The 72,089-nt window shown below is 44.1% G+C and overlaps 2 protein-coding genes across 3 annotated transcripts; both read right to left on the bottom strand.

Moving 5' to 3' along the window:
* Window positions 1-22,691: 22,691 nt before the first annotated feature.
* HMGB1 (high mobility group box 1) lies at window positions 22,692-38,127 on the bottom strand. Of its 2 annotated transcripts, none has more exons than XM_088460259.1 (5): window positions 38,020-38,127; window positions 31,666-31,827; window positions 25,407-25,552; window positions 24,888-25,062; window positions 22,692-23,349 (listed from the first exon to the last, which is right to left on the bottom strand). In XM_088460259.1, exons 2-5 carry the CDS (start codon window positions 31,813-31,815, stop codon window positions 23,188-23,190), a joined length of 633 nt encoding a protein of 210 aa, XP_088316385.1. In that variant the 5' UTR covers window positions 31,816-31,827; window positions 38,020-38,127; the 3' UTR covers window positions 22,692-23,187. The 2 variants fall into 2 exon arrangements, with proteins under 2 accessions (XP_088316385.1, XP_088316384.1); XM_088460258.1 differs by lacking the exon at window positions 38,020-38,127 and adding an exon at window positions 37,844-37,937.
* Window positions 38,128-46,557: 8,430 nt separating this feature from the next.
* On the bottom strand, window positions 46,558-55,576 carry LOC148537864 (uncharacterized). The gene is given in 4 exon segments (XM_088460170.1): window positions 46,558-47,435; window positions 47,438-47,505; window positions 55,114-55,431; window positions 55,515-55,576. Coding segments are annotated over 4 exon segments (1,326 nt in total).
* Between the last annotated feature and the right edge of the window lie 16,513 nt (window positions 55,577-72,089).

The raw sequence follows: 72,089 nt of genomic DNA, 5'->3' as shown, positions 1-72,089 counted from the left end.
ACTGATTTTTTCACCCTCTGTGGCTAAACATCAAGAACATGTTAAAGAAGTTCTGACCCGTTTGAGAGAAAACCACCTTTACTGCAAACTGGAGAAGTGCGTCTTTGGAGTGCCCAGTGTACCTTTTCTCGGCTATGTAATATCTGGCTCCAGTTTAGAAATGGACCCCAAGAAGGTACAAGCAATTCTGGATTGGACCCGACCTCAGACACTGAAGGCCATCCAGAGATTGTTGGGCTTCGCCAATTATTATAGACACTTCATTAAGGGATTTTCGACGCTGCTGGCTCCCATTACAGCCTTGACCCGCAAAGGAGCTAATTCTGCCCAATGGTCATCTGAGGCAGAGTCTGCCTTTCATCTTCTAAAACAGGCCTTTATTTCAGCACCAGTTCTTCGACAACCAGATCTGGACAGGCCTTTTTTGTTGGAAGTAGACGCATCATCTGAAGCTGTGGGAGCAGTCTTGTCTCAACATTATGAGGACAACCGATTCCATCCGTGTGGGTTCTTTTCTAAAAAATTCTCACCTGCCGAAAAGAACTATGCCATAGGTGAGCAAGAACTACTAGCTGTAAAGTTGGCGTTGAAGGAATGGAGATATTTGCTAGAAGGCGCCAAATTTCCATTTACTGTATTTACGGACCATAGAAATCTCCTATTTCTCAAAAACCTCCAATGTGTGAGTCCTCGTTTGGCCCGCTGGGCAATATTCTTTGCCAGGTTTCAGTTCACCCTGACCTTCTGGTCTGGAGCACTTAATCAGAAGGCTGATGCCCTATCGAGATCTCTCCTCTGTGATGATCAATCTGAAAATCAAAGCAATACCCCTGTCTTGGAATCAAGAGTTTTCGCCACATTACAACTTCAGCCTCCTACGGGAAAATCATTTGTGGCCCCGGAATTAAGGAAGCAGCTTCTCACTTGGGCACATTCCTCTCACTTCGCAAGGCACTCAGGCACTCGGAAGACCTTGGAGTTCCTGAAAAGACACTATTGGTGGCCTTCTATGAAGGCAGATATAATGGAGTTAATCTCTTCCTGCTCCTCCTGTGCCCAGCATAAATCATCACGACAAGCTCCAGCTGGGGAATTGCTTCCATTACCTACTCCATCACGTCCATGGACGCATCTCTCCATGGATTTCGTCACAGACCTGCCAGTGTCTCAAGGTTTCAACACTATCTGGGTTGTAATAGACCGATTTTCTAAGATGGTCCACTATATACCGTTGAAGAAGTTACCTTCTGCCCCTGACCTGGCACAGTTGTTTGTCCAACACATATTTCGTCTACATGGCCTTCCTGCTGAAATTGTCTATGACCGTGGTGTGCAGTTTACTGCAAAATTCTGGAGGGCTTTGTGTTCTGTTCTTCAAGTGAAGTTAAACTTTTCCACGGCCTACCATCCGCAAAGCAACGGCTCCACCGAGAGAGTTAATCAAGATCTAGAGACTTTCTTAAGAATTTTTATGTCATCTTCCCAGGACAATTGGGCTGCCTTGCTGCCGTGGGCTGAGTTTGCACATAATGCTTCCTACCACTCGTCAACTAACCAAACGCCATTTCAGGTTGTATATGGCCTTCATCCTCGTGTTCCCGAATTCCGAAGCCTGCCTGTTTTCGATGTTCCGGCCGTGGAGGACACGGTGCGGAATTTTGCTGCCATCTGGACTCAAGTACGGTCTGATTTGTTGAAGGCATCCTCTCGCTATAAGACCCAGGCCGATAGAAAGCGTAGAATAGTTCCACGCATGCAAGTTGGAAGCCAGGTCTGGTTATCCACCCAGAATCTTCGTCTGAGGGTTCCTTCTATGAAATTTGCACCACGCTTCATTGGTCCCTTCTCCATAACAGAAGTAATTAATCCAGTGGCCTATCGTCTACGGTTACCCCATACCTAAAAATTCCTAATTCCTTCCATATTTCCTTATTGAAGCTCCTGGTCCTGAATAAATTCCATAGTGCTCTACCTGCTTCTCCTCAAGTCCAGACGGAGAGAGGAGTTGAGTTTGAGGTCGCCCAGATCTTGGACTCTCATCTACGCAGAGGTCATCTACAGTATTTGCTGGACTGGAAAGGTTACGGTCCAGAGGAACGTTGCTGGACCGATGCTCGTGATGTCCACGCTGCCACGCTCATCAGGAGATTCCATTCTGCCCATCCGGAGAAGCCTGGTGAGTGTCCTGAGGCCACCCCAAAAGGGGGGGGTACTGTCACGGCCAGGGTATTTCAGCATGGCGCTAGGCGAGTGTTACCTGTGAGGTCATTGTGGTGCGGGCTGTCTGGTGGCGGAGCTGGTGTCTGGCGGGGGGCTTTGGCTGCGCGTGTTGTTGTGCGGGCCTGTTGTCACTCTGTGCTGGTAAGGCCTGGCGGCGTCTCCATTCCGTTTGGCATGGGCGCCGCCATCTTGCCTTCTGGCCATGTGATGCGGCTGGCCAATCCTGGTGAGTCACATGTTCCCTCCGGCCAGTAACAGCACGGCATGGGGTATTTAGGAAGGGTCAGTGCCTTCCTTCTTTGCCAGTGCAACGTGTACCTCAGCCTAGCTGAGAGGGTTCTCAGTGCTTATCCTGTTCCTGTGAATTCGCTGTCAGCCAGTCTGCCTGTCAGCTCCTAGCTCCTACTGGACTACCCCGCTTCCTCCATCACCCTTGCCCATACCTGAGTGCCTGAGCCTGCTGACGTCCTGCGCTTCAGTTCACTACCTGCATACCTGGCTTGATTATTTTCAGTTCACTACCTGCATACCTGGTTTGATTATTTTCAGTTTCACTACCTGCACACCTGGACAGCTCTAATTGTTTCTACTTGGACATTAACCCTTTTACTCCCACCACAGAACTCTTGTGCACATTTATATATTCCTGGACTTTTATTTACTGCCACATTATATGTCTACTCAAGCACTTATTAAAAATCCTAGTTTTATTTTCAAATCTGCTTCTGTGATCGCTCCTGCTACCACCCCGGGTCCACAAACAACCCAGAACATAACATTTACTGTTTAAGGAATCTAGGTGGATTATGCGATTGGGTACCACGAAGCCTTTGTGGGCTGAATGACAAAATTAACTGCAACAGTCTGATGTAATTGGTGGTCTTGGTTATGTCATTTTTCTGGTATTGTTTGAACGGATCCTATTTTTGTGTAATATGGGGATATTGTGTTATGTGGTCTCATTTTAATATGATCATTGACATGCAGTATGTGTTTTTTTCTGTTTTGATCTGTGATGTTATTTTTTTGTACTTTTTGTTTTTTTATTTATTATATTTAGATGGGTGATTGTCCTCCATAGCTAAACCTGCTACCTGTGTGTGACGTAGTGGCTTCGCGGCTCCAGGGTACTTTGTTAGCACGACTGGAACGCATGCAGTCAGCCGGTGGAACGCACTCATGTGGTTCCTATGGCGAGGTATGTAGCGTCATCCGGAGGTGCGCCAGTGCCCGGCTCCGGTGGGAGGTGCTTGCACTCGGCGTGGAACGTGGAGGAGCATGGCGGACTGGGACCCTGGAGGGGTTTATAACGGTGGGGTAAGTTTTGTTTTTCTTGTTGTATGTGTATTTCCTCATGACGGGGCTGAGACCCTGAAAACGTTTGAATATTTCAATACATATGGATTGTTACTACATTGTCGACTCCGAGTGCCCTTCATTTGGTTGGACTACATTGCACTTCTACTTGGTGCACCAAAGCGAGTTGCTCATTAGTTAGGGAGTGTCGGCAGACTGTGTTACTTTACTGCAAATCCCTACTCTAGGTGTGCTTGGTTACTGTCTCACCTTTAAAAGCAAAGTTGTATGTATTTGCACCCCTTGTGGTAGGGTCTCGTGGCAGCAAGCCCCAGAGAGATTTCGGCTCTCTCGGAATCTCTCCAAGGCATCACTCGTGATGTAAGTGGAGCTGCCCCAAAACGGCAGGCGTTCTCATGGGAACGCCTCCGTTTGGGCAGCCACCCCCCGGCCCACCCACCAAAGGAGGTGAGCTGTCACTCAACATCGACAGCTCACCCCCTTCGGTGCGAGACCCGGAGCGACGGATTGCCCGGCTAGCGTCGCGCATGCGCACGATGGAGCCAGCTCCGTTATGCGCATGCGCTGTGGGCCACCATCGACCCAGTTGCGAGCGCTCATCACTTGCGACCGGGTCTGAATCAGGCCCTTAGTCCATTTGCCAGGGTGCCAATGGCTTGGGGGAACTTAAAACACTAAATAAGTGCAACTCCTCAGTGACTCCTGGGCTTCACCCACGATGAAATCACTTCTGCCAACATTTTTTTTATTTGAGGTGTTCAAGTTGTATTGCTTTGTATAGGGGCCCTGTCGCGGGAGTGGCCCATGTGACCAGCAGTGCTATACAGAATGGGGGCAGCAGCGCCTTCACCCACCAATGTCACTGTGTGCCCTGTGCACAGACTGCTATGTAGCCTATCCAATTCAAGTGACTGCGGGCCCAAAGCACCTCACCTCCCACCCCTTACCGGCCGCACGCATGGTGCCACTCCTATATCTTGCATTGATGATGTCAATAAATTTTGTTTCTGTTATTGTGTATTTCCACTACACAATGATGCAGTTTCAGGAAAATCAGTTCAGTCATTTTTGGATCGAATAAACAGAATTTTCCCATAGAGAATTCCGAAGAGGTGGGCATGGTGTTTTTGAGGCTACACCTCAAAAGTTATTGGATGTACCAAGCTAAAATTTGGCATGGATGGGTAGAACTGTCACTTGGTGCTGCATGCCAAATTTCATGGCAAAGGATTTGGGAGTAATCTAAAGTTCCAACTGACAGTTTTTCCTGCCATTTTCAGTTGGGGCCACTTTTCTGCTGTAGTCTAGGGGAGATTTTTGGGAAGGCATAAATCAGGGTACAGGATGAATTTAGACTTGGGGCTTGTTTTATTAGGTAGCTCTTGTTCCTATGTAGGTGCTTGTGGGGTGCTTGTGAAGACGACGGAAGCTTTGGCGGGTTGGCGCCCGCCAGTTGAAGACGCAGGAAGCCCTGACGGGTTGGTGCCCATCAGGCGAAGATGACGCCAGAAGCCCTGGGGAGGCGGCAGCCACGAAAAATATCTTAAAGGCCGCTGCCCCTCAGGTTAAGACGCCGGAAGCCCTGGCGGGTTGGTGCCTGCCAGACGAAGACGCCGAAAGCCCTGAGGAGGCGGCGGCCACGAAAAAGAGCTTAAAGGCTGCTGCCCCCCAGATGAAGGTGCAGCAAAATGAATTATTAAAACAATCAGTGCTATGTTTTTATTTTAATATTTCTTTTACAGGGGTACTATAGATACCAGCGGGCCCTTAAAGCCCCGCTTGCTGGTACTTGTGGTTCTCCAAGTACCAGCATGTGGGGGAGGCTTGCTGAAACCTGTAGTTCTACTGCAAAAGTCAATATTTTAACTCTTTCATTTGCACCACATTTATACACAATCAACCTGACACCCACCACCCACGGGTGCCGGGAATAGGTCCAGGCTATCAGCCTAGGCCTGGGTGCCTGGAGAGGGGGACCCATTTATTGGTGGGGTCCTCACCTCCCAAGGGATCCCCGGCCTGGGTTGACTGGCGGTCAGGGGTAATGCTTTGGCCACGGGATCAGGTGAAAGGGTTCCCCTGGCTGTGGCATTACTCCCCCGCTAGAAAGGGTCCGGTGCTGGTTATGGACAATACAGGGGACCCCTACACTTTTGGTCCCCTGTATTTCCAAAACCAGGACTGGCCCTCACAAGCCCCTGCATAGACAGAGTATGATAGTTTTAGCAATTAGAGAGCAGAATGTGTTTTCAGCATAAGATGGATGTATGGAGTGAGAAGGTTATTGGAACCCAATGGGATTGTTGTGGTGACCGAATAGGAAGATTGTGGGCACTGAGTGGGATGTATGTGTCACATAACTGCTCAGACCTCAGCTGCATAGACTTCAGGTATGTATTCCAATGAGTACACAATTCTGTGAATTAGTAGCTCCACCATCTTGTGAGTAACAGCAATCTCACTCTGTGAGAGTGCTGAATCTGCAGTTAACCACAGGGTGCAATGGCATACCATATCTGTATTGCGCAAGGAACACATCCATTAAGGCATCAGCCTTAATGATCGGAATTTCATTGCTTTTTTGAGTTCTAGTGGTTGAAATGCAGTTTGTATAATTTCAGAATATGTCTAATGAGCCTTAATGGGACATATGAAATCATAAGGTTTTTTGTCTATGGTATATATATATATATATATATATATATATATATATATATATGGATAGATAGATAGATAGATAGATAGATAGATAGATAGATAGATAGATAGATAGATAGATAGATACAGGTAGAGTCTCCCATATCCAAAATGCTTGGGACCAGGGGTATTTTGGATATCAGTATATTCTGTATTTCGAAATATTTGCATAAAATAATGAGTTATCTTGGGAATGGGACCCAAATCTAAATACAAAATGCATTTATGTTTTATATACACCTTATATACATAGCCTGCAGGTCATTTTATACTATATTTTTAATAATTTTGTGCATCAAAAAAAGTTTGTGTACATACATGAAATTCATTTATGTTTCATATACACCTTATACACACAGCCTGAAGGTTATGTTATACAATATTTTTTAATAATTTGTGCTTTCAACAAAGTTTGTGTACATTGAACCATCAGAAAGCAAAGGTTTCACTTTCTCAGTCATGCTAAAAATATTCTGTATTTCGGAATATTTGTATATGGGAGACTCAACTTGTATATATGCTACTGTCAAGTTATCCCATTGTGGGTAAAGAAAGAAAAATAGTTTTATGATCCTGAAATTTTACAGATTTCAGCAACTTTTGAGAATTGACTAATTAAACCCAACACAGAAGCTCCCACTATCCTGTATTTATTTGTGTATTAACAGCGTGTTTTGATAACACCATATAGCGGAACTACTCTGGTATTGCGCAGTGGGAATTTTTTGTTGTCAAGTTTGTAAATAGTTTATAAAACAATGCAAGTATGCAGCAGGTTAATAATTAATCAATTTGATGTGAGTCATATGGTACTGTCAGAATGCCTGAGTGTGTAAGTATATATTGTTAAGGTTCATTCTAAAATTCTCTATACAGTAATTAGAATATATAGTTTCCACAAAGAAAGTACTCAGAATTATTAAGTTATATTTCTTAATTAAATTGATCATTTGGGCATATGCAGGACTCTGGGTTATAAGGTGTTAGTAGATACAGACATAAATCTTATAGTTAATGTTGGAAAGGAATCCACGTTATAGACAACTGATTAGTGGCAAAAAATAACCTCTAGTGGCTTCTTCAAACATAAGTCTCCAAACCAAATAAATGTTGGCACAAAGAGACCCATTTATCAAAACATTTTTGCGGCTTATTACCCGGTTTCTGGTGGTAACCACAAATTTTTAGTATCCCCCAATAGTATGACAGGGGAACCGCAGCAGATATCTACCTGCTGTGATCCCTCTATTCTCATTGGCAGCCACTACCACCATAGGGAGATGCGATGATGCTATATTCACGAATGCAATGCATTTTGGAGATTGGCCTCCGTAGCTACCATCATCTGGGTTACACATTGCACATTTAGCCGGGGGAACACCCTCCCCAGCAATGGCGGCCGTGTATGTGCGGTCAGCGGGACTGTGCATGCGAAGAAGTCCCGGCACCCATGCCCGGCGACAGGGGAGGACTAGGGGCACAGCCGTACGGGCCCAAGCTTCTAGGGGCCCACAGACAAACCTAAAGGAACTGCTGCCTGCTCTACTACTCTAGTGATGCAGGGTGCACTGCAGGCATGTTCGGGCCCAGTCACTGCATGGTCCATCACAGGCCCGAACATGCGTGCAGCGCACACTGCATCAGTGGTGGTGGAATGTCCGGCAGGAACACTGCTGTGGGCCGTAACAAAGGAGGCGTTCTGACGGCCTTCCTCCCCTCACATCTCCTCCCCTCCCATCTGCTACATCCCCTCCACTTACCTACTCTTTCACACTGCTGCCGGAGGGGCTGACGTCACACTCTAGTGACCGGCCCCGGCATAATAGTCAGTGCTCCACTTCCTGTAATGAGAAGTTCCCAAAGGACTACATTAAATCTCTCTCTCTCTCTCTCTCATCTATAGGGAGGAAGAAGGGGCACTTGCAGCATCTATAAAGGGGAGGAAGGGACGCTTGCAGCTTCTATAAAGGGGAGGAAGGGGTGCATGCAGCATCTACAGAGGGCAGGAAGGGACGCTTGCAGCTTCTATATTAAGGAAGAAAGGACGCTTGCAGCACCTATAGAGAGCAATAAGGGACGCTTGCAGCACCTATAGAGAGCAGTAAGGGGTGCTTGCAGCATCTATAGAGAGCAGTAAGGGGCGCTTGCAGCATCTATAGAGAGCAGTAAGGGGCGCTTGCAGCATCTATAGAGAGCAGTAATGGGAGCTTGCAGCATCTATAGAGAGCAGTAAGGGGTGCTTGCAGCATCTATAGAGAGCAGTAAGGGGCGCTTGCAGCATCTATAGAGAGCAGTAAGGGGCGCTTGCAGCATCTATAGAGAGCAGTAAGGGGCGCTTGCAGCATCTATAGAGAGCAGTAAGGGGCGCTTGCAGCATCTATAGAGAGCAGTAAGGGGCGCTTGCAGCATCTATAGAGAGCAGTAAGGGGCACATGCAGCATCTATAGAGAGCAGTAAGGGGCGCATGCAGCATCTATAGAAAGGAGGAAGAGTTCCCTTAAGCATCTCTGCAGAACACCTAGTTGAAAGGTAAGAGAGAGTCTCTCTCTCTCTCCCCTCTGCCCCTACCCGTCACCCTCTCCCTTTTACCCTTCCCATATCACCCTCTGTTTCTCCCAGTTACCCTGTGTTTGTCACCCTTTCCCTTTCATCCAATGCTTCTCCCCATCACCCTATAGGTGCATACACACGGAACGATGAAACTGGGGATAGGGGGCCCATATAAAAAAAGTGTGTACAGGGCCCCATGATTTCTGTTGCCGTCCCTACTGGCACCACTCTGAGCACATTGAAAGGACAGGCTCCGTTCGGAGCCCCTGTCCCTGCGGTTGCCAGATGATACATGGCAACAGTAAAATTGCATTTTAATCGTGAGCGATAACATTGCGCCCAGATCACATTGGAAATGTAATTTTTGATAAATGCCCACCAAAAAAACTTAACCACTTATGGTTCACTATATTTATGATAAGAAATATCTCATTGTTGGTATTAATTACAGTACATGATAAGAGGACCGTTATTAATAAAAACATAAAGGATACCTCCAATAGGAGTTTTTACATCACCAAGGGTGTAGCACTTATTTAGTGGGTCACACACCTGCAAACTATCATTCTTCTGCCCTGATTTTATTTCCATAACATGAGTCAACAAAATGAACGGCCTGTAACTAGCCCACCTTAATTTACTAAATCACACTCTTACCTAATGTAGTCCATGAAGTAGAATGTTTGCAAATTATTATCAATTTGGGGATCTGAAAAAAAATAATTGTGATTTTATGTCTGCTTTAACCATTCTTAGATCCCATCCCCTAATCATTTCACCTTTCCTTATAAATTTATAACTAGAACCCAGGGCCAGATTAACAATGGGGCAGATGGGACTATAGCTCCAGACCGCCACAAAAAAATAGGCCCATCCTCATAACCACATGGTCAGCCAAAAATCATAGGTATTCAAATTATATTTCTATTTTCTTCTCAAAATTATGCTATTTTGTTGGCTTTTACGTATTTAGGTTGACATTGTCGCTGATAGTGTACAAGCCCACATGGCACTGGCCACACCCACACAGCTTGGTCACCGCTCTTTTACTTCTCAAACTTATCCCTTTACCATTTTCAGACACAGGCCCATATGGAACATAATCCAGCCCTGCTAGAATCTGATTGGTTATTAGGACAACACCTACAATTGTTCTCTTTATAAGGTTTGATAAAACTCCCCCTAAATGTCTTTACATACATAGTAAACAAAGACCTTATCATTGCATGTCCTCAGACCCATATACAGGAGGGTGAATTAGTCTTTGGTTATGACAAACAAAATTAATTTACCCTCCTCCTCTTCTAGATGTCACGCCTGAGGTTAAGAGTTGGTCGGAACAGACGTGGGAGGCTGAAGAGGAGTAATATGAACTGTAGAGGATGATGGGCCCGAGGGCAAGGACAGTAAAGTAAATGTCTTTATTGAGCAGCAAGTCGGAATGGGAACTGGATATATAATACTGCAGAGATGAGCAGAATCATATTTAAACTCATGATACTGGATTGAGAAATGGATCGGTTTGAGAACGATATTGATGAAGTTAAGAACTTCGTTAGTTTGACACCGATGATGAATTGAAGAACTTGATCTGTTTGAGACCGTTGTTGATGAATTGAAGAGCTTGATCGGTTTGAGACCGATGTTGATGAATTCAAGAACTTGTTTGGTTGAGACCAATGTTGATGATTTGCAGTACTGGATCGGGTTGGGACCGATGATGATGAATTGCAGTACTGGGTCGGTTTGCATCCGATGATGAATTGCAGTACTGGATCAGTTTGGGACTGATGGTGATGAATTGCAGTACTAGGTCGGTTTGGAACAGATAATGATGAAATGCAGTACTGGAACGGTTTAGGACCGATGATGGTGAACTGCAGTATTGGGTCAGTTTGGAACCGATGATGAAAGTATCGGATATAGGTTAATGTTAACAAATTTCTGTGGTAAAACCAGAGTGGAATGTTAGATGGATTATGAGACTTGATAACCAGACTTGGAACTGGAATATAATGGACTGGAACCATTCAGATACAGAGTACCTGGGAGATCAGCATAGAGCTGTAACTTCAGCAGAAGCGACGTTGTACTGGCAACAGAGGCCAGTCAGGAAATGGAATTTATAGGGGAAGATCCCCAGGGATTGGATTCTGCGATCAGCTGGTCTGGGAGCAGCGCTCTGAGTGGAGGAAGAGCGTCAGGTGACAGTCCAACATGGCTGCGCCCATACTGTGCTTTAGAAGGGAACTCTGGCTTTCAGCCTGTGTGCCATCATGCTAGGAAGACACGCTGTGAGCAAGGGGCTGCAGAGAGCCATCTCCATGCTCAGTGACAGGATACTGAGCGGACGTGGCAGGAGCAGCTCAGACAGACCTCAGCATCAGCCGGGAGCGAGGTGTAGCGTGAGCGAATCTCTGTGCTAGTCTGGACAGACAAAGGAGAGGTAACTTTATACGTGCTGAATACTATTGCAAGCCACGATAGACAGACAGATAGATAGTTGTTACTATAGATAGTGCTACTGGCGGCATTCACCATGCAAGCTTACTGCAGGAGCCGTGGGACAGCAAAGGTGGCCCCCAGGGCCCTGCTCCCTGGGCAACGCCACCACTTGCACACCCCTAGTTATGGCCCTGCATAGGCTCCTATAGTTGCAATCATGGCTTTCTGCTTCAAAAGGAATCATATAGCTCTCAGCAGGCTGGGCAGAACAGTGCCAACCAGCACACAAGGCAGATTGAAGAGCAACAACAAATAATTGCACTTGTTGCTTATGTACCCATTAAATCTGTAATTGTTTACAGTGATTGTTTACAGTGACTATGCATGCACTCACCTTTCATAGAAAGTGACCATATACTGCTGTGCTTATACATCATAATTCACCACTGGGTGGCAGGCCTGCTGTTAAGTCAGGACAGGTCAGATAGAGTTTAGAGGTTAGCCATTTCATAATGAACACACGCAAAAAAACATGTTCTATAGATTCACAGCTATTGACATTACACTAATATGTAACAAGTATCTACATGAATGGCTGTGGATCCAGACAGCCTTTGTATTTCAGATACGACTTTAAATGAGGTGACTAGGCAGCTTACAATATTATAATGTGGTATCCAGCTGTATAAAATAAATATACCGTAATATACAATTTCATAAAGCATTCTTTCTAACTTGACAGCTTTAAGCTACAGACCCCTTGACCTGATGGGACCTCCAAGATATGCAGAAGCACCTGTACAGTACATATAATTGGACACTTCCTAGTTGTGAATCCCCACAGGGGTGTTGTGCAGCAGTATCATGACATAATGCTCCCAATTTAGTAGGTCTCCTGTAACTGTTACACAGGCTTTGCTAAGTTTGCTGGTACTTCTGTGGACTCTGGTCTCAAAAGAGGAAAGTACTCAGCAGTTTCAAGTCTGTGTAGCATATTGGGTTCACAGCAAGGACCCTATGTTCCCCAGTAGGGTTGTTACAATGGAATGCGGTCAAAATGCAGACGGCTGGGAAGTTGTCTGACTAAATCCCGATGCGGGACTAAAGACAGGCGGCGAAATCCTGACGTCCGTCTAGATCCTGAAGTCGGAATTTAGACAGACGACTTCCCGAACGAAGGTAAGCCGGGCACTGTTAGCGCTTAGCCGCGGGGGGAGGGGGGAATTTAGGTTTAGGCACCCCCGGGGGAACTTAGTGTTAGGCACCACCCCAACCCATTATAACTGTAACCAATCATGCTGCCAACATTCCATGGTGCAGTTCAGCAGTGTTCAATCAATAGATAACAGCAGGTTAGGCCTGACATCGGATGATGTGAATGTACCCTTATAATGGAATTCTGGGACTTAGGCCAGACGCACATCAGAATGACAGGCAATTGTGCAAAAGATCGGAGTGATTTCCCTTCATCGCGGACAATCGCAGATTGGTCGTACGCACTACACGATTTAATGACCAACGGAACAATATCGCATTCTGTCCTTCATTAAACTGTACAGCCCCGCATACGATATTGTCTGATCGGCCAACCAGAAGATCACCTATGTGACCCGTGGGAGCACGCAATTGTGGGTACACACTAAACGATGTAGACAATTTGACGTTCCAATACGGCAAATCGTCCTAGTGTGTATACGGCCTCAGATTCCTTGCACATATATATGTTCCAAATAGGAGTCAATATCAGTTTCAATGATCTGTGTGTATTTCCTGACAGATGACAATTAACTCTATTTTACATCCATCAGCTGAATGCAACCTAACCTTACTATACCACCAAAGTTAGGGAGCATCATTTTTACCCAGATATAAAATTAATTGTGCAGGGTTACACTAACTAGTAGATTTACCAAGCAGCAACCTTGCAAAATTCTCATTAATCTTTAACCAGTTTATCTCAATAACCCAATTTCCAAAGTATCCATTATAGCCAGAAAATTGCTTAAAATCATAATTGTTTACCTAACACTTCATCACCAAGACAATTTTATTATATATATATATATTCCCTATTTTCTGTTTGTATGAATTTACTGGAGCTTAAGAAAAAGATTTGTTTACAACAAATATTTAATAACGTAAAATACTAAGTAACATTAGGAAATAAAGATTCAGACAAATATGTATCCCTTATAAACCTGGATTATCTAGTCTTGTTTTCTTCTGAACAAAACATTTTATTTCTTTTCCTAGGACATAAATTCATAATGATAGCCTCACCCAGTGCAACAATTAAACGAAAGAGTTTTGAAGAAAAGTACAAGTTAATGAGCTTGCTGAGAAACAAACGCTGGCAGTATAGACAGAAACTATAGCCTAATTTACTGTTACTATGGTGACAGGTTGTGCCATAAACGTAAAGCACAGCTTCTGTTCTAATAAAATAGTTCTGTACTTTTTATTAACTGCCAACAAAAAAATTCTGGTATTATCAACCAAAAAAGAAAAACTCTATTATTACTAAACAATTAGTTACAATGGAAGAACAAAGCCTAGATCACATCAATCCGTTTGCTGATGAGCATCTTGAGAGCTTCTAAATATAACATACTAGCTGAAGTACCCGGCATTGCCCAGGTTTAAATCTTCAAGTTAATAAGTTATCAATGAGTTGGATGTAACTGACATTTTAAAAATAATTAGCAGCTTAGCAGTTCTTCCAACACACCCATGAGGAAAGTTCTGCATGGCGTACTCAGCCGTGAAGTCCAACCGGGACCCCAAATGCTCCATTAGGTATCCCAGACCAATTGCCACCCCTTTGTGAAGTTTTCAACAAACTCCATCAAGTGGAAGGCCTAGAACAGCCTCCCCAGGTCAAAGTTCTGCCCAGTGTACACCAACGGGAGGTCCGAATGGGACCTCAACAACCTAGTATGTCTTCTGGGATCCAATGTTACCACGCTGTGAAGTTTTCGTCCAAATCCATCCAGTGGAAGGCTCAGGTCTGCCCAGCGTACACCAATAGGAGGTCCGACCAGGACCCTAACCCCCCTAAAACCGTCCAGGAACCAACAGGACCACCTCGCATTGGTTTTATACCCATCGTGGCAGGGGTGTGCGAATGCATAAACAAATAGATAAACAAACAGACCAATGAATTTTATATATAAGATATATGTTATAACTCTAAATGAGAACCAATAAAAGTATTTTTTTGAAACACATGAATTTATGTCTGTAAGAGACTAATAGTAACTGACAGGGCCATCTACTAAGGCCTTCCACCGGTGAAGGCTTGCCCATGCGATAGCTGTTGCTGGCAACACCTCTCACCAGCTGGGGGGCTTTCGTAGATAGGCCTGAAAGTATGTATGTTTTCAGAATGGAAGCAGCCATATGCCTTCTTTCAAACTTGAATCAACAAAACATATTCCATGGAAAGAGAGACTGAATGGTATATTTACAAAAGTGTGGGTTTTTAGAAGTGGAGATGTTGCCCATAGCAACCAATCAGATTCTACTTAACATTTCTCTACTACCTTCTAGAAGATAATAGCTAGAATCTGATTGGTTGCTATGGGCAACATCTAAAAAACCTGCACTTTAGTAAATATACCCTTTACAGTCAAACATTTCAAGTACATTAGTACAGTAAAGAACAGTGGGAGATTTTACCTAGGGGCTGTAGCACCAGTAAAATCTGTCAACATATTGACAGCTTGGCAATGGCTTCCCATTGGAAGTGCTTTCTGCTAATCACATGCCAGACCAATCCCGGGGGAGGTGTTGTCCTGACTGGCATAGCAGAAAGCATTTCCAATGGGAAGCCTCTCCTCTGCTATCACAGCAACCCTACAAGGCTTCTAGGGGCTGCACCCAACAGCTGTGATTCAATTCAATGTGATAGTCTCGGGAGGGAGCTTCTGAAGCAATTCAATTAAACGCGATGTTTGGTCGGACTAAAGGATTTCTTCTCGCACCCTCCAGGGGATGCGAGGAGAAATCCGACAAAAGTGCCAGACGCGCGTCTATTTGCTGGATTAGTGCATATGCCTTGCGACTGGACATTAGTCGGAGAATGCCGGTTCTTGCTTACGACGCGAAAACTGGCATTCTCCGACTTAGCAGCACGCTGAATTGAATAGCTCCAGGAGCTCCCTCCTGGGGCTATTCAACATCGCATTGAATTGAATCGCAGCCAATGATACAGAAAGTGTCTGAAAATGTAATTAACTAAATTTTGGAATACTACTGGGGTATTACACAGGCAGAAGGGCATCAAAAGATACTTGTAGTGGTCTTGCATATTAAAGGCAGTCTTACACTCCTCTTCCTTGTGTACGCAGATCAAATTATAAACTGTGCAGATATCTAGATTTGGTGAAGACAATATAAAATATTCAGGGTTCCTTTGCACTGAAATTATGGTCCTGAAGCAGAGTGGGTTGCTGATCAACAGGTTGCCTGGCCTATTCATAAATAGTAAAAGTATAGCGCTCAACCCTGTGTGTGCCAGAGTAATTAAATAATCTGTATAGCAAATTAGATCAAATTACTTTACTTGTATAGAACAATATACAGTGATTAAAGAACAAGGCACGTAGTGCTGATTCCTGAATGAGTCAATTGGACTATGTACAGTCGCATGTAAAATTGCCACAGATTGCTGCATATTGTCCTGGTCCAGTGCATACAAAGGGCGGTGTCCCACGCCTCCACTATGTACTGTCTTACCAGAGCGGATCTTGCCTTGTCAGGGTACAGTCCTGATGTTATGTCCTTGGTGGAGTGTCTGGTGGTAGCGGTGTTATTATGCTGGCTCAGTCGAGGTTCCCTTGAGTGTAGGAGTCTCCAACATTGGCACTTCTCCAGTCTCTGGCTTTCTTCTGCAGTGCCAATATTCCGGCTTGTGAAAGTCATACACTGACATGGTGACTCAGTGAACCGCCAACTCCCGGGCCCCTGATCTTGCGAGTGAGCATTCCTGGGAAATGGCAGTGTATGCAATTCTCCTCTCTGGCCAGAGAGGGATAATGAGCGATTGAAAGTACGAAAAAAGTTTCACCAATGCGTTTCGACTTCTTTAGAGCCTTCCTCTGGTAATAGCACCTTTGATCCAATCAAAAAGTTTCATACATCAGAGTACATGGTATTAGGTTTTGACTGCATTTAGGGCTCAAAATCAATGCAAGGATGAAGCACCACTCCATTTACTTAACAAAGAAGAACCCAGCTCCAGCCGGAGAGGAGAATGGATTATGAAGCCTAACAAGAGATTCCCCTGATGCAATCTGACATTGCCTGTGTTTCAGAAAGCAGGGAAACTCATCCCCGTGAGGAATCTTCCCTGGAAAAATGTTGATGGACCAGTCCCATATACATTGTATATGTAGATGACCACCAGTTACATTTTGAGGAGGTATTATCTTGTGTATGCTACAGCCTTGACACAAGAGTCCCCAAGAAAGAATTTGCATAGACATCCAGACATTATGGGGTGAATGTAGTTGGAGCCAGGGAAGGACAAGATTGATAGAGCTTGTGGTAAGAGGTATTATTAAGAAAGTAATTGTCCCCTTATGTAGTGCCCCTCCCAGAAGGGTTATAGAACAAGTCTGAAACTGAACAAGTATGAAACTGAACTCTGCTTTTCGGAAACCTGCGGCAATCAATGGCAGTTAGAAAGACTTGAATCTCAATTTGCAAAACGTGCAGTGCCAACATGGATAACAATGTTGAAGAAATACAATGCCCAGTGTCACCAGAGTCCAAAAGAGCAGAGAAAATGATGGCGAGACAGCCAAGTGTAGCAGAGAGGGAACCAAATAAAAAACGGTAGGAGAGTGAGAAGCAGTACCTAATTTGCTCTCTCCTGAAGCTATTAGGACTTGACGTTTCCAGAACACTTGGGCAGTAGGTAAGTTAGTAACCGGACCCTGCAAAGTAAAGGCACACGTTGATTCCGTGCACTCTCTTCCGGAGAGAGGCATGAAAGCCCCAATTGCACGGGTTCCTCAGATGATTGTGGGGGAAGGTGAAACAGAGGTGCCAATCTGATCATGGGATGACATACCGTATATACTTGAGTATAAGTCTACCCGAATATAACCGAGGTACCTAATTTTACCACAAAAAAACTGGGAAAACTTATTGACTCGAGTATAAGCCTAGGGTGGGAAATGCAGCAGCTACTGGTAGTAATATCCCCCCTGGTAGTGCCCCCAGTAGTAATCCCCCCCTGGTAGTGCCCCCAGTAGTAATATGCCCCCTGGTAGTGCCCCCAGTAGTAATATGCCCCCTGGTAGTGCCCCCAGTAGTAGCCCCCCCAGTAGAGAGACATAATAAAAAAAAAAAACACTTACCTGAAACCCCGCTCCTGGTCCCGACGCTGCTACCGGCTCCTCCGGCCGCTTTGCATTATGGGAGAGACGTCATGACGTCTCTCCCATTACCCACTGCGGGAGCCGGAAGATGGCTCCCGCAGTGGGAGCAGCAGCAGCCGATGAGAGTCTGACAGACTCTCATCGGCTGCTAATTACAACAAACACACAGCTGCCGGCGGCTGTGTTTGACACTGTGTAGTGCTGACCGAACTCGGTCCGGTCAGCGCTACACACGCGGTGCAGCTGTGTCACAGAGACACAGTCTGCACCGCGGCCCGCATGGTACGCAGCTGAGTGAGGCACCCTCCAATATGTGGCACCCTACTCAGCTGCGTAACAGGAGAACCGGCCCTGGTCCTGGAACATCACTCGAGTGTAAGCCGAGGGGAGGCTTTTTCAGCACAAAAAATGTGCTGAAAAACTCTGCTTATACTCGAGTATATACGGTACTTGCTTCTTCTCTTGAGATTAGTCTTAGAAGTGGTGGTACACTTTATTACATAAAGGTAACAACTTGTTGAACGAGGGAGTTCATTTCGGGATGCCAAATCATCTTTGATCTAAAAGACCTTGCCAAATTACACTGATAAGAGCCTCGTTGTTCCTTTGTAATTCTGAGGCTTAGGGTGCATACATGTGTATGCCCAATATGCCCGTACCCGCATGCGATATCGTGCGATTACCTGTGCTGCACAGTCAATCATACGATATCGCATGTGAGCCTGTACAAGTTAATGAAGGACTGAACAGTGATTGTACCGTCTTTCATTAAATCTTTCAAGTGTGTACCGGCAATCATGCGATGTCCAGGGTGAAGGCATATCGCCCTGAACATTGGCACGATTGACGGTCGTTTAGGTGTGTACCCTGAACTGTACTACATATTGACCCTCTGTCTGAGTTCCCGGACAAAACTACTGGCTGCAAAATAAGCATGCCCAGGCTCATCGAAAATCCTGCAAAATGTTTTCAGAAAGTCACCTGTTACAAATTGATCCAGTTGTGATGCCATTTTCCTGGTGACTTTTACTACTATTGCAGGGGGTGACTGTGGGCTCCGGAGAGGTAAGTATTAAACATGGTTGCAGGGTGTGCGGTATGGGCCCCTCTGGATCCAGGGGCCTGTGTGCTCCGCACACCCTGCACAGATTATAGATACACCAGTGGTGTAAAGAATAGCATTATTAAGCCACACAGCTTCATTTAGACTCCAGCACAAACAGCCAGCCCAAGGGGCCACAACCTGGTTCAACGAACCCGACAGGACACGACGTCTGTTTTCCACTGGATTTCCTACAGGATATATTTGGACCACGACTTACTGACAGGAATCCACGGGAGTGTAACAGATCTGGTGATAAAGAGGCACAAGGAAGGGTTTTACCAGAGACTAATATGACCGGTGGTAGCACGACATGAAGCATCGGAAGAAAGGTAGTAACAGAGAATGATATAACTCAGTGTTGGCTAACCTTGAAACTCCAGCTGTTGTGGAACTATATATCCCAGCATGCCCTGCCAGTTTTAGCATGCCCTAATAGCAAAACTGTAGCAGTGCATTCTGGGTTATGTAGTTCCATAACAGCTGGTGTGTCAAGGTTAGCCAACACTGATATAACTGGTACTAATGAGGAACAAGGCACAGGTGTACCGGAGAATGATATGTCTGGTAGTACGGAGACATAAGGCACAGGAGATCTGGAGGCTAGAATAACTGTATACCAGGCATGAAACATAAGAATTCCAGGGAGCCAAACCGTCCTACAGCAAGGCAGGCTCACAAAGTTCTGGTACTTAACAGGTGCATACTGCAGGTTTATATATCCTCATATACATAATACCTGGAGAGGATTTCCTCTATTGATAATACAGATGACAATTTGATAGGAATGGGTTAGAATAGAAGATCCAGGTCTAGTTTTAGGGATGATGTATGTGTATATGAAGTATGGTATAAATGGTGGGGTTGGAGTGCTTCTCTCTACACCTTGAGAAAGATAACTTGTATCGAAATGCGTTGGTAGGGGAGGGCCATTTGGCTTTTTATATGTATGATTATAATAAGTATTTATGATTTAAAGACAAACTACACCTAAGCACCTACTAAGCAGGGAGGTTTTGAAATTTAACTAAGGGGATGAAAAGGGGCAAAATGTTTCCTCTCGACCGAGGTGACTGGGTGGCAAAGCAACATGCCCCAAGTGCTGCGGTACTGTAAGCTCATTGGTGCTCATTTATCAATGAGTTTTATCATATGCAATGAGTTTTAAAATTTGTTGCATATGATGATGGTGCTCCAGCAATCACCTCGTCACCGGTTTGACAGCTGGGAGCAGATTAGCTTGAGCGCCATTTATCATACGCAACGAGTTTTATAACTCGCTGTGTATAAAACTTGTTGATAAATCGACCCAAGTATCTGGGACGAGTGGCAGCTCTAGAGGTGGGACTACAGCGCCAGTCCCATATTCTAATAGGGAAGCGACACCAACTGCCAGTGATGTTTCAAAGCATTTGGTGTGGATCCCCTATTTGAATATTGGACTGTGCTGCCGCCCCACCTCTAGAGCTGCCACTGCTAAGGACTAAACACTTTGGCTAGATTTTCCTTTTTGGAGGTGCAGGTGTCTACGCTTTACGCATGACCTCTCCAAGGGCCACTGCGATGCGTACCTGCCACATGAAGCTATAAAAAGGTGTCCACCACACAACCCATCAATCAGCCCAACTCCGCCTCACACCTCTAACATGCATCACCTCTTCCTATCCCCAACAAGGCTCACCTGAGAAATCCACCACTGTGATTTACAAAGAAATCCTTAAGTAGAGAGAAAAAAAAAAAAATGTTTACATACGACTTCTATATAACCAACCTTTTATTCATTAACATTGAAAAGAAAAAAAGAATTATATATTTTTTATTTATTTAAATGGATACTACAACGCTCCTGTACCCCACAGACAAAAAAAAGTAAGCATATAAATTAAGTTAAATTGGGATGAAGGAAATGAAGACTAAACATCCATTCCAAGGTCTACCTGGGTGAAACCAGGCACATCAGTGTGTGTGTGTGTGTGTGTGTATGTATATTATATATATATATATATATATATTTTATAGACACACACGGCTGTTCTATGTGGTCGATTCTGTTCAACATCACAGTACACAGTAGTCCAACATCACATTTTCCAGAGTACACCTATGGGGATGCAATGCAAAATACACGATGTTGAGTAGGTGATGCTCATTCGTTACTGGCATTCACACAACAAATTACTAGCACTATTCCAACATCACGTAGAATTTACAGTGCATCCGGAAAATATTCACAACACTTCACTTTTTCCACATTTTGTTACGTTACATTCTTATTCCAAAAGGCTGTCCTCAAAATTCTACACACAATACCCCATAATGACAACGTGTAAAACGTTTTGAGATTTTTGCAAATAAAAAAATAAAATTAAAAAACCCTCTAAAAGAAAAATCACATGTACATAAGTATTCACACCCTTTGCCATAAAGCTCAAAATTGAGCTTAGGTGCATCCTGTTTCCACTGATCATCCTTGAGATGTTCCTACAGATTAATTGGAGTCCACCTGTGGTAAATTCAGTTGCACGGACATGATTTTGAAATAAATTCACCTGTCTATATAAAAAAGGTCCCACACTTGACAGTGCATGTCAGAGCACAAACCAAGCATGAAGTCCAAGGAATTGTCTGTAGAACTCCGAGACAGGAATGTCTCGAGGCACAAATCTGGGGAAGGGTACAGAAAAATATCTGCTGCTTTGAAGGTCCCAATGAGCACAGTGGCCTCCATCAACCGTAAATGGAAGAAGTTCAGAACCACCAGGACTCTTCCTAGAGTTGGCCGGCCATCTAAACTGAGTGATCGGGGGAGAACTGCCCTAGTCAGGGAGGTGACCCAAGAACCCAATGGTCACTCTGTCAGAGCTACAGCATTCCTCTGTGGAAAGAGGAGAACCTTCCAGAAGGACAACTATCTCTGCAGCAATCCACCAATCAGGCCTGTATGGTAGAGTGGCCAGACGGAAGCCACTCCTTAGAAAAAAAAGCACATGGCGGCCCTCCTGGAGTTTACCAAAATGCACCTGAAGGACTCTCTGACCATGAGAGACAAAGATTGAACTCTTTGGCGTGAATGCCAGGCATTATGTTTGGAGGAAACCAGGCACCGCTCATCACCAGGCCAATACCATCCCTACAGCGAAGCATGGTGGTGGCAGCATCATGCTTTGGGGATATTTTTCAGCGGCAAGGACTGGGAGACTAGTCAGGATAGAGGGAAAGATGAATGCAGCAATGTACAAAGACATCCTGGATGAAAACCTGCTCCAGAGTGCTCTTGACCTCAGACTGGGGCGACGGTTCATCTTTCAGGCGGACAACGACCCGAAGCACACAGCCAAGATATCAAAAGGAGTGGCTTCAGGATAACTCTGTGAATGTCCTTGAGTGGCCCAGCCAGAGCCTAGACTTGAATCCAATTGAACATCTCTGGAGAGATCTGAAAATGGCTGTGCACCGACGCTTCCCATCCAACCTGATGGAGTTTGAGAGGTGCTGCAAAGAGAATTGGGCGAAACTGCCCAAAAATAGGTGTGCCAAACTTGTGGCATCATATTCAAAAAGACTTGAGGCTGTAATTGCTTCCAAAGGTGCATCAACAAAGTACTGAGCAAAGGTTGTCAATACTTATGTACGTGTGATTTCTTAGTTGTTTTTTTTAATTAAATTTGCAAATGTTTTTTTTGTTTGGTTTTTTTCTTTTCTTTATTACACGTTTTGGAATAAGGCTGTAACACAACAAAATGTGGAAAAAGTGAAGCGTTGTGAATACTTTCCGGATGCACTGTAAATCACTTGTGTGTTTGTACAAGCCAGTTCTTCTATTTGCTGATACACATTAACTATTTTTAGTGTTTGTTTTTGTTGGCGGTTTAGGGTCATCTGCATTTGGACAATCATAATTAGGAACTTTGCAAGAAAGCATAAAATGCTGAAGGGATCTGTGTATTCCAGAACAAACAACACGAACAGTAATATAAAAAAAAAAATTGTTTTTATTTACTTAGAAGCAATCATAATGTCAACAAGGTTGCAACTTTTTTTTTTTCTTTCTTTTTTTGCAATTACAGAGTGGTATTCATTTAAAACAGAACAACAATTATGATGACAACTGAAGATGAAAAATGAACAACATCCCCATATAAACTATTTTGTGCTGTGCACTAAATTATGAACTTGCTGAAATTTACCATGCCAATTTACAACCCCCATACTATACCAGGCAAGGTTAGTGGCAAGTGAAAACCACTAAAGATAGGGAAATCTAAAAACACATATGGTAGTGTGTTAACTATACAAGAAGAAAAAAAAATTACAGGGGAAGGGTGGAGGGAGGGAGGGGCAGGTACGGTGGACACTGTACAGTTTAAAAACAAAAACGTACACATTCTTATTTCTTTTTGCCTTTAAAAATGAGTGAGCTGTGTACAGGGGATTTAAATGATATATAGACAGAAATTCTCATGGATAGGTTTATTCATCATCGTCATCATCTTCCTCCTCTTCGTCTTCCTCCTCCTCGTCGTCATCTTCATCATCGTCTTCATCATCCTCCTGTTTCTTGCTCTTTTCAGGCTTAGCGGGAGCCTTTTTTGCTGGCTCGGGTTTACCTTTGGCCCGATATGCTGCAACATCCTAAAGGAAGTATATAGAGGAAAAATGTAATACAAACAAGCAGAAGGACAAGATTTTTTTTTATTTTAGCAGATCAACGATTTCCACTATGCACATATATTGACGTGTCTGGTTTCACCCAGGTAAACATTGGATGTTTACTCTTTCCATTTCCTTAATACCATTTTAATTTAACTTATATGCTTACTTCCTTCTATGTCTCTGGGGTACAGGAGCGTGGTAGTATCCATTTAAATAAATTGAGTATTTTAAACTTTTTTTTTTCAATATGATTGAATTAAAGGGCTGGAGAACTGTACAATAATGAGTGTCGTCAGGCAACACTGAAGCATGGAGGAGGTTCCTTGCAAGTTTGGGGCTGCATATCAGCAAATGGAGTCGGGGATTTGGTCAGGAACAATGGTGTTCTCAATGCTGACAAATACAGACAGGTACTTAATCATCATGCAATACCATCAGGGAGGCGTCTGATTGCCTCCAAATTTATTCTACAGCAAGATATTTTTTCCACACCTGCCTAAACCTTTTGCACAGTGAAAATATATATATTATATATATATATATTTTTTTTATTATTTTTTTTCAATGTACCTTGACCACCTATATATTGCCAGTTGTAAATGGCTATTACTTTCCTGGTTTTAATAATCTTAATTCCATTACTTACACAGACTGGTATTTACAAACCTCATTCATTACTGAGACTTCACAGCTTGATGGCTCTCATGAGATTTACGCTAATGCAACCTCTCTTATGGATCGCATTAGCGAAAATATGCTAATGTTTTCCAAGCCTCTCAAAGCATGGGGACGCCTATTGCTCTCTTCTTATATCTGTCCAACGACGTGCAACAGCATAAATATCGGGAACATCAAGGCAGATCGGGTTGCAACGCAACTTCTGAGTGAAGTCTGACCTGCCTCAAAACACTGCATCTCTCCCAACACACAGAGAGCTCTCATGCTGCGAAGGAAAATCAAAGGCTAATGTATACACGCCCATGACAACAGAGTTTAAATGGTCCCAACATGCCTGCATTTACCAAGCCACCCCTCATTACCTCCCCCCAACTCTGACTACCTGTCAATCACTTTGCGAGTAAATCCTATGAGTAAGCGTAATCGCAAAGCAATCACTGCGCGTGCACAGTGCGGCTTTCACGCATGCGCAATGGCTAACAATCGCTCATTCTGCGTAAATATTTAAATCAAGCCAACAGTCATCGATGTACAACAGACAGCTGTCTGAGAATCCACTGATGCAATCAGAAACCTCAAAACTGTTGTAAGGCCAGATATAGGGTCATCAGTAGGTACTGCCATTTAGGACAGAACAAACAAGTACTTCTATGGGAAACCAGAATTATACACACACAATTTGGATAGGAAGATGTTAAAACTACAACTTGCTACTAAATATACAACTTTGTTTGGAGATTTTTTATTTTTTTTTAAAAGATATAACATTATTTATTCAAATGCTTCAAAACTATTTTAGGATAAGTCACGTTAAACATGATATTGTACAGTAAAATTACCTTTTCATATTTTTCCTTCAGTTTGGCAGCTCTCTTTTCGTAAGGCAACTTGTCTTCTGATGGAGTATTATTCCACATCTCTCCCAGTTTCTTTGCAACATCTCCAATGGTCAAGCCTGGGTGCTCGCCTTTGATTTTAGGACGGAAGTCAGAACAGAACAAGAAGAAAGCCGATCTGCATGAAATGAAACAAAGGGAACCATGCTTAGGTACATCATTTGTCTGTAGGATATGTTGTTTTCCATCCAAACTCCTAAATTGTTAGTGCTAAACAGTGTCTTATTACAGCACTGCTGGAGCCATGAGCTGTATTCTGACCAAGGCCCTATGTTTATGGAGTTTGTGTGCTCTACCACTATGCGTGGGGGTTCCTCCAGGTGCTTGGTATCCTCCTACAGCCCACAAATATACTGGAAGGCTAATGAATTACTGTCAAAATAGATCCTAGATCGGAGTGTCCTTTTTTAATTTCCCATCAGTTAAATTTATCTTTTATTTACCCCAAAGCAATAAACTTACGGTGGTCTCTTTGGTGCATTTGGGTCCTTAAACCTCTTTTTTGTTTCTCCTTTAGGTGGTATATAAGTTTTCATTTCTCTTTCATAACGAGCCTTGTCCACTTTTGCCATATCTTCAAACTTCCCTTTTTCCTTAGCGGACATCGTCTAAGAAGCAAATAAAAAATATATCATGTCTATTAGATTCTCACAGAAAACCACACTGAACATTCTGTAACCAAATCAATCTGCTGTTCAACTGCAAGCTGATGTATGGGAAAATACTTAGTTAGAACAAGTCTCAAACATTAAGTGGCAACACACAACGTACCGTATACTCAACTTTCTACCACTCAAATTAAATATGGCTGTTGCAATTAACCAAGTAAAAAGAGAAAAAGATTAGTCATGAGTAAAAGTAGTATGTGGATTTACACCCATACACTTCAATAAATGCAGATTAGAAAACCTGTTACCTTTAGAAAAAAAATAAAATGTTCTTTTTGACTCATTGCCATCGTTCGTTGGCTAACCTGAAAATTAGATAGATTCAATTGAGCTCAAGGTTCCATCTGAACCTTGTTCTGCGCACATTGTGGATAATTGTAGGAGGGAAAAACCTTGATTGTTCCTCACAGCTAAATAAAACCGGAAGATTATCAGGTCTGTATAACCTGTCTTATACTAGAGATAGTAGAAATTTTTTTAGAACTGTTCCGAAACCGTTCAGCTAACTGAATTTGCCCCATGGTGAAACAATTGAATGTGTTCTGGTCACAAAATGTATGAAATACTCTGTCATGAAGGTTTATTTGACCATGGTCTGAGCATTTCATAAAAGGTGTACCCAGTTTCACTTTAACTGGGACCAGTAGCCAATCACATCAAAATGCTCACAACAGCAGAGTATTTCCAGAGACCATTCGGCTATTGATGGGGCACTGAAAACACAAGATGAAGATATTAAACCCTTTTCTCCAAATCTACTGATTGGGACAGAGACCCTTCCTGAAGAAGCTATTATTTATCTAACAAAATCCAAAGAAAGTTTCTCTATAGACACAAAAGAACAGGAAATTAAAGTGTAACAGAGAATGTGAAAATTGTCCTACAAGGGAAGGAAAGTATTTAATGTACAGTAAAACAAGATTTTTTTTTTTTTCCCAACAGGTGGCTCATGCCCTGCAAAACAATGTAAACTTCTGGAATTAGAGCAGATACCTGAACATTTAGATCCGAGACCCGGAGATTTTTTTAATAATTGTAAGAGTCTGCTGAGACAGAAAGTGGACTTTGATTCGCAAATGTAGGATTTCTAGATTCTATTCCTCGCGGAGGCAGGTTTTCGGGCATTCAGTATGGTTTGTATGACAGAATCTGAAAAACCCTATGCTTTCAATATGGAGGCCTCAACAGCCACCCCGTTAAAACAAGGTGATCTATTGTGGGGTGCATTATGAGTCCTTGGGACAGAAGGTCTGGTCTCAAGGCACAGGGGGTGTCAATTAACATTCCCAACACTTTAGAATATCATGTTCTGCTAGGCCAACCCGCAACAATGAGAATAACTCAAGCCTTCTCCCTCTTTATTCTCCTTAGAACTCTCAGCAACATTACCAGAGGAGGGAGTAAATAGACGCAATGATAGCCCCTTGGGGTTTCTTTCTATCAGATTGGGTGCCAAAACTCAAGTTCTGGAGCACCAGGTCGGTAATTTGTGATTATCACGACCTGGCCCTTGAGGTTTCTAGTCAGAGGACTGGGAGTCGGAGTGACTAGGTGGGGAGGCAGCAGTAGACGAGGAGGAAGTACATACAACTTCATCATTGGCTAATTCCGGGTGTTGATGAGACCTGACCAGAGGCGTGGAGTCTAACTCATTGGTGGTTTTCACTAGTGACCCCTCCAATTGGGATATGGGTTTAGCTGCACCCAATGAACAGGTCGCGGCCCCCCGATCAGGGACCATGGAATTAGCAACTGACAGGGAGATAACAAAGACAACTCAGTGGCTGGAGATTATAAATGGTGAATATCGGCAATCACCGATATAGAACAATGAAGTATATCGGTAATGACCGATGTAGAATATCACTAGAGTGTATCGATAGTGACCGATGCTGAATATCACTGAAGATAAACAGTAGTGACTGATGTTGAATATCACTCTAGACTGTCGGAGGTGACTGATGCTAAATATCACAGAGAATGGTGAAGCGTACTGAGGACACAACAGCATGGAGCCTGGAACAGCGATCCAAAGCTAGCAGCTACTGGAGAAGGGAAGTTGTTCAAGCGACTTCCTGTTTCCTGGAGTCCTGCTTTATACCCTTAGGTAGCTGTCCATTGGAGGAGAGTCAGCTGAGAGCTGGCAAGGCTACCATTGGTGGAGGATCCGGTCAGGTGAGAAAGACAACATGGCTGCGCCCATGACCGCCACCACGGGAACTCCGATATGGAGTGGAAGTCAACAAGGCCCCAGGGATAATACTCAGCGTGCCACTGGCCGCACCTGGTGTCTGAACGTACGGCTTGTCAGGGGAAGCCAGTGCCGCGGTGAGTAATGACCGATCCCAGGGTGAATCCTGACAGCGATGTTGCCTGGACACCTTCAAATCTACATCCGGCAGGCAGCATCGATCTACAAGCATCTGGAAAACTTGCAGGTGAGAGACCATTCCCCCCAGATAGATGGCTTTCCTGCTCAGGTAGTCTGCCTCCCAATTGTCCTCACCGGGGATGAATACTGCCAAGAGGGACGGAACATGGAGTTCTTCCGACCTCATCATATGAGCAGTCTCCCACATAGCCTATGTGCTCCCGTTTTCCCCCCTAGTGATTCAGGAATGGTACTACCTTAGCATTGTCCAAATGAATTCTCAATGGGGAGGCCCTGGTGCAACGCCTGAGCACTGAGTAGAGCATTTTATAATGCCTGGAGCCACAAGACCTTTGAGGAATCCAGAAACCCTGGAACATATTGTGAAGGACAACTGCTCCCCAACCCCCGAGATTGGCATCCGTTGTCACTAGAACCCAGTCCCAGAGGGAAAACGGTGTCCTCTGGTTGAGATTGTAACCACCACATCAGTGACAGTCGAGTCTCTGGAGACAGTTTGAGGAGTCTAGATATCGAAGTGGGACAGAACCCATCTTCACCTAAGAGTTCTCCCTGAAACTGTCTGGAATATTTAGAATATGGTGCCACCTCGAAAGTGGCCACCATCTTTCCAAGAATGGATGGATGCTGACATAACATGAAACAGAATGGTCTGTTTAAAAAGAGAGATAAAAATATTTTCCATATCTAGGAAGACTCTTGCTCAATGTTGTCGAGGGGTCATTCACAAGAAAAACATGTTCTGAGAAGGAATAAGATCGGATTGTTTTAGATTGAGAATCCATCCGTGAGATTGTAAAATATTTTGGGCCTAATTCAGAGGTGCATCAAAAATGTCGATGTTCACATAGTTGAACAATTATTTTCTACTGAAAAACCCCTACGACGCATGATCCATACACAAAATGGACTTATGTGCAACTCTGAATCAGATCCATTGTCTGGTGATCACCAAACACTACAGAAACCGTAAAGAAATCTTCAGAACTGGCCATCCTGTATTTTCATTACAGAATGTGGGCTCGATTGAGACCTGCTTGCAAGATGCGTTCGCACGCAGCCCAAGTATGAACATCGGCAATCGCACAGTAAGGCATTAGCACGCCCACTACGTCTTTGCGTGCGATCGCGCTGTGTATGCAGACACCCACCAGCCTGTCTTAAGACACCCACGTCATCTCCAAGAACTGTACAACACCATCGGTAACATCGTGTACCATCGGGAGCGTTCGCAGCACTTGTGGCTGACCATGACATGCCGCAAGCACTTTGGTGTAAAAATCAGCCAAGTGAAGTGTACTATGACGCTGTGCCTTATTTATGCATGCCTCTGAACCGGCGTTAAGACACTCGGGCACGCCTGCGCTTGCCCCACTACTCCCCCTTTTTCATCGACCAACCCGTCACCACCCACAATGGCTTGTCCTGTCACTCATTCAGCCGGGCTGGCTATGCGAAGCGAGCGCTTCCCGATCGCTCGGACTGGTTCGTGCACGCGCACTGCTTACGCATGAGCACAATGCAAACATCTGAAGTCTACGTGCGAACGCTTCTTAGCAAGCGGGTCTTTATCGGGCCCTGTGGTCGATGTATCAAGCAGTGAAGAGTAGAGTTGTTGTCCATAGATTTGGTTGCTATGGGCAACTATTCCACTCTTTTCACTGCTTGATAAATCAACCCCATAAAGAGAAATAAATTTTCAGATGGACAGAGTGGAAACTATGTTTTAAATAGAAAAGCAGACGGAGACTTTTTGTAACCCCTGGAAGAGCTATATAGGAACATGCTCTCTTCCCATGCAAAGAGTGAGTCAAGCCGAGTACACACTAGACGATATGTCGTTCGATCCTGCGGATCGGAGCGACATATGGGTATATAATTGAGTGTGTACCCATGATATGCGCGTTTCCTTGGGTCTCTAGTGACAGCGGCCCTACTGCAAGGCAGACGGGGAATGTCGCTAAAGATGCCATGCTGTAAAATGCAGTATGACACACACTCTTCCTCCCACCCCCCCCCACCCGTCGGATCCGGCATTGGCAGGTGTGTATGCACTTGCCGCATGCAGGGTTCAGTCGCGTCGATCTCGTGCTGGGTACACATCGCTAAGTGTGTACCCAGCATTACAGCAGTTTATGCCTCACTACCTGGTATAAACTTAAGAGTGCTTGCTGGAGATCCACAGAATCTAAGGGCCTGTTTCAGCATGGATCGCAATTGCAACCACATACGCAGATCGGTGCACCGCAGTGCGCAGGTCAGCATTGCGATTGCACACGCAGACAGGAATCCAGATGGGACGTCAGCGTTTGGTGAGGTGAAAGTGGTTGGAGAAACGCAGGTGTGCCTGTCTGTTGCATGGGCGTGCATTACAATTAGCCACAGCATGAGTACTCACTGCGTGCGACAAGACTTGAAATTTTTGAGACAGGTCTAGAGCTGCTGTAATTCTGATGTTACCGTTGTATACGCAGGACTGCAACGTATTATGGATGTGAGAAAGCGATAGTGGGCATCTCTATGCTGGCTGAGCGGTCGAAAACAATAGCACATTCAGACAAATGAATTGCGTGCGATTACGTAGCCGTGATCGCAATAGCGATCTATGATGAATCAGGCCTTAAATTCACTAGGTGGGGGGGGGGGTGCGACATTTTATCCTGATTGCTGGTTGTCATTTTGACTTCATATACTGCTATGAGTGATTTTTGTCGATGTTCTACACATTTAATATACCTCCTGGTTCTTATGTTACATTATCAGAGGGTACCACTTTATTCTGTATTGCAAAGTCTTGTGTTCTCATCATTTGCTGTACAACAGAGAATTGACATGAATGGTAACACGGAGAAGTTAACAAGGAGCCAGTATCTCCAAAATTCAGGTTTCTTAAGGAGTTCATACACTAAATGGCCAATGTCACAGCCCCTGATCTGATTTGCCGATCCCCAATGATCAACAAAATCAAACAGGTTAGAAATTCATGATTAGACAATGCTGATCATTAATTTTTAGTCGTAATTGGCGAATCAAGGATTTCCAACATGTTGGATATTGCAGATTTTTGTTTTTTGCTCATATCTGTGTAACATAACTTCAACCATATTTATACCCCTTTCAGACATACTGAGATTCCCGGGTTTTTGGCCTGCCTCAGCCAATTTTCCTGGGTCTTGCGTATGTCTAAAAGGCACCAACCCCGGAACACGTTCCCGGGTTGCCGACCATTAATTCACCAAGATTTACATACTTTATTTTTGTGAAACGAATATGCAGTACAAAATACTTTTTTAAAAGTTTCAGAACTTTAATTTCATGCGCATTAATGGGTGTGAATTAGAAGCATTTGACGAATTAGATGTGGCCTGCAGCGGTTATCAGCTCACAACTTGCACAAGAGTTTGAGTACCCACATGTTAAGTATCCATTCAACCCTTTTGTCGTAAGGAATGCAGGTTGACTGGAAAAAATAAAACATGCATCGCTAAAAGATGAGCATGTGCACTAATAAAAAAAAAGAGCAAATTGTGGCTGTAAAAAGCCACACCTGAACCTGAAGGAAACCAATAGCTGTGTTTTGGGTTTTTTTTTTTTGGGGGGGGGGGGGGGGGGGGTTAGATTGTAACAAGACCGATATTCATTTCATGCAAATTATCTTTACCTTCCATCTTTCTGAGCACTTCTTGGAGAACTCTGCAAAGTTCACAGATGCATCAGGATGCTTTTTCTTGTGCTCTTCTCTGCAAGTCTGCACAAAGTAAGCATAGGAGGACATTTTTCCTCTTGGCTTCTTGGGATCACCTTTCCCCATTTTAGTAATGTTCTGCAAGAGATGACAGTTTGTATTTAAGTACTATAAACCATAAAAGCTCAATGCAAGTCATTAATATTGCTGTATACCTGCATTTGGACTCCACTTTTGTCATTATGATTTACTTGTCAAAAAACAAAATGTATTAAATGCATTATTGCAGTTAATATCCTAACTACATTTTAGGGTATGCTGATGTATTGTTTTTGTTAGTCACAGAAGGTAGGATCCAGTTTCATAAGATACTAAGTTTTACTTTAACAATATAAAAATTCACTGTGTATTGCCTAGTTAATGCGATAATATACTGGGAAATGTTGTAGATGTAATGCTGGGTATACAATAAATCAGGGGTGGGAAACCTTTTTTCTGCCAAGGGCCATTTTGATATATGTAACATTATTTGGGGGCCAGATACAGGCCACGCCGCCTACATGCGATGTCACAGGGACGGGGCCACAATCGCCGGTGATTACAGCAAAGCCCGGAACATCCTCAGGATGCTCCGGGGAGCTGTAAGGGTGGCGGTTTGGCCATCTGAAGCGTCTTAAGGACGCTCCAAAGGGCAATGCTGCCTAGATTCTGGCTGCAGGGTGCCATTCTGGGCACCCTGCTAGCCAGATGAGGCTAGCAGAATAAAAGCTCAGAGGGCCAGACCAAATGATACCGAGGGCCTTATACGGCCCCCAGGCCTGAGGATCCCCATCCTTGACCTAAACGATGTGTACCCAGCACAATCTCGTTAACGACGAGATCCTGCTTGGGTCCCAGCATCGGCAAGTGGATACACACTTGTCGATGCTGGGAGCGACGGAGGGGCCATGCTGCATTCGGCAGCATGACCCCCGCTGGCTAATCGCCCTTCGGACCTGCATGCAGGCCCAACGGACGATGTTGCTGACGACCCGCAGGAGCACGCATAGTCAGCAACATAGCTGATACAGACTGGCCGATATACTGTATGTCGTCCGATCCATCATGTAGTGTGAACCCAGCTTAAGTGAATTGTACTCTTACCTTTTCCTTCAGTGTTAATAGTTTGAAAAAATATAGGACATTACTTACTATACACAAAGTAAGTGAGCCATATAGCACTTATTCAACATTTTTGATTCTTTTTAACTGCATACCACCTCATGGTAGCTCCTTGTCAGCAAATGCTGAAATTGAAAAACTGATTAAATCAATATCAGAATACTGGTTTATTACTCATGTTTATGCATTTTCTCCCTAGTCAAATTTTATTTAAGCTTTCATACTGACACAATGTTGACCGTTTGTGAATAAAATACTAAGGCCCATATTAAAATATCAACGATGTGCAAACACAATGCGTTAGAATACTGTACACCAACATTGCTTATTTTCCTACACAACTGTATACAGTGAGGAAAAATTGGCACTATTGAGTGCAACTGAATTGTTACATTATTATAATAGTCTGTCACATGACAAACTCCCATATGAGGGAAACAGCTGGATTCTACATAGTATACATCATTGACAGCAGATTTGGGCAGTGGCGTCACTAGGGGTGCAACTGCACCGGGGGTCACCCAAAATGCTGGCTCCTCCTCAGTGCCCGGGAGCCTGGCGGCACACTAATGTTATTGTGCAGCACCCGACTCCCGATTACTGAGGAGCTGGTAGTGCAGGGAGAGTCTCAGGGGGAAGCCCAGCATCTACGGGAGTGCTGGGCACCCCCCCAGAGTGATGAAAGGGAGGGGGGGGCACGAGACCACACCCCTTGTACACAAGGGCACACCTCCTTTTTGGATGTAAACACAAGAGGTCTATTGGCCACGCTGGGAATCATCAATCCCAGTGACATCACTGGATTTGAGTACAGTAGTACTGCAGGAGGCACTTATGACAAGGTTTAAAACTAAGCAAGTATGAAATAGGTGCACAATTATGCGAGGCAGCGATATATAAATAAAGCAAGAAACAAAGACTAAGGGGAGATATTCAATTATTTTTTCCCGCGCCATGTCACGCCTAAATAGCTGTTTTACGCAACTAAAACCGGTCTGAAGTACTAGTTAGTACGCCGAAGAAAACATTTTGGGTGCCCAAAACCAGGACTTTTCGCACACCTCAGGAGAGTGAAAGTAGAAATGTGTCCACCGGGTGCATTCGCGCCTGAATAGCGCAACAATTGGATTGCTCCAACGGGCACCTATTATTGTGGCGCAGAAAACAATTAATTCCCACCCAAGTCTGGTAATGTGTTCTATATGTTGGCAGCGAAGGGTAACATGCTTTGATTATTTTTACCCTTAAGGGCCATATCCAATTAGCCGCGATAAATTACCGCGGTTAATTAGCTCGCCCGGGGCTATCCAATTAGCCCCGTAGTCGGCCTGACAACAGCACTTATCAGGGTTTTTTTTTCGGGACCTGATGTGTCCCGAAAAATAATCCATGGTAAGTGCCGTTTTTTCGCCCTAAAAAAGGTGAGAGCACATAGGGCTGCGAGCTTATTGCGGCTACTGTGTGTTAACAAGCGAACTATCCTATTAATTTGCCGGAATTAATGGGATAGTAAGAAAAAAATATCGGCGAAAATCAAGGATTATCGGCGAAACCCCCCCGTTTTTCGCTGATCGCGGGGATCAATTAGCACCCGAACAGTGTTCGGGGCTAATTGGATATGGCCCCAAGTCCACAAGTAAACAAGTTAGGTAAAAATTATTGTTTCATTGTTATTAGGAGAGCAGGATCCAATGAGGGATGGACTTTGGCAATGAGCAGAAAATGCTCTGTATTTTTTTTTTTTTTTTTTTTAAAGTATGGTAAGTCTGAACTGAAACGAAACAACATATCAATGGTATTTGACATTATTACAATAGTTCCAAAACAAGGCATAGGGGTCTATTCAGAAATTTATTTTTTACATAAAAAATACGGAAACTATGATTTCCGTATTTTTTTAATGTAAACCCCCTATTCAGCAATTGGATAATGGAGAAGATAACGCAATTATCTCTCCATTAATTCCCTGCTCGCAGAGTACCGCACTGTAGGGACAAGCCATTGATCTCTACAGTGCGTTAACGCTTTTTGCTATTCAGCAAAGCAAAAATCGTTAAATCACTCGAAAAAAAATTCCTTTATATAACGCCTTTTCAGAATGGCGTTATATGAGGAAAATACTTAAATATCCCGAAAACTGCAGGGACATATGGAAATTTTCCCATAAGTCCTGCCAGCATTTTGTAACTCCGCCCATTCTCAGTGCCTGGTTTCCTCTGATCGCCGACAGGTAATGGTGCATACACATGGTCAGATTAAAAATCGTACATATCTGAAAGAAAATCTGACATGTTTCCCTGCAACGATGAACGATGTGCGTTCCCGTTTGTCAGATAACGATATCTGACATCTGATGTGTTTGCAGTCAGATTTGGTCGATTTTCATTCATTTTATTATCAAAAATCGTTCATAGTTCATCTGACAGATCTGACCGTGTGTATGCACCATAAGTCCAATTAGAGCATGTTAGACCTGCCGAAAGAGATTGACATGTGTATACAGGCTTTATACTAGCCTGTATACATATATATTTATAAATGTTAAATATAAAAGCACATAAATATACATGTATACAGGCTAGTATAAAGCCTGTACCAACGTCAATCAGTTCGGACAGGCTGGAGCTGTACTTTCCGGGTCGGCAATCACCGCAAGCAGGGACGGAAACTGTTCCCGAGCGCATGACTGAGCATGCGCAGAGAAACTAACAGAAGGGATTGTTTTCGGAATCCCGAAAACTAATGCCTTCTGTGACATCGCAGGGACAGCGTGTTACCGCAACCGCTGTCCCTTCACAAAATATTGCTGAATAGCAGCAATAATTTATCAGTTAATAAAAACTTGTGACGATAATAATAATATTCTGGGCAACATTGTCACTGTTGCTGATTACACCTCTGTATCAGTTTAACTTGTCTTCTGCAATGCTTGAATAGTGAATTAATGTGCCAAGCTTTGTTTTGGTTTATTAACTTTTCTGAAATATTAATTAATCCAGTACTGTTCCCTCATCAAAATCACAAATATTGCAAAATACCACCTGAACTTAAGCAAGGAGGATGCATGGGAGCATGGGTTTGATTCCCCCTATGGCTGTGTGGAGTTTGTATATTCTCCCTGTGCTTGCGTGGGTTTCCTCTGGGTGCTCCGGTTTCCTCCCACACTCCAAAAATAAACTGGTAGGTTAATTGGCTCCCAACAAAAAAAATAAATTAAACCTGGTGTGCAAGTGTGTCTACATGTGGTAGGGGAAAAAAAAAAAAAAAAAAAAGATTGCAAGCTCCACTGGGGCAGGTACTGATGTGAATGGCCAAAATATGCTCTGTAAAGCACTGCAGAATATGTGTGCGTTCTATAAATAACTGGTTAATAGTATAGACAGGTGACTGTCACCTATCACAAAACTTAGCGGCTTGACGGTATATTTTAAATATGTTCATTTATAAGAAATAAATTTGTATGACGCTGGTTTACACTGCAGAACACAATCTGACATTCTATTATAGATTACTGGTGCAAAAAGTAGTACGTTAGTGAGGGAACAGGCCAGTTGTGTGCGCATCCTGGGAATGTCCTGTGTTTGGAATACTTCAAATGTTACTCATCCCTCAGCACAACCCGTGATCCACCACATGGGATACAGGGAAAGTCTGTGCAACTCAAACTCAACAGGGAACGCTGGCCGCCTGTGCGGCTCTTGTGGGATTACAAAATCTGTGTACAGCGAGCTGGCAGGCTATCCTGGAACTTGTAGTTCTACATCTATAGAGCAGCCTGTCACCTAGCCAGTAATTACTTTGCCATAGACTAGGCAATGTTGTGGTTTATTTTAGCTGTTCAGGTACCACAAGTCCCAGCAGGCCCATATCGTCTCCCAGGGCGACTGGCTCCATCTGGCATCGCTGGTCCATTAGAGAGAGGAGAGAGCTGGAGAGAGTGAGAGTGTAACCACCACGTCGTACTATTAGTCAAGAAATGGCGCAGCTCCAGGAAGGAGGAGGGAAAGAAGGTCAACAATGACAGTCTCTGCTCCTTCCATCTTGTGAGTGCCGCGTCCTGATGAAAGAAAGTCCCCTCCAAATACATCCCTCCGCCGACCTGTGCCTGTGTGGGGGCGCCGGGGGAAGGGGTTAGGGGGGCGCCACTGACGTGCCTGCCCTGCATCCCAAGCCCGCGTTACATACAGCGCTGAGGGAAGGAGGCTATATTAGCCGATTACACAGCACTGCGGGGCTGGTAGGGACGGGCGCGCTTGCTCGCTCCCCTCGGCCGCGCGCGCCGCCTCGAGCCCGACCGCGCGTGCCGCCCTCTCTCTATCTCTCCCTATTGTTGTGCTGCCGGCGCGCTCCCGCGCCCGTGTGTGGTCATAATAACCCACCATGTTATACAGAGACAAGAGAGAGAGAGCTCGCGCACAGAACCGCCATCTCAGGGACAGGGAGTGCGAATACACGTTATACACTCTCTCCCCTTATCTGTGAGGGTGATGGGGGTATAATAGTCACCTCAGCTAGGGCTGGTCACCTGTCACACCCGCCCGCCCGGCTCACTTATTCCCATCCCCCCCACTGCCTGTTTTACACCCTAGTCAGCCATGTTACGGTGGCAGCCTCTGAGGTAAATTAGGGGTTCATCTGCTAGCTAGTAACACGCCCGGGTGCGCCCGCTTTTATAGCCACCCGGCGAAATAGGGCGATACTCCCCCCCCTCCCCCTTTACTGGGCTGAATTTGTTACAGCCGCTTCCTGTCACACAACATGAGGGTGTCAGCGCCCGGCTGTGGCAGTACATCACCCGGGGAACCCCGATTTATAAAAAAAAAAAAAAAAACGGGCGTTAAAAGTTACCCCATTACTTTGTGCGGCAGATAAAACATACAGAGGATCACACCGGGCTCCGGTGGCGGAGTACAACTTCGGGTCACCACTTCTCTCTGAGGCGAGAGGAAAAAATAAAAATGACCCGTTATAGAGTAAATTTGCCCGTAATCACCATTGGTTTCGGGTGTTTATGAGATTAATCCCCTCGACGGCCCGGGATTATTTGACGTCTTCCAGCGGATTCAGACGGCTGTACTGATGTCCCTCACCGCCCGCTATACTTACCCGGCTTGTTCCCAGCGCATAGACATTGCCAGTCAGTGTAGTTAGCTGGTGCCGTGTACTCACCCAATGCTGTGCCTATGGAGCGCAATGTACTGCAATGGCTGTGAGAGAGAGCGGGATCGATACGCAGCCTCTTCACTTCTCCCAATCTGTAACATTACTCTTAGCTCAGGCCGGCGCTGATTGGCCGCCGCCAACTCGTCCCCTCTCGCCATTGGCCTTCGAGCCTCCATTGTCCTGACCAGCGGCCGACGGTGATTGGGCGGCATTTAGCCAACGTCACTGGAGATCAAAACAGCGCGCAAATACGAAATGCATCTTCAGTGTGTGAGGCGCTGAGGCGGGAGGGATGCGGCTGCTAGTTACACTGTGTAATGCGAGTCTGCCATAGTCCACACAGCCCGGTGCAGGGAGGGAAGTAGCGGGGACCTCTCTCCAGTACGGGGCTATGCCATGCTAGGGAACGGGTGGCCAGCTGCCACGCAGCACCCGTGCCCACCCTCACCCCCCCTACCACACCCTGCAGCCATCTGCATATACCGGAGAAGAGTAACCTTTTATCCGCTCTCCTTCCTATGCTGGCTCCGCCGTCGTGAACGCGCACAGTGATGAGACCAGATGGGATATATGGGAATGCAATGCTGAGAGCCTCTTATGCACGTAACCCTTGCAGGCAGCAGCATGTCCCCCCTCTGCCCATCACCTACATGCTCTATAGGTGTATATAATGCAGGCATGGGTAGTCTGTCGCAACTTCCTGGGTTGTGGAACTAGAAGTCCCAGCACGCTCCGCTTGTCATATGCTGCCTGGGCATGCTGGGACTTGTAGCACCTCAAGAGTTAGGCACAGATTGCTAACCTCTAGCACAGAGTAATGCTTTATAATACAGGGCACTGGGATGATGAGCGGGAACATGCAGCCAGCTGGTGGGTAACGGGGCAGAGATCAGATGGGATCTGGGAGACTATTCTATTTGTTGCTGGTGCGAAGACCCATAATATACTGTGGCGGTACAGCAGGTGACCTGGCAAATAGCAATGTCTTCTTGCTACTGTTATTGTCATGATCAACGCACATTACTGTGCACGATATCCAGAGTCTACACATTGCCATTATTCACTAATATACTGTTGTCTGTAGGGAGGATGTCTGGAAGTGGCTTCAGCCGCGTATGGGTAAGTCACTGGAGGAGGTACGTATCCCCTATGTACAGTTGTACATGCGCTGGGGGTCCGATGGTGATTTTCTGGACACAGGGATGTCAGTGACACATCAATGTGGCGAGGTGCCCGAGGAGAACCAGCACCGGTCGCCTTTATGCTATTTTGAAGCTGTTCTGTAACGTGAGTTAGGACCGGGGGCAGCTAGTAAAGGACTCGTATCGCAGATCTCTGCACAAGCCCGAGTCATCCCGCAACGTTCCAGAACGTCCAATGTAACAACTCTTGCAACTTCCAGAGTTCTTGGATGTCGGCGGCATCGCGCAGCCTGTACAGTATATGATCTTCAGGGCGTACAGTATATGATCATCAGGGATGATTGCACTGTATAGGGTGATGATATTGGACACTTCGTGAATCTGACACCCATCTATTTGCACTAAAGATCGAGTGGAAAATAAGATTTGTAAATGAGATGCTGAGTAATTGTTTCTGGGGAAGCCGGTTATGTTCGTGTTGCCTCGAATACGTTGCAGTCGTCAGAATGAACTCGGTGTCACACAGTTATCGCAGCATCGGAACTCGGCCACCTGGACAGCAGTCGTGTTAGCTGTATTCCTGTTGGCCAGTGCTAAAGCAACGTTAGCATCTACATTTTAATAGAAACAAACCAAAGTACATACATTTTATAAGTAATTTTAATTTTTTTTCATATGCGTTTTTACAATAAAGTAATTTTTTTTTGTATTTGCATGTATGAAGTTCTCTGTACTTTTCTTTGGCGTAAGACACCCATCCTGTAGGAAACTTACGCTAAGTGATTCTTCCTGCTTTTTGGGGTTTACTCAGCAAAAGTGACGATGTTGCCCAGAATATTATCGGGCAACATCAATTATTATAAAATAAGTAAGCTATGCAGCTATATTTTGCAGCAGGGACAGCGGTTGCGGTAACACGCTGTCCCTGCGATGCCACAGCTGGGATTGTTTTCGGGATTCTGAAAACCATTCCTTCTGTTTGTTCCCTGCGCCTGTTCAGTCATGCACTTGGGAACACTCTCCATCCTGGCTTCCCGGTGACCGCGGAGGGGTAAGTACAGCTCCAGCCTCCCAAAACTGATTGATATGTGTATGCATGCTTTATACTAGCCTGTATACATGTATATTTATGTGCTTTTATATTTAACATTTATATATAAATGTTAAATATAATAGCACATAAATATACATGTATAAAGCCTGTATACACAAATCAATGAGTTTCGGGGGGTTTAAAAGCCTCTAAAGTGACTTACCTGCTGCCGATCACCGGGAAATAAGGACGGAGACTGGGCGGGCTTACAAAATGCTGCAGGGACTTGTGGGAAAGTCTCCCTCTCCCTGCAGTTTTCGGGAAATGTAAGTATTTTCTTCATGTAACACCATTCTGAAATGGCATTATATAAAGGAAATATTTATCAAGTGATTTAACACTTTTTGCTTTGCTGAATAGCAAAAAGTGTTAAAGCACTGTAGAGATCAATGGCTGATCCCTACAGTGCGGAGCTCTGTGAGATGGGAAGTAATGGAGAAGATAATTGCGTTATCTTCTCCATTATCCCCTTGCTGAATAGGGGATTTACATAAAAAATACGCAATCATAGTTTCTGTATTTTCTATGTAAAAAATTATGAATTATAACTTACCGATAATTCAGTTTCTTCGAAAGCTCTATGGCAGCCATAACACTGGGTTAGTCCTCCATTTCCCTAACGACAGACAGGAAGTTTTTTCTACAGGGACCTCCCACTGGGTGTATATATGCTACCTCCTCCCTTTCCTTAGTGTCTTTTGAGTGTCTCTTCATCTTCTCTGTAGAAAAAACACAATTCCCGGAGGGTAATCTAAAGGCTGCCATGGAGCTTTCGAAGAAACTGAATTATCGGTAAATTATCATTCGTAATTTTCTTCAGCCTCCATGGCACCCATAACACTGGGATGTACCCAAGCTTGCATATACAGTCGGGTGCATAAATATTGGGACATTGACAGAATTTTCATATTTTGGTATCACCACCACAATGGCTTTGAAATGAAACAAACAATATGTGCTTTAACTGCAGAATTTCTGATTTAATTTGAGGGTAATTACATCCAAATCAGGTGAACGGTGTAGGAATTACAACTGTTTCTATATGTGCCTCCCACTTTTTAAGGGGCCAAAAGTAATGGGACTATCAACTCAAAAGCTATTTCATGGACAGGTGTGGGCTATTCCCTCGTTATTTCATTATCAATTAAGCAGGTAAAAGGTCTGGAGTTGATGCTAGGTGTGACACTTGCATTTGGAATCAGTTGCTGTCGACTCTCAATATGAGATCCAAAGAGCTGTCACTATCAGTGAAGCAAGCCATCATTAGGCTGGAAACTCAAAACAAACCCATCCGAGAGATAGCAAAAACATTAAGGGGCACATTTATCAAAGATCATTTGAGGTAAATTCCCCAAAAACACCTGTTTTCGGGGGTTTACCTCAAATACTAAGTATCCCCCAAATGTATGAAGGAGGGACCGCAGCAGGTATCTCCGATACCTGCTGCGATCCCTCCATTGCCGCCGGCAACCCCCTCCTCCATAGGTTTCTATGGGGCATGTGATGCTGCCAAATGTATCAATATCGGGAATGTGAATCTGCAGATAGCGTTAGCCGCTGTGTCCTATGGGCACTTACCGCATTTGAGCCGGCGGAGGGATCTGCCAGATCCCACCGCCGGCAATGGGCGCCGCTCATGTGCAGTCCGCGGGACTGCGCATGCGCAGCAGCCCGGAATGCGCTCCGGCCACATCGCAGGGACGGGCTCTTTTCGGAGCCCGTCTCCGTGCATGTGCCGGGTTATACATTCGGCCGGTATGATCGCATTTTGCAATGCGATCATGGGCGATTCTGCATGCCCTCATCGCATTGCAAAATGCGATCCTTAATAAATGGGCCCCTAGGTGTGGCCAAATCAACTGTTTGGAACATTCTTAAAAAGAAAGAACGCACCGGAGAGCTCAGCAACACCAGAAGACCACGGAAAACAACTGTGGTGGATGACAGAAAAATTATTTCCCTGGTGAAGAAAACCCCATTCACAACAATTGGCCAAATCAAGAACACTCTCCAGGAGGAAGGTGTTTATGTGTCAAAGTCAACAATCAAGAGAAGACTTCACAAGAGTGAATATAGAGAGTTCACCACAAGATGTAAACCATTGGTGAGCCACAAAAACAGGAACACCAGATTAGAGTTTGCCAAACAACATCTAAAAAAGCCATTACAGTTCTGGAACAACATCCTATGGACCAGTGTTGGCTAACCTTGACACTCCAGCTGTTGTGGAACTATATATCCCAGCATGCCCTGCCACCGTTTTAGCATGCCCTAATAGCAAAACTGTAGCAGTGCATGCTGGGTTATGTAGTTCCATAACAGCTGGAGTGTCAAGGTTAGCCAACACTGTTATGGACAGATGAGACAAAGATCAACTTGTACCAGAATGATGAGAAGAGTATGGAAAAGAACTGCTCATAATCCAAAACATCCCACCTCATCAGTGAAGCATGGTGGTGGTAGTGTCATGGCGTGGGCATGTATGGCTGCCAATGGAACTGGTTCCCTTGTATTTATTGATGATGTGACTGCTGACAAAAGCAGCAGAATGAATTCTGAAGTGTTTCGGGCAATATTATATGCTCATATTGAGTCAAATGCTTCAGGACTCATTGGATGGCGCTTCACAGTGCAGATGGACAATGACCCGAAGCATACTGCAAAAGCAACCAAAGAGTTTTTAAGGCTAAAAAGTGGAATGTTATGCAATGGCCAAGTCAATCCCCTAAATCCGATTGAGCATGCATTTCACTTAATGAAGACAAAACTGAAGGGAAAATGCCCCAAGTAGAAAGCAGGAACTGATGACATTTGCAGTAGAGGCCTGGCAGAGCATCACCAGGGATGAAACCCAGCATCTGGTGATGTCTGTGCGTTCCAGACTTCAGGCTGTAATTGCCTGCAAAGGATTTGCAACAAAGTATTAAAAAGTGAAAGTTAAGCTGCATACACACACAACGATTTTTTTAATGAACGATTTTAGTAAACGATTTTTTCCCTTGAAAAAATTTACTAAAATCGTTTACTAAAGTTGTTCATTTACTAAATGTCATGAACGATTTTTATGAACTACAAACGATTTTTGCATATTCCCTTAATGAAAATTGTTGAGTTGACAAGTCTGACTGAACTACAAACGTGAACGCGCATGAACGATAATCGTTCATCGTTTGACTGAGAAAGTGAACGATTTTTGCAAACAATTATCGTTAAACGATATCGTTTAACGATAATCATTAAAAAAATCGTGTGTGTAAGCAGCTTAAGATTTAGGATTGTTTAGTTTGTCCCATTACTTTTGGCCCCTTAAAAAGTGGGAGGCACATATAGAAACCGTTGTAATTCCTACACCGTTCACCTGATTTGGATGTAATTACCCTCAAATTAAATCTGAAAGTCTGCAGTTAAAGCACATCTTGTTTGTTCCATTTCAAAGCCATTGTGGTGAATAGAGGCCAAAATATGAAAATTCTGTCAATGTACCAATATTTATGCACCTGACTGTATAGGGTGGGCCAAATACATATGTATATATAAGAAAAAATACATTCAAGACTTTAGTCTGATGCAAATCTATTTATTTAAGGCCCTTTGAAGAACTTGACTTCCAAAGTGGGGGTCTGCAATATGCAAAGCATAATGTTTTGAGAATGTATGTATAGAAGACCAAGTAGCTGCTTTGCAGATGTCCACTGTTGACGCCTGAGCCTTTCCTGCCCATGAAGTTGACACTGCCCTGGTAGAGTGTGCCTTTATAATTTCTGGAATCCTTCGTCCTTCCTTATATATGAAGACAATCACTTCTCTAATCTATCTAGCTATAGTTTGGTTGGTACACAACCTTTCCTAACTCCCGCAGGAATCACCAGAAGATGTTTTGTTCTTCTAATCTCCTTCACCCTTTGCAAATATACAGTAAGAACTCTTACTAAATCCAATTTATGAAGATTCTTTTCTTCACTTTCTGGATGAGGAAAAAAGTTAGGTAAAATAATATCTTGATTCAAATGAAAGGCGGACACTACCTTCGGAAGAAACACCGGATTAGTTGTTACGACCACTCTGTCTGGAAAAAAAATAAGAAAAGGTTCTTTTGCCCATAATGCCGTTAACTCGCTCACTCTTCTGGCAGATGTAATTGCAATTAGAAAGACTACCTTCCATGTTACATATCTCAGAGCCACCTCTTCTAATGGCTCAACGGTGCCTTCATCATAGCGTTTAGTATAAGGTTCAGATCCCAAGGTGCTACAAACGACCTTATCCGTGGTCTAATCTTCTTTATGGCCTGACAAAACCTCTTGATTAATTCTTCTGACAACTTTCTCTCTAGTAATACACTTAGAGCTGAAATTTGAACCTTGATAATAGCCACTGCCAGGCCTTTCATAAAACCATCATAAAAGAATTGTAACACCTGTGGAATGTCCACGGTCAAAGGTCCAGTTACCCCCTTTCTCCAGACAAGAAATGTTTTCCATATTTTATAGTACACCTCTGATGAAAAACCGGCCCCTGACTCAGCAGATCCACTCTGCCTGGTATTGTCCATGGCTCCTTTACTGACATCCTCAGGGCTGTTGGGAACCATGGTCTTCTCGGCCAGTATGGTAACACTGCCACCACCTCTACCTGATCTTATCTTCTTGAGTACCTGAGATATCAAAAGGAATGGTGGAAAGATGTATCCCAGGTGAAACTTCTACTTTATTGATAATGCGTCCACTGCTTGTGTCCCTTCCATCTGGTACCTGGAGAAAAACCTAGGGAGTTTCGTATTCCGGTTTGTCGCCATTAAGTCTATCTCGGGTACCCCAAATCTTATTATTTCTTGAAAAGCTTCTGCATTCAACTCTCATTCTCCTGATAGGATCTCCTTGCGACTCAAAAAATCGTCTGTCATATTTTCTATCCCTGGAACATGAACCGCTGAGATGGACTGAAGATATCTTTGCGCCCAAGACATAATTCTTCATACTTCCTCCATCATACTTTTGCTCTTGGTGCCCCCTTGATGATTCAGGTAGGCTACAACAGTCATATTGTATGACAAAATCTTCAGATGAGAACCTCTGATCTGTTTTCTGAAATACATCATTGCGTTCCAGACTGCTCTCATTTCTCTTAAATTTGATGATAGCAGCCTCTCCTGGGGAGACTATTGTCCCTGTGCGATTAGATTTAAAAGATGTGCTCCCCATCCTATTAAACTTGCATCTGTAGTGAGTCTTAGATACTCCAACTGTGCTAACGAGGTTGATCTTTGTTCTTTTGTCAACATCCTCCACCACATCAATGATTTCTTTGTGTGCTGTTCCACTCTTACATAATGGTTTAGGGACAATCCTCTTAGGGTAAACTTTAGGATATTCCACTGAAGATCCCTCATATGCCATCTTGCCCATGGTATAACCCCTATGGTCGAAGACCTCATTCCCAGCAGAGAGACCGCTGTCCTTTAACTGTATTTTTTTGTATTTTAAGACCAGACCAATCATTTTCGGAATATTTGCAAATCTGTTTACTGACAGAGTAATTTCGTATCGGATAGTATTTATTTGTACCCCCAGGAACTGTAATTGTTGTACTGGTATCAATCTGCTCTTTTCCCAGTTTACTATCCATCCACTTAGCTGCATGACTTCTAAAATCTTGTCCTGATTGCTTCTTATCTCTGATGCGGTTCTTGCTGAAATCAGGATGTCGTCCAAGTATGGCCACATTGACAAGCCCTGCTTTCTTAGATATGCTGTTATCACTGATAAGACCTTTGTAAAAGTCCTTGGAAATGATCTTAGTCCGAATGGTAGGCATGTAAACTGGAAATGACTGTTTTGAATACAGAACCTTAAATAGCTTTGATGCTGAGGCCAAACTGGAATGTGGAAGCGTCTCTTAGATCTAATGACATTAGAAAATCTCCTCTCTTTACTCCCATTAGGATAGTTTTTAAAGTTTCCATCCGAAACTTTCTTGTCTGAAGAAACTAATATTGTTCTGAACTGCCCCCATGTTTTCTGTACCAGAAACATTTGGGAATAAAATCATTTTCCTCTTTCCATCTGAGGTACTGGTTTTATTGCTTGCAAGTTGATTAACTTTTTTGTACTTTCCTTCATAATCTTTAGTTCAGATATTGGAACTTGTGAGACCAAAAATCTGTCCTCTCTTGGTAACTTCTGAAATTCTATTTGATATCCTTTTGAGACTATTTGCAAAACCCATCTGTCCTGGGTAATTGTTTCCCATATTTCCACAAATTTCAGCAGTCTGCCCCCTACTGGAAATCTGGGTTGACACTGAATATAGTCATTGTCTTTTTCCATAAGGTCTCCCTTGGTTTTGACGAAATGACTGCCTTGTCATACCTGATGAGTATCTTCTATTGTACTGTTTCCCTGGTCTGTAACCTCGTGCTTCCCTCAACTGCTGTTTAGAGGTCTGTGCCTGATATCTTGTATACCTATCTTGAGGTAACCTTGTAGATTTCCCACCTGTTATCCTCTGTATTAATGCCTCCAATTCATTTCCAAACATCAATGATCCTTCAAAAGGTAAATTTGTTAGTCTGTTTTTTGAATGAGCATCAGCCGACCAGGAGCGTAGACATAATGGTCTTCTAGCAACTACTGCATTAGCCATAAACCTTGCAGTAAATGCTGTCACATCCAAGGAAGCTTCACATATATATTCAACTGCTCTTTGCATTATCTCCAGATATTTTAACAAATACTGTTTTGAAATCTTCTCTTCTAGATCAGTATGCATATTAGCACTCCATAACCTCAAAGCCCTTGACACGGAAGCAATAGCTAGACCAGCTCTTAAAGATACCTTTGAGGCAACATATCCTCTTTTTAAAGAGGTCTCCATTCTTTTATCCATTGTGTCTTTAAAAGAAGCCCCATCTTCCAAAGGAATAGTTGTCTTAGATACCATTTCTGCTACTGGAGCATCCACTTTAGGGATAGTATACCATTTAAGAAAATCTTCATCCCTAATAAGGTACATATAGTCCATTCTTGCTAAATTTCTCTGCCTTTTATCCAGATTCTGCCATTCCTTTAGCACAATATCCTTCATAACCTTATGTATAGGAAAAACTCTATTCTTCTTTACTCTATCTTCAAACAATACATCCTGTTGTTCATCAGGTAAATCCTTATAGTGAAAAGATTTCTAAATTTTTTTAACACCATTTCTACGATATCCATGTTAAACGATCTTGTATCCTCATGAATTTCACCAGACTCATCACTAGATATTTGTTACAATCCTTCCATAGCACTATGGCCCTCATTCAGAGCCGCTCGTTAACAGCAGTACGCTCGTTGCATTCCGATGTTGAGAAAGCGCGCATGCGTCAGTGCAACGCTGCCCATGTGCGTACGTCATATTGCGAGCTTTTTTTGTCTCGTTCGTCAAATTGCGTACAGGAAGTGACATGTCAAATGTGATTGACAGAACAGGGGGCGTTTTTGGGCGTTGACGGGGGTGGAGATGGAAAAACGCAGGCGTGGAGAGGCGTTTTTTGGGCGTACATACATTATCTGATGCGAACGTCAAATGTGTTCGGACCAAGTCATACGTCACTGGATGATCCTCTGTCCGTTCAAACTGCTCGCACAGCTTGGGGTCTGGATTACTTGACCACATTGGCGATGGCCTTCTCCTCCGTCCCGGCCCTCCACGATGTTTCATCAATTAATCACGGCTTGTCAGAAAAACAATTAGTTTTGTATTGAAAACCAGCTTGTAATGTGTTTTGAAATCAGTTTTTTTGGTTAGCACAAAACCGTACGCAGGTGGAAATCATAGCTGCTAATTTCAGGATGACACAATCAATTAGCGTACATTTGTTGGTCTGTTTTTTTTGGTTGATATTTGGTTTTTGTGCTATTGTAACAATAATGTCATCATGTTTGTGTGTATTTTTCCATTTTGCTTTTGTCTGGAGAATTTGCATCCTTATGTAAATTTTAAAGTGTTCCTTAAATTGCCCTTTTTTTTTTTTTTCGTTTTAATTTTTTGGGAGCTCGTTTTTGCCTTGTGGGCCAGGATTAAATGTAAACCATTTCTAAAATAATGTCAGAATACAATGTCGAACATTTTTTCAAAATTTATTGGAAACTAAAAACATTTTCTGGCACATTTTTGCCCCAAACATTTTTGGCAGTGTTATTCCAAAAAAATTTTTAATTTGTGCAAACATAAAAGGTATGGAAACTTAAATCAAAAAATTAAAAACAATTCACAAGAAAGGAGAGGGAAGTTTTGGCCAGAAAGGAATATGGGGCAAGCACAGAAGAAGTGTGGGAAAAGTTTTTTCCCCCGTTTGGCTGGGGGAGGGTGGGCGCCAGACCGGGTCCGGGATGTCATCGGGCTGGCCTGTCCAGAGGCAGATGTTGTGGCCTCTGGACTAGGCACAGGGCTAGGCACATTTGGAGGATTGGCTGATATTGTGCCAGAGGTGGAGGATCCTGATGTTCCGGCAGGAAGGGAGGTCGGCTCCACCATGTGCTGGCGAACGAGCTGCTCCAGGGCATTGGCGATGCGGATGTTGGCCCTGGTATTTTCCGCCAGGGCCTGACCAATGGTCACGTTGGCCGCAGCATTTTGCTCCAGGGCCTCAGCCACCCGTACCAGACTGGCGTCCATCCTCTGCAGAATCTCCGTATGGAAATCCGATTTAAAATTGAGTTCTGTGCGGAGGGACACTGCCTGCGAGGGGGATTGCCCTGGACTGGCTTCTGCAGGATCCTCAGCCGGATGTACTGGTTTCTCCCCTGCAGAGCCAGCAGAAATTCTGCGGCCAAGGCTCCCCTCTGGAGCAGACTCATCCGCCTGTGTCTCTGTTTGAAAAATGAGAAAAGAGTCACATTAGAATCTACATATTGGCACAATAACATTTCAGAGTTGGTGACATCACAATATTTACCTGGGACAACATGAGGAGCCTCAAAGTCTGGCATGTCCGTATCCATGTTGGACATGCCAAACACCTCCACAGCCTGCACACACCCCTGTGCCAGCTCTTCTAAATCATTCAACTCCAATGACATGGGTGGGACCCCCACCTGTCCCCCTTGCATGCCTAGCCCTGTCCGCCATTTTTTGTTTCAGGCGATATTTGAAGTCTTGCCATCTGTGGGTGAAAAAGGAACCATTCTGGGGGTTTTTTGGGGTTTGGTTTTAGGGGGGGCAAGTGTTTACTTACCGCCGTTTGACATCCCAGGCTAGACGGACATAATCACCCACCCTATTGACAGCACTGGCTACCTCCTCCCACATTCTCCACTTCTGGCTTGTACTCATATTCCTGTCTGCCTGTGGCAGGATGTCCACACACTTCTGAACCAAAACCTTCATCTCCTTTCTTGTGAATTGTGGCTGCCTTTTCTTTTTCCTGCTTTGGCCGGAATACTGGGCCCAGCAGCCTCTTCCATGTCATCCTCCTCACCTATTTGTTTAAATGTTGAGAAATTTAAGCTTGCAAACTTGCACTATATTATGTTTCAAAATAATCATTGTTTGGAAATGCATGAAATACTTACCGGCAGACTCTTGGCCATTGTTTCCCTGGTCTGTAGCCGTTTCTTATCTCCAAACAAGAAATACACCAGAACGTTTTTTTTGGCTCGTGACGTATTTATACATGCGTCCTTATTTTTCGGCCGCATCATTGATTGTGCGTTCCTATGATCCCTCCTTAATTTGTGCGGGAAAATAAACACTATTTATGGCTTGGGGCGTCTCGAGTCGAGGTGGCGGTTGTTGGTTGTTGGAGGTTACGTTGGTCGGAGTGGATTGTTGGCGGGATTTGGATTTGGCATTGTTTGGAGTTGTTTTTGATTTGTCTTTTTGGAGTTTTTTTTTCCGTTCGCTTTTTTTGGTGTGGTTGTTTTCTTTGTCGTGTTTTTTTTGGGTAAGTTTTTGGCCGTCTTACTTTTGTTCACTTTGTGCCTCCTTCTTTTTGTGAATTTTGGCTCGTTAATTTATTCAAAAATCTCCTTTGTTAGGTTTCTTTTGGCTCTGCCCCAACGACCTTTTTATCCGGTGACTTATATATCCTCTATTGGTAAGTTTATTTTTTCACTTGTTTATTAAATGTTCATGTTTTTTTTAACGCAACTTTGTTTGACCTTACACTTTTAACCTTTGGTTTTGTGAGTCCGAAATGTATGAACTAATTCGTGCTTTTTTATCTGCATATTTTTTTACTTGTATTTGCAAACTAATTAGCGCATTTTTATCTGTTTATTTTTTGTCTTGTATTTGCGAACTAATTAGCGCATTTTTATCTGCTTATTTTGTTCCGTGAAATTGGTTGTGTTTTCCCTTTAGCATTTTTTTAATACATTTGGGCCCAAATTGAGGTAGTCTGCGCACTGTCGTTTTGCTCTTTGCCCAAATGTGTGTTTCTCCCCTTTTCTGTTTTGTCTTGCACCCAATTTAGATTCCTAAATGGCCACCCTAAATTGTTGCATTGTTTATTTGTTATTATTTATAGGTTTGGACAATCATGACAATACCCCGGCATGTAAGCATCATTGGATTGTATCATCAAGCTAAGTAATTTTTCAAATATTTTTGCCCAAAAAAGCCTTACATTCAAATCTTGCCATTTCAGGTTGGTCTTGGTCGGATTGTTCTGGCCATGCTCCCGGAAGCCGACCAACCTCAATCTCGTCCCAGGCGTAGGCATGCAAGGCCCCAGATATATCGAACACGTTTCACCCTTTTTGGAATGCCGATGATGAGGTGTTAAGACGCTACCGTCTTCCGCCCAAAATCATCATAGACACTCTCTCATTAATAGAGAGTGATCTTGAGCGGCAAATTGACAGTCCTACAGCAATACCACCACTTACGCAATTTATGGCGGTGTTACATTTCTGTGCCTCAGGATCGTTTCAAACAACGGTGGGAATAGTGGCGGGAATCTCCCAATCCTCCTTTTCCCGGATCCTGAGGGCAGTGATGGAGGCCCTTTTCAAGCACCTCCATCATTTTATTCAAATGCCTTTGGATATGGGTGCCCTTAGTGTGGCCAAGGCAAATTTTTACCAAATAGCTGGCTTCCCACACATCATAGGGGTTGTGGATGGTACTCACATACCACTTCAGCCTCCAGCACGGCTGGAGGCCATATTTCGCAACCGGAAACACTATCACTCCCTGAATGTAATGGTGGTATGTGATGCCTCCCTCCAGATCCTGTCCCAGAATGCAAAATTACCCGGAAGTGCACATGACTCATTCGTCATCCAGCAATCAGGGATATGGCACAAATTAAACAACCTACAAGCTGGTGATGCGTGGCTTCTGGGTAAGTGGAGACCTTTAGTACATAACAATGTTAAGCTTGATACACAGTGATCCTGATGTTGTCACTTCTTTTTCACAGGAGACAGTGGCTACCCTTGCACGCCCTGGCTGCTCACTCCTTATTTGGCTCCCACACCAGGGCCACAAAGTAATTTTAATTCCGCACTTACAGCCACCAGGCAAGTGGTGGAGCGCTGTATCGGCCTTTTAAAAGGCCGATTCAGATGCCTCCACCGCTCTGGTGGCGAGCTCATGTATTTGCCGGATATGGTTTTGAAAATTGTGGTCCTGTGTGGGATATTTCACAACATCGCCATAAGGAGTGGTGTCCCAATGCAGCCAGAGGATGCCTTGCCTGAGGATGGCCCCCCCGAGGTTGGTCGGAGGTCAGTATGTGGGGGGCCATACGCGATGATGTGGTGGCCAGATATTTTAGGTAATTATTGGCACCAAAGAAGTTTTTTGACACAATGTGGTAAGGATTTTTGAAGACCATCTAATTAATTTGTTTTTTGTTTCCCATCTTCTGTTTGATTTCATAATCTTTGGGACTCAAACGATGACTACTTCCTGCTACCCAAAACAAACCTTCATGGGGACACATTGGATATATATTCTGGAACCAATATTGAAACGCAACATTTGTGGAATCATGTTGGCATGCTCCTTCGTCAACCAGTTCTTGATTTTTCTTTACTTTTTTCATATGGTGTTTGATGGGTTGTATTTTTTGTTATCACTGTGTGTATTGTTTGTGAGTCAACACTTTGGTTTTTTAGTTATGTTGTGAATAAATTTTTTGAGAGTGTAATTTTGCAAATTTTATTGACCATTGCAAGCAAGTGTAACCAGGTTCACCAACGTTAAAATTGCTTAAGGGTAATCCTGTAATGATGCAATTTGATCTAAATTTAAATATGCTTTCTGGGTCAAAACAAACACCAAAAGGTATTCTGTACAATCAGTAGGCTTTGTAATCTCGGCCTAAGCAGGTTGCCCCCCAAATTGGAACATGTAAAATGTAGTAATATATAAATTGTCACACACAAAAAAAGGCCAAGCAGATTGTTACTGTTAGCTGTTTCATGTGCCTGTTTCCTAAAAAAATACAACACACAATCTTAGTGACATTAATTGCAAATACTTGCTGGAAGAGTCTACTTATGTCAGTGTAAACAATCTAAGATTTGGAGACAAGGAATGAGACAGAACGCTAAGTTTACATTTTTTATTAATACAAAAATTTTTAAATGAAAAAAAAAAATTAGGGACGCAGGATCACAGACATACGGTCAAGGACCACCAGCAGCCCGATGACGTAGCCCCGCATCCTTTGGACGCACCCGGCTAGGTCCGCCAAACGCCTCTGGTCCTCTGTGGGTTAGAAAAGTGTGGGGCTTAATACATAATTAATGAAACCCAATGAAAAAACAAGCCAAACAAAGGTATCCAAAAATGGCAATATTGTGACCAAAAGCACATTTAACCCAAAAAATCCAAGGACACAAAAATGGACAACCAAAAAATTGCAACAAAAACCAACAATTTTTGACAGGTGGGATATGTGTATGGGGAAATCAGCAGTAAAAGATAAAGACAAACAGAGATCAACACCAAATTCTGAAAAACCAAATAAAGTAAAAGGCACAGACACAGGATTAGATCCAAACATTTAAAAAAAAGATAAAAGCGAAACATACCGTTCAAAATGACGCCTGGCCCAGAAGCAACTCCCTCGTCCTCCTCGGAGGTGGCTACATTCCCCAACGAGGTGGGAGGGGTGATTTGGGATTCAGGGGAGGGGGTAGTTACGAGAGGGGTGGTTGGAGGGGAGGGGGAATTGGGATGGAGGGGAAGGAGCCCCGACACATGTGCCACAGGGTCTGTGCAGGCTGGGGAGGAGGGGGAATTTAGGGAATTTTGGGGTGTGGATGTTTGGCTGGGGGTTGGGGAGAGGGGCCGAGAGCGCCGTCTTTGACGGCGATGACGCCGTAGTCTTCGCTCTGCCCCATAAAGATGGAAAACAAATTGTGGTTATTTTCGAACATGACCTTGTTAAATGCTAATTTTTTACAGCACAAATATGTAAACATGCCCATGCAGATATGAGTACAAAGAATAAATAGGCCATGCAGATATGAGTACGAAGAATAAATAGGCCATACATGAAAACATGCTCATGCAGATATGAGTACAAAGAATAAATAGGCCATACATGAAAACATGCACATGCAGATATGAGTACAAAGAATAAATAGGCCATACATGAAAACATGCCCATGCAGATATGAGTACGAAGAATAAATAGGCCATACATGAAAACATGCTCATGCAGATATGAGTACAAAGAATAAATAGGCCATACATGAAAACATGCACATGCAGATATGAGTACAAAGAATAAATAGGCCATACATGAAAACATGCCCATGCAGATATGAGTACAAAGAATAAATAGGCCATACATGAAAACATGCCCATGCAGATATGAGTACAAAGAATAAATAGGCCATACATGAAAACATGCACATGCAGATATGAGTACAAAGAATAAATAGGCCATACATGAAAACATGCACATGCAGTTAGGGCCACAAAGATAAACATGAAAACCACAGTCAAAAAAACTTACTTTCCGCGATCTGCATGCGAAAGCATGCCAGCAAGCGGGGCGTCCGCCGTTGCAGGTCGGACCACCTGCGCTCCAGCTGGCCGATCTGGCGGCGTGAGCCGAAGGAACGCAGGCGGCCACGTACCTCCGCATATGCGGAACGCTTTTCCCTATTGGTGATGGGGGGAGGCTGGCTGGTGATCCGCCTGTCCATCACCTCGGTTAACACCATCAGCTCGCGCCTGGTGAATGCCGAGGCTCTCATGATGGCAATGGTGTATTTTATTAAAAACTATTTTAATAAAGCCCCGAAAACAAATATGATTGGCTAATGTATTTGGGTAATTAACAGGACAAATTCTATTGGTTAGTGTATGAGTCATGTGTTTGACAGGGCCACAAATCTATTGCGAGTTATGATAGGCTTGATGCAGTGACATGCGTAAGCTAATTTAAATAAAGAAATGAACCCAGGAAAATATGCGTGGTTAAAAACAAAGAAAACAAATGGATAATTGGCTCAAACATGTATTTTGACAAATAAAAGCGAATGTTTAAGCCGTACGTATTCTGCGGGTAAACACAAACACTGACAAGAGTAAAGTTTATTGCATTGCCAAAAAAAAAGAAAAAAAAAATGATGAGCAATTAAGATAATTGATATATTGATTGGCATGATACGATTGAGGGAGGTAGGCAGAATAAAGGAGCAGGTAATTGGAATCTGACAGGCCCACTTCCGGGTTGAACTTGTGCGTGCGTTCCCTGCAAGCCACATTGGGGATGTACGTTCGCTATTTGGCACGCTCGTTAGTTAGAGGAGGGGTTGGTAGAGTTTGGGGAGGATGTTTAGATGCGTTCGAAATTACGAGCGAGTGCTTGAATTAACATATTTCTGTACGTACGCCGAACGTACGAACGCCCACTTGCGTCCGGGTCTGAATGAGGGTCTATGCTCAAAGGGCTCCAACTCATCATATCCCAAACTTGTCTGAGACCTTGATCTCTTAAGCCCCTGGATAGCTAAAAATTCCTCCTTTGATACAAAATACCTTTTCATCCACTCCATAAGTACCTGAATTTGATTCACTTGCTGACTTTGGCTAGGTGGAGATTTATGTTTGCATAGATCACAAAACACCATATCCTGACTTCCAAAGTAAGATCTATCACATGCTGCACACTTTAAAGTCATGTGTTTCTTCTTAGAAAGCCTCTTCTTATGTTCCATAGAACTAGGCACACTGCAGAAGACACAGTAATAAAGTTTCTACTATACCTATACTAACTAAAAACAAATATTTGCACCCATCTAATCAGAACTTACCCCATCTGGGCGCTAATTGGCTGTTGGGGGCAAGGCTGCAGCTGCTGTTGTTGCTGCTCCATGTCTGCACTTACAGCTCCACTCGGCAGAACTCACAACTGATGCCTTCTCTGGTGTGCGGCGCCATTTTAATAGCCCTTTGACCCTAGTGACGGGCGGGTGCCTGTAGTGTGTGCCGCACTGCACTCTGGGTGTTGACGTCATCCCGCTCTGCCGGCCGCGTCCTACACGAGGCTACAGCTGATTCAGCTGTAACCCAGCGTCCAGCCTCTCCTTGCTCCTGGCGGTCGCATCGTGCAAAAGACCGACTGAAATCCACCTAGTGCAACCAGCCATCTCCATGACCCCGGGGCGCCACCCCGCCACAGACTGCAGTAAAAACGGCATCTTGCTGGGCACAAAATTGAGGTAAGTCCTATCAGGAAAAAATAACAAACTTCCCTACTCTGACTAGAGAGAGAGGAAAAAAAGACACTAAGGAAAGGGAGGAGGTATCATATATACACCCAGCGGGAGGTCCCTGTAGAAATAACTTCCTGTCTGTCATTAGGGAAATGGAGGACTAACCCAGTGTTATGGCTGCCATGGAGGCTGAAGAAGAAATATCAATGTTGAATAGACCCCTATATGTTGTTTAAGTGGCGTGGTTTTCACCTCTGGTGTTCCAATTGCTTGTGTTGGTTAGCTCTTGTTGGTGGGAAATGCAAATTTAGGGCCTGATTCAGCAAGGAACGCAGTTGCTAATACGCAAGCAATCGGTCGATTGTTGCGTACTGTGTATGCATCGCAGTGCGCGTGTGCGAACTAACAATTGCGATCCGAACTGCGATTGCAGAGGCTGCGCAGACCCAGAGCACAGTGATTGACAGGAAGTGCCGTTTGGGGGTGGTGACGCGGGGGTGGTCGGGAGAATACAGGCATGCCGCTGCATTGCAGGGGCGTGCATAAATTATCGACTTTGTGGCCATACTCAGCCTGAGACCTCATAGCGTGCGCTGAAGTTAGCAATTCCTGATTGAGGTCTGACCTGCCTTAACTGCAAAAGGGTGCGATGTTACCTATTAATTTGCTATGTTGCCCAAGTATACGGATGTGAATAAGGGGAAGTGGACGTCCTTATGATAGGCTGTGATCGCAATTAAATTGCAAACATTTGCATTTCACCGCTGATAGCAACTGCGTTCCGTGCATATTAGCAGAATAGCGATCCTTGCTGAATCAGGCCCCTAATCCTCTTCTGTTATCATTGGGAGAAATGGTGACTATGTGGTTAGGCACTGCAGCGGTCACAATGTTAGGCATTACGCCTCCCTAATAATTGGTTATCAAGTTATTTATATAGAGTGCACATTACGTAGGGCTTTACAGAGTCACTCACATCACTACCTGCCTCAATGGAGCTTACGCTCTATATTCCCTACCTCATGTACACACATATATACACTAAGGTTATTTTTATATCAAGCGCCAAATAACCTACCAGTTTGTTTTTGTTGTGGGTGAAAACCAGAGCACCCGGAAGAAACCCACGCAAACACGGTAGCCTCGTTAATTTTTCACTTCTCTATGGGATATGAGTGAATATTGCCAAGATAAGTGTCCCTGATGTGTCCCCGTCTTGATTGTCGACATTTTAATTTACCCATTAGTTTAAGTTTAACCCAGTTTTAACTCCCTGCTTTAGAAATAAGGGTTCTTATACATAAGCTGCCTTCAGGCATCTTCCTATATATTTTATTTTAATTTATCGCTGCTTCAGATGTGTCTTCTGTGTCCTGAAGAAGTCTGGTGAGGACAGGAGAAGGCAGTACCGACACCAGTTACTTATCTAATCAATGGGAAGCGAAAGCTATTAATGGTGAAATACAGTGACTGCCAAGAAGGGTAGCAACCAAGGGATCCAGGTGCAGCTAGTGATGACAAGCCCATGCACAGCAATAAGGCCACGTTTCAGAGCCTTTCTAGGCTTTTCAACTGCCTGAATAGAGAAGTTATGGCTCTGATTGGATGGGTTACCCAGCCACATAGAGCAGATGGGTCACTGTGCCTGAGGAACCCGACTGAGCTTACTTCGCCACTACTGTGGTATATGTAATTCTCTTTTTCCATCAGTAAACACCTGTTATTGAGTTCTACTGCATTGTAAAGAGTTCATTTGTTGCCACCACCAGGCTCCTGCATCAGCTCCAGGAACAGCTTAGTTTTTGGTATGTGTGTGGCCACACAACTGCAGCATCTTCTTGTGACAGCTAATTCCTCACTGACTGCATACTATGAAGCAGTCGGAGACACTGGCCTCAAACTCGGGACAGCCAGATAAGTATTTGACTCTTAACTGGTAGTCACAGGATACAAGCAGATGCATGTGCCTTGGAAACAAAGAAAACGGATGCAAGTAAGGTATATATATTTTTTTTATGGAATACTTTTTATTTTATTCAGGTTGACATGGGGAAAAAAAAAGTCAAAAAAGTACTCAAGACATGGCTTTGCAGCATGGGTATCAAAAAAGAATAGATAGACTGCATAGGGAGCAGATACCCTATATTTTTGCAAGTAGCAGCATAATCTCCAGACTCTTTGAAAAGCAACCAAGGGCCCCAAACCGTTGAATTCTTCACATTTATCAGCACCTGACGAAAGGAGGTCATCCATGGGAATATAGTGATCAATTCTAGAGAACCAATCCTTAAACATGGTTGGGGAAGTAAATCTTCAGTGAACTAGAATTCCTTCTTTAGCTGCACTAATAAGATGTCTGAGGAGCGACTTCTTGTAGCGGGGTATAGAGCCCATAAACAACTGCCCCGGGCTGCAAGGCAATGAGTGTGCTGCCCAACACTGGGAGACCAGGAAAACCTGCTCCTGGTACCTGCAAATGCGGAAAGGGGACAAATTTGGCATGTTATCCCTTGGTGCTCTGCATAGTGCTGGGATCCGGGGGAGTAGCTCCCGGTACCGCCGGCACATAAATTTTTAAAGTCCCAGTGCTGGGACTAGAGCTATAATGCCAGGTGAAAAATACTGTGTAAATGTTAGAATAAGATGTGTAATGTGATTTAAAATGCATGTGCAACACTGAGCCGGGGAAGTAGATCCCATGCTGCGGTGCGTAAAGCCTGGTACTGTGCACAGACGCAGTTTGTTACATATTTAATGTAAAAAGTTTTACATGTAGTCACACCGGGTGCCTAAAATTATCTATATCTTAAGAAGACATTTGATGGATGTTCCAAATATTAAATATAGTCAGAGTGTTGGTATGAAGTTACTCTGGTTTTTTTTTTTTTTTTTTAATAAACATATTTTATTAGAAGAATGAGAGACAATAAAATAGTAACCCACGTAGAGGTCTAAACATATAAACGTACAATCTTGCAAAGAATAAGCATATGTACATTATACCTACAATAAAAAATAAAAAAAAATGTACAACAAAATAGTCTCATCCATTTTTTTAATTTTCAAAAAATAAAATTAGTAGAGAAGGAAAAGAAAGAAGAAGAATGAGGGAGAAGGAGGAAGAGGGTGGGGAACCTGACTGAAGATAGCCATAGCGACAGCCCAATCAATAAAAAACATGGACTATGGACCTCATTCAGAGTTGGTCGTTGCGGCCGCACGGTCATACGCCACCGATGTTCGCTAAACTGCGCATGCGTAAAATTACGATCAGAAATTGCTCTCTCCTTGAACACAGCCAGGTCGTTAGTTTGAGTGACAGGATGAGGCGTTTGTGGGTGGTAACAGGGGAAGGTGCTTGTGAACGGGGGAGTGGAGATCCAAACGCAGGCGTGCCTGACTATGCAAACGGCGTTTTATGGGAGTGCATAATTAACTAAGTAGTGTCATGGTACATGTGACATGGGAGGTTTTTACACTGACTTGATCGTAGTGCTTAAGAGAGGCTTTGGTCAACCTTAAGCTCTACAACTAGCTCCGATGGTCTCGATTAATCCTTATATGCCCGGAGATGACGTGTAATGGGAACGAGAAGGGGGCGTATTTTTAGTCTTACGGCCGCATCCTCCCCTCGCTCGTCCAGCTAACGATCCCATCTTAACGACGCAACTTGTGAGCGCTTCATTTGCATATCCGGCTCCTTTTACCTTACAACCGTGCGGCCGCAACGACTGACTCTGAATGAGGTCCCATATATAAAGTAATAACACAAAAATAAGTGGTCAGATAAATGCCGGGGGGACCTGAAAATGAGAAGTCCAGGGTTCTAAATTTCTTAGAGGAGCCCTTCATTATGCTAGTGATGTATTCCACGGCATGGATATGCCATATTTTAGCTATAATCAAGCCCATAGTAGGAGCTTCAGATGTCTTCCAAGATGACGCATCTGGCCGCCAAAACATCTGAGTAAATAAACTATTTTGATGAAGGGATGCCCCAGGCATACATATAATGAGTAAAAAATATTTAGGACTGAGCGGGACGTGAATGCCTAAGATGGAGTTGGCCAATGTGCCCAATTCCTTCCAATTGAGGACTAATTTCGAACAGCTCCACCAGATGTGTAGGAACAACCCATCTTCAATGCAACATCGTCAACACAGAGGGGAAGTCCCAGGGTACATTTTATTAAGACGAGTAGGGACATAATACCACCTAAAAAATAACTTGTATGCATTTTCTTTAAAGCGAACACAGATTGAACTTTTGACCAAGTTAGAATAGATGTCAGTCCAGTCGTCTTTGTCTAGGGTGTCTCCCAAGTCAGCCTCCCAGGCCCTCTCATGAGGTTCTCTGTCGTCCGGTGATGGGAGCAAAAGTAAGTTATATAATGTGGAAATAAGTCCTTTAGGTGACGCCTCCCGAAGGGCTAAGCCCTCCAACGTAGTGAGAGACTTGTGGATGAGTTGTGATGTTATTTTCGAGTGAAAATGTCGTATCTGTAATTATTGGAAAACGTAGGTGTGTGGGATGGAAAGTCTGGTCTGTATATCCAAAAATGTGGGGAAGGACGTAGTCTGCACAATATCATTTAACAGTTTAATTCCATTGTCCTTCCAATGTACCAAGGCGGATGAGAGACAGCCCAGACGAAAAAGGAAATTGTCAAACAGTGGAATCATAGGGCTAGGGTGTGGGGCAATATTATATAAATGGATGGCCTTATCGCAAACATCCAGAGAATGAGAAAGTACAGGGTGATGCAGAACAGCCCCGGGGTGGGCCGCTCTAGGAAGCCATAATAACGAAGAGATAAAATGCAGCTTTAGTTCATGAACTGACTCTGTTATTATGAAATCACAATTAAGTTATTCACAACACCATGACAGAATAAAATAAGAGTAATTTTTGCATACACAATAATAAAAAATGAAAATACAATTTGGACTAATACAAAATATGTTTCCAAATATCGGAGAGAGAGCAGTGATTTGAACATATGTCTTGAATGAGTTGGGTACGAAATACCGACAGCGGCATCCTGATGTTCAGCTCAGTATCCTGACAGGGGTATATAACTGGTATGCAGTCGGGAAACTGGCTGCCTTAATACTGACAGCCGGCTTCCCGGCTGCTTTATCCCGGCGTGGGATAAATGACCGGCGTCTATATCTAGACGCCTGTCATTTACCCGATGCCGGGAGACCGGCGCCTGGCATCCCGAGCGAAGGGATGCCGGGCACCACGAGCAGACAGCTGCGGGGGAGGGAGGGTTAGGTTTAGGGCACCCGGGGGGGACTTAGGGTTAGGCACCCCCCCGGGAGGGTTAGGCTAGGGGAAGGGGGGGTTAGGGTTAGGCACCCCCCCGGGGGACTAGGGGTTCAGGCAGCAGGAAGGGGGGGGTTAGGGTTAGGCACTTAAAGGGGGGATTAGGGTTAGGCACCCCTAAGGAGGGTTAGGGGGTTAGGTTAGTTTATACTTACCTTAGGGACGATCGGGATTTCCAGCGCTGTCGGGCTCTGCTGATCTGTCGGGCTGCCGCTGCCGGAAATCGAACTTCCGGCCATGCGGCAGCCGGGATTCCATACCGATTCCATATAACTATGCTAACTCTCTCCCCTTCTGCCTCTAACCCTCCTTTCTTGCACCCTAACCTTCCTGGTTAGTGCCTAAACCTAATCCTCCCCCCCTGGTGCCTGAAACTAACCCTCCCCCTTAGTGATTAACCCCCCCACCTGGAGACGAAATCCCCCGTAATGCCTAAACCAAACACCCCCCCGCGGCTCACCTAACCCGGGACGCTATGCTCACGTTCAGGATGCCTGCTGTCGGGATTCTGGACTTGGTATCTAACTGGCATCGGGATTTAGGCGCCTATGTTTAGTACAGGGTTGGGACTAAATGCTGAAACTAACATTTGCATATTACCACCAGTGCAACTCCGCAAAAAGTTGCAATTGCCTCTGCGTCCATCTCTGAATTAAACCCTTAGAGGGAAATTTACTAAAGTGTGAGTTTTTAGAAGTGGAGATGTTGCCCATAGCAACCAATCAGATTCTAGCTATTATCTTCTAGAAGCTGCTAGATAAATGTTAAGTAGAAACCGATTCGTTGCTATGGGCAACATCTCCACTTCTAAAAACTCTCACTTTAGTAAATATAACCGTTAGTGTCTGTCACTGTAACTGCACCGTTCGGATTGGGCATTTTAGCAGTCAAATATACCTTTCCTCTCACGGTAGTTTTCTGAGGTATTCTTTTTATCTTAGGTGTTATTTTTCATTAGTATTAATTACTAATAATTAACTATACAATTATCCATATGCCTTGTTACCCTTCTGTCATGGAAGATAATCCGATGTCCATCCTTAGGCAGCCGCGGCCGTGTCTTCGTTCACCTCTGAATCTGCCACACTATCTACTTTTTACGAAGCTTATTGCGCCTAAAACATTTTTTGTCTCCAGCTGCAAGTGATCAGTGCCACTAAAAATCAGCAAAGTGCTTGGTAAACAGTGACTGCTGTATACACACTTGTTACTGGTAGCCTCACGCCCGGAATGAGAAGGATTATAATAGGAGAGATTGGGCTAAAGCCTTGGGCCATGAGTTGTGGAAATATACAGCCCTTGAACTGTAAATGTCTTTAGTGATTTCCAACCACTAAATTCCAGCCAATCACAAGCGTCCTGCGCTGTAACAAAATGGTTGTGATTAGCTGCCAGCGGAGCAGGGTCCAGTAAATTTCATTATCTGATCATTTAGTGGCCATCAGCCACTATTGTAAGGGTCGGTGTTTTATGTGGATTTTTGGAATGTATTTTTCCCCCTATTCTTACTATGGCAGGTCAAGAAATATATTATTTAAAATTTAAAAAAGTGATGAATGAGGGTTTAGGGAGCCTTATTTCAGTTATTTTTATTATTAAGTTGTGGTTTACTTATTCAACTCGTACGAGGTCCTAGGAACCTGTTCACATTACACTAGTAGTGCCACTGGCAAAGCAAAGCTTCCTCTCCAGTGTCCCAGTTCATAGCCCCGGTCCTTATGCCTCAGTGCTTTTCACTGTGGGGCGGGGAGTGAGTGGGGATACTTAATTTTTGTTGAAATAATCAGCCAGGCTTTTACCTATTTTAGCCATATATTACTCCCATAAATCCACTGAGAATGGTGGATGAAAAACTACAATGACACAGGACTTGTCTCTATGGGACTGCATAGAGCCTGTTATTCCCATTGAAACAAATGGCTGAGCTCTGAATGGTAACAGCATGAATACAGCTATTCTTATTGGTTTGCGGTATCAGCCATTTAGTAACCAACAGTGATCAACAGTGGTTATAGTTTAGAAGGACAAAACAACCTTTAGTAAATCTAAACTAATATAATAGGAACGTTGCGTGTCTGTTTGTTCTAAGTTGGCGCACAACTATTGAACCGATTTTCATGAAAACTGCATCATTAACTCCTAGAAATAACCTACACTTTGTTCCATCTCAATCCGTCAAGATAAATCTGAGCAATAACAATTACAAAATGTATTGACATCAACAATGCAAGAGATAGGTGTTGTGTAACTAGGGTATCTGGAGCCCAGGGCAAGATAAAAAATTGAGCCTACCACCAACAGTGTGCGTGTGCCGAAAAAGTGGGTGTGGCCACTGAAAATGGTGCGTGTCAACATGACACACCACCGCTTCTTGTCACTCTGGGAACATTCCTTTCCATTCCATATGCAACTTAATGTCCCCAACAGTAGTGCCCCTAATGCAGTGCCCCAAGTAGTAGTGCCCCTTATGCAATGTCCCCAGTAGCAGTGACCCTTAGACAATGTTCCCTGTAGTAGTGCCCCAAGTAGTAGCACCCCTTATGCAATGCCCCGTTGTAGTGCACATTATGCAGTGCCCTCAGTAGTAGTGCCCCTTATGCAATGCCCTCTGTTGTAGTGTCAATTATGCAGTGCCCAATATATAGTCCCGCTGTAGTACCCCCCAGTAGTGTCCCTTATGCAGTGCCCAATATGTAGTGCCCCTTATATAGTGCCCCCAGTGGTACCCCTTATGCAGTGCCCAATATGTAGTGCCCTTATACAGTGCCCCCAGTAGTGCCAAATATACAGTGCCCCCAGCAGTAGTGCCTTTTACACATAAGACACAAACACAACACATAATTTACTTACCGGAATCCCCACTCCTATGCCCGCAACTGCTGTCCACTGCTACCGTCCCGCTCTCCCTTCACCCAGTGCGGGAGCCGGAAGGCGGAGCTCATGAGTGAGCTCCAGCCCTGGGTGCAGCAGCCAATAGGAGTATGTCTGACTCTTATTGGCTGCAGTGCTAAAACAAACACTGCCGCTGGTGGCGTGCTTGTTTTAATGTGTAGTGCCGCAGACCACACGTGCCCTGCCCGACACCCCCCACCACCACCACGTTACGCCACTGTAGGTGTGGCACCATGCGTGCGGCTGGTAAGTGGTGGGGGGAGAGGTGTTTTGGGCCTGTGGTCACTTGAATTGGAAAGCTACATAGCAGTCTGTGCACAGGGCACACAGTGACATTGGTGTGAGTGGTGGGTGAATAGGATAGGATACATAGCACTCTGTGCACAGGGCACACGGTGACATTGGTGTGAGTGGTGGGTGAATAGGATAGGCTACATAGCAGTCTGTGCACAGGGCACACAGTGACATTGGTGTGAGTGGTGGGTGAATAGGATAGGCTACATAGCAGTCTGTGCACAGGGCACACAGTGACATTGGTGTGAGTGGTGGGTGAATAGGATAGGCTACATAGCAGTCTGTGCACAGGGCACACAGTGACATTGGTGTGAGTGGTGGGTGAATAGGATAGGCCACATAGCAGTCTGTGCACAGAGCACACAGTGACATTGGTGTGAGTGGTGGGTGAATAGGATAGGCCACATAGCAGTCTGTGCACAGGGCACACAGTGACATTGGTGTGAGTGGTGGGTGAATAGGATAGGCCACATAGCAGTCTGTGCACAGGGCACACAGTGACATTGGTGTGAGTGGTGGGTGAATAGGATAGGCTACATAGCAGTCTGTGCACAGGGCACACAGTGACATTGGTGGGAGAATAGGATAGGTTACATAGCAGTCTGTGCACAGGACAGTGACATTGGTGTGAGTGGTGGGTGAGTAGGATATGTTACACAACAGTCTGTGCACAGAGCGCACAGTGACATTGGTGTGAGTGGTGAGTGTATAGGATAGGTTACATAGCAGTCTGTACACAGGCAGTGGCGGTTCTAGGGGTGGGCTAACAGGGCAGTCGTCCGGGGCGCCGGCCCCTAGAGGGCACCACTGGGTCCCCAGAAGGTAAAAAATAAATAAATCCCATAATAATAATAATGAAAAAAAAAAACAGCGCCAGTCCCCCCCGCGCTGCCGGGCGACCGCTGATATTTGTTATCAGCGGGCATCCGGCTCCCTCCCTGCAAAGGCAGCCGAAGCTCACTCCAGAGCTCCGGCTCCTTCATAGAGCACTATGGGAGGAACGTCATGAAATCATGACGTCTCTCTCATAGATCCGTGGTGGAGCCGTGGTCGGACCGGACGGCAGCGGACGCAGGAGCGGAGCCTAAGGTAAGTATTGTGTTTGTATTTTTTATTTTTCAGAAGGGAGGCATGGGGGCATTACTACTAGGGGCATGTCTATAAGGGGGCATTACTACTGGGGGCATGTCTATAAGGGGCATTACTACTGGGGACATGTCTATAGGGGGGCATTACTACTGGGAGCATGTCTATAAGGGGCATTACTATTGGGGCATGTCTATAAGGGGGCATTACTACCGAGGGCATGTCTATAAGGGGCATTACTACAGGAGGCATTACTACTGGGGGCATGTCTATAAGGGGCATTACTACTGGGGGCATGTCTATAGGGGGCATTGCTACCGGGAGCATATCTATACAGGGGCATTACTACTGGGGGCATGTCTATAAGGGGGCATTACTACAGGGGGCATGTCTATAAGGGGCATTACTACTGGGGCCATGTCTATAGGGGGGCATTACTACTGGGAGCATGTCTATAAAGGGGCAATACTACTGGGGGCATGTCTATAAGGGGGCATTCCTACTGGGGGCACTACTATAGGGGGCACTAATGGGGGCATTCCAACTTTGGGCACTACTATAGGGGGCATTCCTACTGTGGGCACTACTATAGGGGGCATTATTACATGGGCACTACTATAGGGGGCACTACTACTGTGGGCATTGTATTAGGGGCACTACTACTCAGTACTGTGGGCACTAATTTGGGCATTGTGTAGAAAGAGCACCACTGTGCATCATAACATGAATAAGGGACTAATGTGTGGCGTAATTTGAATAGGGGATACTGTATTATAAAGGGAATTACTGCATGTGGCATAATGTGCTATACAGGGCATTACTGCATGTGGCATAATGTGTTATACAGTGCATTACTGCATGTGGCATAATGTGTTATAAAGGCCATTACTGCGTGTGGCATAATGTGTTATACAGGGCATTACTGCATGTGGCATAATGTGTTATTCAGGGCATTACTGCGTGTGGCATAATGTGTTATAAAGGCCATTACTGCATGTGGCATAATGTGTTATACAGGGCATTACTGCATGTGGCATAATGTGTTATAAAGGCCATTACTGCGTGTGGCATAATGTGTAATACAGGGCATTACTGCATGTGGCATAATGTGTTATACAGGGCATTACTGCGTGTGGCATAATGTGTTATAAAGGCCATTACTGCGTGTGGCATAATGTGTTATACAGGACATTACTGCGTTGGGCATAATGTGTTATACAGGGCATTACTGCGTGGGGCATAATGTGTTATTCAGGGCATTACTGCGTGGGGCATAATGTGTTTATAAAGGGCATTACTGCATGTGGCATAATGTGTTATACAGGGCATTACTGCGTGTGGCATAATGTGTTATAAAGGCCATTACTGCGTGTGGCATGTGTTATACAGGGCATTACTGTGTGTGGCATAATTTGTTTAGAAAGGGCATTACTGCGTGTGGCATCATTTGTTTAGAAGGGGCATTACTGTGTAAGGCACATTACTGCACATGGCAATTATTCGCCAGGAGGGTAGTTGTTGTTGTTTTTTTTTTTTTTTTGGGGGGGGGGGGGCGCAACTGTGAACTTTCGCCCTGAGCTCCACAATGTCTAGAACCGGCCCTGTACACAGGGCACACAGTGACATTGGTGTGAGTGGTGGGTGAATAGGATAGGCTACATAGCAGTCTGTGCACAGGGCACACAGTGACATTGGTGTGAGTGGTGGGTGAATAGGACAGGCTACATAGCAGTCTGTGCACAGGGCACACAGTGACATTGGTGTGAGTGGTGGGTGAATAGGATAGGCTACATAGCACTCTGTGCACAGGGCACTCAGTGACATTGGTGTGAGTGGTGGGTGAATAGGATAGGCTACATAGCAGTCTGTGCACAGGGCACACAGTGACATTGGTGTGAGTGGTGGGTGAAGGCGCTGCTGGTCACATGGGCCACTCCCACGACAGGGCCACTATGCAAAGCTATACAACTAGAACACCTCAAATAAAAAAAATGTTGGCAAAAGCTATTTCATTGTGGGCGAATCCGCGGGCAACAGCTAGTAGAGGTTTAAATCTGAAACTACCCATTGATCCGCTGAGAATCCCACTTTGTTGAAAGCAACAGTAAATATGACATATATTAAAATTTTCATGTCTGAAAATATGTTATGGCAGTGGTTTCCGTAATTTTTTTTGCATCAACTACAAAATATGTGTTTCCATAACAAATTGGAAAATGTAATTTTTATTGTAACACTTGTACATTAGGTATTCCCTCCCGAATTTTCCTGGAGACTCCTGAAATAATAGTTTATCTGTCTCACATACTGCAGAAGCCAGATTGGAACACAATTTGGAGGTGTGATTTAGCCCCCACTCATCTCACCCGCACTAGCTTCCTGGTCATGTCTCACCCTCAGCGATGACTGACACTAGCTGGGTGACCTGCTGGTCAGTGCTCTGTGCTGTATGGCTGGCCATATAACCTGGATTTGCACTCAATAACTGACTCCTCCTCTCTCCAAGCTCTGTTAACTTGTGTTAAGTGAAGAATAGGCGCAACAGCAGCTTTGGAATTACATTTGTAGCAACTTGGTATGCTGAGACTTGTAGTGCCACAACAGTTGGATAGCTGCAGTTTGCCTAGTTCTGATCCAGAGGGGTACATTGCAGCCTAGGTACAATAATTATATATATGTCTTTTGTTCATGATTTGACTCTGGACTTGGTATCAGATCAAGGTATACACATTTCTGTATAACTTCCTGCATCTTTAGGAGCAGATGAGAGATGGTTTGGTGCCACTGACATCATGCTCCACCGCATTGTTTGGGATGCAAAGATTAATGTGTGCTCTACACTTTTTGACCACAGTGTCATCCCGACAGTCACAATCCTGGCACTGAGAGACAAGTTCCCTACACCTAACCCTTACCCCTACCCTCCCTGGTGCCTGAACCTTACCTCTCCCCTAGTGCCTAAACTTAACCTCCCTCTCCCCGCACCCTAAACCTCCCCCCATTGTGCCTAATTTTGACCTTCCCCCTAGTGCCTAACCCTATCTCTTCCCTAACCCCCATTACTTACCTTCGGGATGCCGGCGGTCAGAATTCCAGCGCCTGTATTTAGACCATTGGCATCCCATCTGCCGGGATGCTAACTACATCCTGTGCCAAAGATGGTAGGGCTCACACAGATGACATTTTCTGGGCACTTTTTTAAAGTGGTTGTTTCTTTTAACAAACTCTTGTGTGCATAGATCTGCTTCCAATAGCATTCTGTAGGCCCTCAGGAATACCTAATGCAGATTGTACACGTATTGCTTTGGGAACACATCGCCACAAGGCAAAAAACTACATAAATTGCCACCATTTCCAGACTCTTTGTGCAGGTGGTCTGTGATTCCAAGCTGGGAATCATGAGTGTAGTTGAGATATCCTCGCTTATCCGACGCCAGAGTGCCCTCTGTGAGAAGAGTCAGGGTGGTGAATATCGGAGGCATGGTAAGCATATTAATGAATGAAAATATGTATATTTGCATAATATAAGCTTAAATTAGAGCTTAGTGTATACCTGTACCACCTTTATTTCAGTTTACACCTATTTCCCATTCTATCACCACGGCATCTGTGTATGCAGCTGGTGTGCAAAAATATACAAATGTCGCCGCCACCGGGATTTATATTAAGACGCCCACCTGCAGCTTTGCAAATCCAATCATCTGCGTACAGCGTCGATTGCATATAATTAGATTATCACAGTACTGAATAACCCTATGGCTGCTCAGAATGGCCACGTGAACTGAGACTCCGGAGCCATTCTCACTGTGTATGGGATCGCAGACGCAGTATTCGACACTCCCCGAAAATGGTGGTGACACACCTGCGTTATTTACCGACACTCCCCGTTAACTCCCACAAACGCTCCCTGTCAATCAAACTGCGAGTAAAAAGTCGCTGCAAGCAACTACGGTACTGTGCCTCGACCCAAGCACAGTGCGACTTAGATGCATATGCAGTTTTCCGATAATCGCTCACCTGTGAAAATATCAGCATTGCGTTCGTCTCTGAATTAGGCTCATAGTGAAGTGTGATAGAATATAAATTTGAACTATTGAAGACTAAGGGCCTGATTCGGAGATGTACGCTAATTTGCTGTTGCAAACTTGTACGCAGCGGCTGTGTGGAAATATGCGAATGTTGCCGCCCACTGGCAGTCCCTGCCTGTCAATCACTTTTGAATTATTCCTCACTGCGAGCGATGACGGTGATGGAACATTACACTGCACCTGGTGGAATAGTGGGTCCAGATTTTACTGTTGTGCTGGTATGGCTGATTTCAGGCGATGGGCCAGAGAAGTTTGCAATGGTAGAACGTTAAAATTGGGCAGAGGCAGATGCAATAGTAGGATTAAATTCTCTTACAGCACCAGTTAGGGAGTTAATTGCTGGAGTAATCTAAAACAAATGTTTAATCTTGTTGCATATAGTATTAGAATTTCTGTTTTGTGAAATATCAATGGATGTCATAGTTTTCAGACCCTGTACAAATGTGTATTTTCTCTGCCCATTACATTTTTGTACATTTTGTTTCATTTAACCCATATTGCAGAATCCATGTCAGGATTAAAGTCACCTTGTGCTGGCATAATAGGTTCTGGGCTACAGCAGGGTGCTAATCCACCCTATGCCATCACCTGCCTTCAAATATGTGATTTCATGACGTCAAAATGAGGGGGCTGGGCCAAGGAAGTAGCTGACAATACAGAGTGGCTCTGCTAGTAAAATTAAGGTGCCACAGGTGATCGACAGTGCCGCCCCCCTAGACCCTGCACTTTGGGCGGCTGCACCACTAGGTTAATACAGGTAATGTGCTGTATAGTGAGGTTAATACACAGTGGTGGCAGTGGAGTATTTAGCAAAATTAGAGGTGGTGACACTGTGGCACTTGCAGGGTCTCTGTCGTTAATCACCTTCTCCGCTTAGGAGAGACACACAAGGACATGTCCTTCCATAATAGAGGACGGAGCTGGAAGCAGTAGCACCTCTCAGTTAACCGGGTCGGCGAACGTGCTGTGACGCGACGCCAGCTGTACAGGGTCCCGTCGGTTCAGAGAAGCAGTCTCCTCCAACAATTACTGGTCAACACATTTCAAAAGTATTTTAATTGGACAAGTCATATAAGTATGTAGTGTTGTATTGCTATGAAGAATAAGCATGTTGGATAGGTCCGAATCCGGTCCAGGTACTAACATCTCTCTCTCTATCTATAAAATAAAGTCACTGGTTTAGGGATCTGCCTGTTCATACGGGCTAATCTCTTGAACCACTAGACGGATTTTGATGGGGTTTCCACTATTCGTAATTGCATTGGTCGAGGAAGGTTTAGGTGTATGAACCATTCATCTGTGACAAAAGGGAGCTGAGCTGTCATGATTTTAGTGAATACAAAGGAAAGAAGAGCAAGAAGGGCTTGTTGTGGGGCACTCTTAAATCAAAATATACATAAAATATAACATTTAAAAATATGATTAAACTTCAATAAATCTCCTTGCTAAACCTGAGTACATGGATATGGCGAAATATTCAAAAATTGTTGTGGATAATAAATCTCTGTGCAGATATACTGGAAATTTGGAAATCCTGTGTTTCTGGCCAAATGACAAATGCACAGGAAGATAACATCCGCAGTGACCCTGGCATATAGAAATATAGTCAGTAGTTGCCACCAGGCATATATTTCGGATTTATTTGAAAAACAATTTTAAAACATATTATGTTTTATAATATGTTTTAAAATTGTTTTTCAAATAAATAGATTGTACTTCACTATATGTGGGAAAAAAATGTTTCTCTTTTATATACATCCGAAATATATGCCTGGTGGCAACTACTGTGGAACAAGGAAGAAGAATCATTTATACAGTACTTTTATTCTAAAGGACCTACAGGAGGGAATAACATTTTACATTGACCTAGAAGGAAGCGCTGGGACTTTATTGTTATTGTTTGTGTCTATGTTTTTGAATTATAGAGTTTTGTGACCTCTATTTATTGTTCTAGCTGCATCCTATATTGAAGCGCATTGTTATCTCAAGATAATCTTTGAGATAAAGGCCTGTTTTAGAAGATGAAAGGCAGACTCTGCCTCAGGTGACCATTGGGCAGGATTAGCACCTTTGCGGGTCAAGGGGAGCCAGCAGTGTAGAAAATCCCTTAATGAAGCGTCTATAATAATTGGCGAAGCCCAACAATCTCTGGATGGCCTTCAGTGTCTGAGGTCGGGTCCAATCCAGAATAGCTTGTACCTTCTTGGGGTCCATTTCTAAACTGGAGCCAGATATTACATAGCCGAGAAAAGGTACACTGTGCACTCCAAAGACGCACTTCTCCAGTTTGCAGTAAAGGTGGTTTTCTCTCAAACGGGTCAGAACTCCTTTAACATGTTCTTGATGTTTAGCCACAGAGGGTGAAAAAATCAGTATGTCATCCAGATAGACAACAACCGAGACATATAACAGATCCCGGAAAATCTCATTAACGAAACTTTGAAAGACAGCAGGGGCGTTACACAATCCAAAAGGCATTACTAA

Source organism: Taudactylus pleione, unplaced genomic scaffold (genome assembly GCF_031769625.1).
Source record: "Taudactylus pleione unplaced genomic scaffold, aTauple2 ptg000043l, whole genome shotgun sequence".
In the NCBI taxonomy this organism is placed as follows: domain Eukaryota; kingdom Metazoa; phylum Chordata; class Amphibia; order Anura; family Myobatrachidae; genus Taudactylus; species Taudactylus pleione.
Note: the sequence above shows the minus strand (reverse complement) of the source record. Positions and strands in the feature narration are given on the sequence as shown.

Excerpts from the sequence above, each read along its gene's own strand:
- HMGB1 (XM_088460258.1), bottom strand. Across the intron at positions 25,553-31,665 it reads AGTGCTCAGAAAGATGGAAG|ACGATGTCCGCTAAGGAAAA; the intron begins GTAAAGATAATT and ends TTTGCTTCTTAG. Across the intron at positions 25,063-25,406 it reads AATGCACCAAAGAGACCACC|ATCGGCTTTCTTCTTGTTCT; the intron begins GTAAGTTTATTG and ends CATTTCATGCAG.